This window comes from Chenopodium album, chromosome 18 (assembly GCF_948465745.1).
Source record: "Chenopodium album chromosome 18, dcCheAlbu1.1, whole genome shotgun sequence".
In the NCBI taxonomy this organism is placed as follows: Eukaryota; Viridiplantae; Streptophyta; class Magnoliopsida; order Caryophyllales; family Amaranthaceae; genus Chenopodium; species Chenopodium album.
Window position 1 is genome coordinate 5,712,990 of NC_137851.1, and position 72,089 is coordinate 5,785,078.

Consider the following 72,089-nt stretch of genomic DNA (forward strand, 5'->3'; position numbering starts at 1 on the left):
AAATTACACACTAAATTAACTTGATCAACATCAAATATTTAATTCTTTACTTGAAAAATTTACGATTACCTGGTTTCACAACATGACGATTAGTAAGAATAATTCCACGACGTTTATCGACGACGAAACCAGTAGCATAACCAGCACTAGCAGATTCAGTATCGAAAGCGCGACAAGCAGTAGTTCGAAGAACAACAACAGCAGGTACAACGTTGTTCAGTGCTTTCCTCCAATCTTCAGCAGTTGCAGTATTTTCACTAATCGGAGGGTCAATTTCCATGCAAAGTTCACTTTTAATTGTCGATTCTAATCCAGCTGAAACTCCCTCTGATCCTAATCTTTCCAGTTGATCTCCCATTTTTCGGACGAATTTGATCAATCAATTGATTGATTAATCGAGAAATCAGAAGATGAATTGGAAGGAATTTGGGAATTAGGGTTTTAGAGGAGAGAGAAAATGAGGATGATGGAAAGTGAGAAAGTCTGACTGAGTTGAAGAAATGATATTTTTGTTGTGTTTCTGGGAAGATGATTTAGTTTAGAGAGAAGTGCTTGTGTATTTATAGTTTGAAGTAAACTGGATTCAACAGAAAGTTGACCAAAGTCTTTGGTTTCACGGCGGGTATTCCGGCGATGTTTTTTTTGGTTTTTTTATTTTATAAAACTAAATGGAAGACTAATTGAGCACTTTTGAAGAGAGAAGAGAAAAATGTTCATGTGATTGGATTAGATTGATCTAGCGAGAAAAATGTTCATGTGATTGGATTAGATTGATCTAGCGATTCGAATTGGATCATAAACATCTATTGCATAGGTTGATTTGATTTCATTGTATTCAAATGTATTAGATTAGATTAGTTTAGTAATTCGGATCAGAAACATCTAATGTTTAGGTCGATGTGATTTCGTTAAATCCAATTATATTGGATAAGATTGGTCTAATGACTCGAATTCAAAACTTCTAAAGCTTAGGTCTATATCGATGTGATTTCATTGATATTTTATTACTCCCTCCGTCCTTTTATTATATGCATGTACTCCCTCCGTTTTTTTTAAATGCATCACTTTGACAATTGCACTATTCACATACCATGGTTGACTTAATTTTTTTACCTCTAAAAAATAAATAGATGTTATTATATAATATATCATTAAATTTGTCATAATGTCTAGTTTCATAATATAATTTTGTTACAATTTTTACTAATAAACAACTAAAGATATAAATGGTCAAAATAGCGTCTGGGCAAATATGCTGGACAAACTAATGCATATAAAAAAAAAAAACAGAAGGAGTATTCCCTTTTTGGGTTATCAAAATTAAGTGCTTATTTCTATTTATAGATTGTACTTTATTCTCTTTTTGATGACTTATCATCCTTTTCCTTTTTTTTTTTTTTTTTTTTTTTTTTTTACTTTGACATCAATTCCCAATATTTTCCCTCTCCTAATTCTCAACCACTTTTTTCTCTCTCTAATCCCACATGCATATTTGTACTCCCAATTATTAATTTAAAAAATCTTTAACTTTCTTAATTTCCGTGCAAAATGGAAAATAGGCATATAATAAAAGGACGGAAGGAATACATGTTTCTTTGAAGTGATTAACTAGTGATGAAAAATAATAAAATGAAGGATGAAAGCGGTAAATAGAATCGCTTGTAATGGCGGAATTTGTTAAAATTTTGAGATGTGTTTTTATATTAAAGATTTGATTATTATTTGGTCGGAATCCATTATTATAGTGTCATTTTAAAAACAAAATTTAATTCAAGGTGCTATTGACACAAAATAATTCAAGTAAGGTACTAGTTAACAAATTGACTAATAAATAAACAAGCAAGAGTTGGTTTATTAAAAACCCTAGCCTCTCTATCCTCTCTCTAAAACCCTACCCTCCATTGTTAAATTTTGGAGGCGCTTTCATCGGTTTTTACCAGTGGAAAGCTCCAATCGTGTGTTTTTGTGTTCTTTTTCTCTTGTTTTAGGTTTATAATAACTCTTCCTCTTCTACGAGGAATATTTCTCCGACAGGGTTTTTCTTCTTCTTTAGGAGGATTTGGCTCCTTCGAAAGACCGGGTTTTTCTTCTCTCTTTTGAGGGAGGATTTGCTTTTTTATTTCATGGATTGCTATAGAGTTGTTTCATGGGTAAAACTTTGTACGGGATCAAAAAAGAGGTTAATATTTCGATTACAAACTTACGAATCAAGCGAAAATTTTCTGTACGACTACAACAGATTGATAGACCCCCTCCCTTAGAAGCCTGTAAATCACAACGATATGAAAGAGGGTATGAAGAATGTACGATTTGCAACAACGATCGTAGCTTTGCTTACGGAATGTTTTTATTTGATTCAATTATTATGTATTTGGTAAATCTAACCTTTTTATAGATGTCGTATGACTTTTATTTATAACCAATTTTATTTCAAAAAAAGTTAACAAATTGACTTAAAAACAAGTTATTTTTGACAATTTTGACTTGTTTTTATTTCCTAAAATGTTTTGACCAAAATTTATATTATGCACCTTGGAGCACTGTGCTATTTGTGCACCCCATGCTAAAACAAATAAAAATTAGGAAAAATTGCTCTCATAAATCCCAACTTTGCCTCGTCCGTCCAAATTCATCCCTACTTTTGATTATTATCTATTGCACCCAACTTTAGGGGTATTAATTTCTATTGCACCCAACAGGTCACCCAACCTGATGTAGCAGGTTACCTAGACACGTGTCAGCATATGATTTGCTTAAAAAAAATTAAAATTAAAATTAAAATAAATAAATAAAGTTTAAAAAATTAAAATTAAATAATAAAAAAAAACACCTTCTCTCTCCTCCCTTCTCCCCCTTCCCTCTCTGCTTCATCCCCACATCCCTTCCCTCACGGCCACCCGCAATCAGCCGGCGGCAGCACTACCTTCCCCTTCCCCAACTCCACCAACTTCCCGCTGCAACCACGACCACCAGCAACAACCTTGCAAACCACCTCCCCTTTCCTCTTCGATCACCTTGCAAACCACTCAAAATCCCCCAAATCCTAACCCTTAACCCTAACATTCGAAATACTACAAAAACGGCAATGAAATCAGCCACCAACGGCCGAAATCGGCCGATAAAGGGTTGAAATCAACCATTCAGGCCCATTATCGACTGATTTCAGCCATTTGTGGCCAATTTTGGTGGTAGATTTTGGGGAAGGGGTTTGTGGTGGGTGTGGTCGTTTTGTTGTTGTTGCGGTGGTGGAAGAGAGCAGGGGTTAATGGCGTGGCTGTGGTGGAGATTGATGGTGGTTTCAGGTCGGTTTTTGTGGAGTAGATGGTGGCAGTGGTTGCGAGTGGTTTGGTGGTGGGAGTGTGTGACTGGTGCGTGGCTGATGGTGTTGTTGGTGTTGCGGGGTGAAGGTTGTAGGTGGAGCTGGTGGTTGATTTTGTTGGACTGGAGCAGAGGGCTGCGTGGTGGTTGATGGGAGGTGGTAAGGGAGTTGCGTGGGTCTGGATGTGGGAATGGAAGCAGGGGAGATGCGAGATGGAGTTGGGATGGTGGTGGCGCTGCTGTTTGCGGCGGCTGGTGGTTGAAATTGGTGGCGAGGGTGGTGATTGCAGGTGGTTTGCGTGGGTGATGATTAAGGGAGTGCGTGTGGTGGCTGGTGGCGAAGGGAGTGCATGTGGTGGCTTGCTGCTGGGCTGCGTGAGGGGAGAGCGTGCGCTGGTGGTGGTGGTGCGGTGGTGGAGGTGGGGCAAGTGCTGTATTAGTTTTAGGAAATTAATTTTTTTTTGTTTTCATTTTTTTTATTTATTTTCCAACCAATTACATATTGACACGTGTGCAAAAAAAATTAATTCACAAATGTTAACCTGATTAACCGGTTTCAGGTAAATTGGGTGCAGTAGAAATTAATACCCCCTAAAGTTGGGTGCAATAGATAATAATCAAAAGTAGGGATTAATTTGGGCGGACGAGGCAAAGTTGGGATTTATGGGAGCAATTTTTCCTAAAAATTAATAATTGCATTTTGATTGTTATACTCAAACTGCACAAAGTTAACAATAATATGTACTTGTATTTATTTTCTAAAAAAAAATTGTACATGATACATGAATTTTATACATGAACTAAAAGGAGTGAAGAAGAATCAAGGGTCATTACAGTTGCATTTACAAGTTCACAATCCAAATATGGTACTAAGCCTAATGAACTTTATGGAATGCATCAAAGAATTTGCCCTTCAATATACCAAACCAATTGATCAACTTCTTATCAAATGAGGTGCTCCAACTAGCGATCTTAGCTGGGAATTGGTCCGTGTATCGCGTCGAGCTATAGGCGACTCCACCTAGTATGCACCCGATTGTTGGACCAACAACATAAATCCAAAGTCCTTTGTAGACGTGCATGACTACTGCTGGTCCTATACTTCTTGCAGGATTCATCGAAGCTCCTGAAATCGTCCTGCAGTGTTTATGTTTAGGTGAATTATTAGTTAAATGTATGTTTAGACACATAATAACCTTGGGAAACACTAAGCAATTTGATAAAAACATACCCAGCAATCAAGGCGTTCATTAGTACTGTCATGCCAATGGCCACCCCAGCAAACTGGTTATGCTGTAACAGCAAAATAAACAAGGGTGTCAGCAAACATTGCAATGTATACAAGAAATGGCTAGTAGGGGCTTTGGGCAGGCTTGGCCGAGCCTTCCTGGCTTAGGCCTCATTAAAATAGAATGTGGATTCGTTTGCTAAGCTAGTTGAAGGAATTTATAGTTCTATAAGGATTAGAAACTAACCGCTCTTTCGTCGAAGGCAGTGCCAAAAATGACAAACATGAGGATGAAGGAAATAATGATCTCCATAACTACAGATTGAGCATCTGAACCAGAAGGCAGATTCCCAAAGTAAGCCTTAGGAGGTACATCAAGCAAAAGATATAAAGTGCCACTTGCAAGAAATGATCCCAATATTTGAGCACTAATATAAAAGGGAACCTACATAAAAACAGAGAAACATATATATATCAGCAATCAAGAAAATCAAATTCCTATACTTAAAATTTATCAGTGATCATTCCTAGCAAATTATAGATTGATTAGAGTGAAAATAAGATTGACCTGTTTCCAGGGAAACCCTCTGAGAAGAGCATAAGTAATGGTGACTGATGGATTAAAATGGCATGATATATGCTCCAAAGTGTATACTACAATCATGATAATTAAGCCCCAAGTGAGACAGATTCCGGGGTATGTCACTTCGCCTTTGGTCTTTTCCACTATAATTGCTGCACATCCTGTGAATACTATGAGGTATGTTCCAATGAACTCTGCTATTAACTGCATGGCAACATGAAGCAAAATTTAGCTTCAGCATGATATAGGTGAAAATGAGCCCTTACAGTGTTATGTACAATACAACAGGGGATATGTTCCTACATTTTAGAGGGTAACAATTTATCAAGGGAATTTACCTTTTGCAAAGTGGTTGCTAACACAACCGGGAAGCTTGAACTAGAGGATACATTATTGGTAGGCACACTGGTGGTGGATTGATTATTATTGCTTGAGCCGCGGGCAGATCCTTCTTCCATTTTCGAGAGCTCAACATCATCCATATGGGCAACCTTTGATGACATGGTTTAATATTTCTAGTTTCTAGTGATTGTAAGGTGTTTGAAATGTAACTTATTAGAAGAAGAAATTATACTTGTTTGTTGAAATTGAATGATGAAAAATATCATGACTTTTGTTTTATTTATACTAGTAACCAATTAACCATTATACTATTATATCAACATAAGGTGAGTTTAGGAAGTAGTCTTTTGTCTTGAAACCGTTCTATAGATTATAAAATATGATTTGATCATCAATGGTGATGATAAATATGATAAAGGAAAACTGTGTAATGAAAAACCAGTGGTTTTGAGATTTTAATTAGACAAAAACAAGGATTAGTTGCTGTTTTGTGATACTCAGGCAAGTTGATTTTATTTATATAGGCAGAACAAACTTGTATATTCATTGTATATACTGCTCCACTTGGTATACATTTTTCAAATTATGTAAAATTTCTATAAGGAATTTGGGTTGATGGTGCATGTCAGCATGTGGGTAGACGTCAATACGTGTTTTGGCCTTTTAGCATCTTTGCGTAGAGTTTGAACAAACCATACATAATAAAAATTGCAAATTCCTAAAAACTCGTTTTTGCAATATTTGTTTTTCATTTTTAGTGCAATGTGCGCGGCAATAGAAAATCCATAGTTTAATTGGAAAAAAAAAAAGTGTATACAAATATGTGAATTTATTCTAGTATTCTACCACAAAAATCAAAATTTTAAGTCCAAAAATACTAAAAAATTCCAAGAACTAATTTATAAAACCTGACAACATTATACCAACATATTTTGCAAAATTATTTTGACTACCTTGAAGTTTTGTGCGCAGCTCCACAACTAATAATAATAAAAAATTAAAAAAAAAATCAGGTGAGGAGAGTGAAAGATAGCTCAAGTGGTTAGAGCTTCCCTCCAAGTTTCAAGAGATTTTAGGATCGATTTTCACCCGCTCTTGTGGCTCTCTAAACACCTAAAAAAAAAAAATAAAAAATAAAAAACCATAAATAATCTCAAAGTGTTTAGTTATCAATAATAATAATATGTAATAAAAGACACACCAGCTATAACACGTGAAAATCTTAAGGAGGTCAACCAATGCGAGGTTTTGGATGGAGTGAAGATGAAGCTAAGTATTACACGGTGTTATCGCTTAGGCAGACATTGCCTCCAAATATCCAATTGTTGGCACATGATTAATGAACTTTATTAAACTTGTAAGGACTAGACGTGGTTATTGGGCGGGTCGAGTAAGGATCGGTGTGGGTTGGTTATGGGTTGGGTTAAAGAGGGTCACATTTTATAGGGTCAATATTAGATCGGGTCAATGCAAGTATGGTGATTGGTCAATAATGGGCGAGTCTACAAAATATCAATTAAAATAAATATTGGACACAACCATTATTAAGTATATATGAATACAAATTTATCTATGTAATTATTTTTACATTATTTACTTTATTTATCAATTAAATTAGAAAAACATTTTGGCCCTATATCGACCCTATTCAATAAGGGTCTTGTCCATTAAAGACCCTATCCATTAAAAGCCTTTAAGCTTGGCCCTAATCCTATTATCATTGCACTACCCTATCCAGCAACCACCTCTACTAAGGACTAGTTGCTGTTTTGTGTTACTCAGGCAAGTAGGTAATATTTTTATTGGTAGAACAAACTGTATATTCATTGTATATACTGCTCCACTTGGTATTATGAAATACATTTTTCAAAAGTAAATTTTCTATTTGGAATTGATGGTGCATATGTGGGTGTACGTGTGTTTGGCCTTTTAGCATCTTGTGTAGAGTTCGAACAAACCACATTATAATTATTGCAATTTCATAATAACTTGTTTTTGCAGTACTTTGTTTTTCATTTTTAGTACAGTGTGTGCGGCAAAAGAAAATTCACTGTTCCTATGATTATACGAAATTTATCTTCCATTTTTTTTTTTAAGTATATAAATAGTGCAAAAAGAAACTACGAGCAAAAAAAAAAAAAAAAAAAAAATTAAAATTTAAAAGTCCATTTTTACCATAATCTGGTTGATAGTAGTAACATCTCAGCTGAAAAATTAAGGGGTATGAGTGTATGATTCTTTTATGTCTTTTACATGTCCCTGTAGACCAAAAGAATATTCTAAACCATCAATATAAATTATATAATAATGTATACTTGGCTACAATACATATTTAGAAACACGAGAACAATAGTCTTGACTTTTCTTCATTTTGCTCTATCAATAAAGAAGCAATAAGATTAAATAAACAAAGCAAAACAAGATAGAAGTTTCCTTTTCAAAGAAGGTGTTGATGATTACTCCGTAGTATCCAACCATTATTGAGTGGCTAGGCTAGGTTTTTTTTTTTTTTTTTGAAACCAGGCTAGTTTATTGTAAATCACAGGTCATTTAAGTGTAAAGAATATTCTAAAGACATTGCAACATAAGTCAAGACATCTAAGCTGTACCATACTTAGAGAGTTTATATAATCAAAGATACAAGTATGAATTAAAGACAAATTAGTATGGTGGCCCTTGATTATGTTGGCCTACTTTTTTGGCATTGACCATTGTTGACCTGCTTTAGCCTGGCTAATGGCTATTATGACCCGCTAAAGGCAGCTCACTTATTATGACCCGACATACTATTAACCCGTATTACCTCAACTGCCCAATAACCATGTCTACCGACGAGAGTGTAAGATTCACATATACTAGTCAAAGATATTTCCAAGCAATACATTTAGCCGCCTTGAGCCCACCTGTTCACTCCACTTCCACGCTCCACCTTGTGTCATTGAAGCTAAATCAATTAGTTCCCTGTTCTCTGTCATCTATGCTACCAATGAGCTGAAAAATAATCTAAAGATAATGGAAGCTCTTTATATTGAAGCAGCAAAGGCAATAACTAAGCTGGTGATTACGCGTCCTGCAGAGCAGGCAAAGCTAGCTTGGGGAATCAAGCAGCAGTTACAGAAGCTGAAAGATGAATTCACATACATCCAAGCTTTTCTTCAAGACAATGAGAGGTTGAATCAAAGACATAGAGGAGATAGCCAAATTGTGAATGCTTGGCTCAGGAAAGTCATGAATATTGCTTACCTAGCAGATGATGTAATGGATGATTATGTCTATGAAATCCTCCACCGGAGATCAATTTCATGGGAATTAAAGTACAGCAACAACTTTCAATCAGGGAGGAAGCTATTAGCTCTCATAAAGCTCAAGAAGCGATCATTCAAGAAGAAGTGTCGCAACTTCTCAACTCTCTCTGATTCTAATCCTTTAGCCTTCCGCTTTAGAATGTCTAGCAAGGTCAAGAGTGTTCTTAGGTCCTTTGATGACTTGTACAAGGATGCTAAAAGACTCGGTATTAGGCCAGCAGAGATAGCAGATGATGATCTACGAGGAGCTAGCTACAAAGGGATAATGAAGAGAAACACTGACAACAGCTTGGATGAAGTTCGAGAATTGGCAGTTGCACATAGGCTTGAATTTGTAGGGAGGCAACATGATCTAAAGGAGCTCACAGATGTTCTTTGTGATCATAGCAACAACGATGATGTCTCGACCATAGCCATTGTTGGTATGGGAGGTACTGATATTCGACATCTTAAACTTGTGTTTTTCTTTTCTCCCCTGATTTTCTTACTCCTACATATGATCATCCCATCTTATAAAACTTGTAATTTTTCTCCTCTCCCACAAAACCATATTTTAGGTGCTATCTGGTAACAATTTCAAATTTTCAATCTAAATTCTAATTCCAAAGTCTTCAAAGTTAATCACCAAAGTAAAAATCAATCAATCAATCGAAGTCTTAATCCCATAAATGGGGATCACCAAAGTAAAAAAAAAAAAAAAAAAAAAAAAAAAAAAAAAAAAAAAAAAAAAAGAAGTCCTCAAAATTGTGTAGTCTTTAGGGGAACCTTCAGTTCATACAGAGATCATGATTCTTCTCATCATTGCTAAATTTATCAAATCTTATCTCTTAACTAAGACCATTATAATTAACTTAACATAAGAATAGAACACTATAAAAAAGATGTCAAACAAATTCTAGTTACCCACAAATTTTAAAATACATAACAGTTAAACTTTTCAGTTGTCATGATTTTTAAATAATGTATAAGCAGGCAGACCATAAGACATCATATCTTGGAATTACAGGTCTAGGAAAAACAACATTGGCAAGACAATTGTATGAAAACGAAGCAATTGCCGAGCACTTTACAGAAAGATTTTGGATCTGCATATCTGATACCTTCAATGTGAAGAGGGTATTGTGTGTGATGTTCGAAAAGCTTACAGGAGGGAAATGTCAGCTGTCAAATACAGAAGACATTATAGAAAGGGTTCAACAGCTTGTCAGAGGTAGACGATACTTACTTGTGCTTGATGATGTATGGGATCAAAATCACACCAAATGGAATTCTTTCAAGAACTCCTTGCGAAGAATAGGAAGTACCGCAGGAAGCATGATTATAGTTACAACTCGCAACAAAGACGTTGCAAAAACAGCAGAGAGCCAACATATTCATCAGCTAACAGGATTATCTGATGATGAAAGCTGGGCCTTCTTTGTGCAGAAGGCTTTCCCAAAAGGAATAGCAACATCTCACCCAGGACTTGAGGAAATTGGGAGAAAGATTGTGAAAAAATGCAAGGGATTACCATTAGCAATTGATGTGATAGGAGGCTTATTACGAATGAAGGAAGATCCAAGTGAGTGGAGATCTATTGAGAAGAGCACAATGTGGAGTCTTCCAGAAGAGAACAATAATATTCTACCTTCCTTAATGCTGAGTTTTAATAACTTGCCATCTACCTCTTTAAAACAATGTTTTGCTTACTGTGCAATATTTCCAAAGGAAGTCCTCATTGACCAAGAAGATTTAATCAATCTCTGGACTGCTCAGGGTTTCCTTCATTGTCAATCAGAAGGAAGAAATTTGACACCCGAGGAACTTGGAAGAAAATATGTTGATATATTGTTAAGCAGTTCACTTATACAAGCAGCAACACGGTGTTCTATAGATGGTGACGTAACAGAATATCGTATGCATTATTTGGTGCATGATATGGCTCTTTACATCTCTAGACACGATTGGGTGATCTGGAAGGGGGTAGACACGGTTGGTAATCCTTCTAGTGGTCGGCATCTAGCCATATTTCCTGAAGATAAAGACATAGCCTCAGAATCTCCAGTAGAAAATATGATATGGTTAAGGGACTTACGGACACTACATTCTACTATTAGGTTGCCCATGGATCTTTTGGCACATGCCAAACACTTGCGTGTCCTAAAATTAGCTGCAACTGGTCTAAAGGAAGTGCCTCCGGCTATTGGCAGTCTTAGTCATTTAAGATACGTAGACCTATCACATAATTCAATAGTTATGCTTCCAGAATCAATTACAAGCCTCTACCATCTGCAAACATTCAGGCTTTTCAGTTACAAGCTCAGGGAATTACCTCAAAAGTTGTATAGGTTAGTCAACTTAAGACACCTAAATCTTACATCACGTTCATGGTGCCTACCTAGAGGGATTGAACGGTTAAGTGCACTCCAGACTCTACCAATGCTAGAGTTGAATGAAGGCTTCGGATGGGAAATTGGTGAATTGGGAGTTTTAAATGACATTCATGGCCTCTTATCTATCTCTGGACTTGAACATGTGAAGAGCAAGGGAGAAGCTGAAAAGGCGGGCATACACAAAAAAAAGGGCATTTCAGAGCTGCAACTAATTTGGGGATGGGGAAGGGCAAGCAATCACTTAGAAGTATTAGATGCTCTCCAGCCTCCTCCAAATTTAAAACTGCTCATGATAACAGGTTATGATGGTCCAAATTTTCCTTCATGGATGAAGAGTATGATGACTTTTGGTGAGGCTGGTACTTCAAGACCATTCTCTAATCTGGTGCATATTGAATTATTATATTGCAGAAGTTGCCAGCAACTCCCTGCGCTTGGGCAACTACCATGCCTAAGGGATCTGTCTATGTACTCTTTATGGTCTATCACATCTATTGGGGATGAATTTTATCATTCTAGTAATGATATTGAGGAGCCAGCACCAATTGTATTTCCTGCCTTGAAAAAGCTAAATATACATTGCTTTGAAAACTTAACGAAATGGAATCCCCCGCCAATTTTAACTTTACTTTTTTTTAAACACCCTAAATACAAAACTGATGGGTTTCAAATCGGTGGGTTTCGGGGTTGATGTTTTGGTTTTGGTGGTTCCGGTGTCGGTGGTTTCGAGGGTAATTGGGTTTCTAGGGTCATTGGGTTCGAGGGTCGGTGGGTTTCTGATGGTCGTAGCTGGTGGAATCGATGAGTTGGGGTCGTTGGGTTTTTGGGGTCGGTGGTTAAGTGGTCGTAACTGGGTTGGTGGTGGTGGTGGGTTGGTAGTCATGGCTGGATTGGTGGTGGTTGATTAATTTGGTTGAATTTCTTTTTTTTATTCCTTATTAATACTTAATTTTATACCCTTATCTTTCATTAAACATGCTTAGGAAATTTTGCCAATGGTGATATGTTCACATCGTAGGTGTTTGTCAATGGTAGATTGGTGGGTTGAAATCGGTGGGTTCAAATTGGTGGTTTGTGGATCAATCTATGGGTTGCATACAATTTTTAAAGAATAATTGGACAAAAAAATAATATGATATTATGTTAATAAATTGAAGAATACAAAAAAAAATATATAAAAAAATTACACAAATTTTTTTTCATGTACAAGTAAATGTGATTATTTCTATAAATTAAATGTTTGAGGTGGTTGTACTTATAGCATATCCATCAACCTGCAAAAAAAATTTTAAAAAAAATTAGAACATAAACACATTAAAAAAAAGTTAGAACATATTTGATGAAGTTTAGAACATATAATAATTTTAATTTATCACTAATTAGAACATAAGAAAATTAAAAAATGTTTACTTACATATCACTTGACTTTCCCTGGACAATTACGACTATCATGATGACCAAGCTCTCCACATGCTCTACATAATCTTTTCTTCTTTTGACTTTGTTCAACAGCTTTTTCTCTGTCACTCTTCATTCTCTTGTCACTATTTGGAACATGGGTATCATTTGGAACATGGGTATCATTTGGAACATTGGTATCATTTGGAACATGGGTATCATTTGGAACATTGATATCATTTGGAACATTAACCTGATTTGGAACATGAACCCCCGTACCTTTGTTTTTTGAAATTTTAGGAGGTTTGATCAAAACTTCAGAAGGTAAACTAGCTCCAATAAGCATTTCAATGTCTTTAACTTTGCTAGAAAGATTGTTACTTCCATTTGTTGTTTTCTTATGTTCCAAATCTATTCTCATGGCTCGAAGTTTTTTGACAAGATCACTTAGTTCATCTTCATTGTTTTGCACTAAACTCACACAAGCATGAATTTCAGTCCACAAATCATTTAATAGCATCTTCTTATCTACTGCATTAAGACATTCCTCCAACACATTACCCTCTAAATCAAAAATGGGCTTCTTATAAGCCATTGTACACCATCTATTTAGAACATAGGTCTTGGGAATTTTCTCTAACATCCTTGCCTTCCACACCCAAATCATATGCCTACAAGGCACACCATCACGTTCAAATTTTTTACAAAAACACTTGGTATCTAAGGTAGTTGGATCAAAAACAACATCAAAAGTCCTCCTCCTAGATCCTTCCCTTAATTTAAAAATATAAATCTCATTGTCCTTCTTCATCTCCTCAACACCACAATTAAAACATCCAATTTCAAGCTCATATTGAAAATCATAGAAAATTGTTGTTGTAAACAACTCGGAAGCATCTTTTTCTAAAGGAATTGGTGTTTTACACTCTGGACGCTTATTCTTCGAATCATTATCCATTTTATTTTGAGTGTGCCTTTGAGCATCCAATGCACATTCAAACCTATAGAAAATATAAATTAACTTTAGAACATAGAAGATAACTTTAGAACATAAAGTGAACTACATTAGAACATATTAAAATAATACACATGAAATAATTATTGTGATCTAAATACTATTAAAACATTAAACTAAAAATTTTCAACATATAAGAAAAAATGTAGAACATAAAAGAGAGTCTAATAAAATAAAAATAAAACTATAAAACATAAATAGAAAAAACTTTAGAGCATTGAAGAAAAACTTTTGAACATAAAAGATTAACTTTAGAACATATTTAGGCATTTACATATTACCTCATGTAGAACTCAATCAAAGTGAGATGGGGATTTGTGAACATAGTGAAAAAATTATTTTCACTTTCTGATCTAGATGTGGTCCTCATGATGCCACCTAAAAATAAATCTCTGAAATACGCTGGAATCCACATATCACGTATGTCGTACATGTTTGCCAACCATCCATGATTGTTCAAATTGAATTCTGAAATAACTTTGTTCCACTTTTCTTCAAATTCTGCCGGCTCAATCTCTAAATGCCAAACACATGCACAAAGCTTTTTCAAAAAATCAGTTTCTTGGGTAATTGCTCGACCTACTTTTTCAGGCACCTTTTTCATAATATGCCACATACAAAACCTGTGTTCTGTAGTTTGAAAAACATTACGAACAGCAAGTTTCATTGCTGGATCTTGATCGGTTATCAAACACACAGGCTCATTATTTCCCATTGCTTTAAGAAAAGTTTTGAAAACCCATTCAAAAGATGATATATCTTCATGAGCTACAAAAGAAGCCGCAAAAGTAACACATTTCTTATGATGATCAACTCCAGTAAATGGACCAAAGATCATATTATATCTGTTACATACACAAATTATATATGCAGAAAATATTAGAACATAAGGGTAAACTTTAGAACATAACGGTAAACTTTAGAACATTAAAAATAAACATAGAGCACAATAATTTATTTTAATTATTAGACTTGTCAATATTATACTTGTTTAAAAACATAACGAATTATCTAAAACTTAAATAATAAACTATAGACATAATGTTTAGAACATTAGAACATGATAGATATTAGTTTAGAAAACAAGACATAAAGTGTAAAACACAAAAGCATAATGTTTATTACATAAAAACATGATATACATATTGTAGAACATAAGGCATATATGTTCAAAACATCAGTATATTTAGAACATAAGGCATATATATATGTTCAGAACATCAGTATATTTAGAACATAAGGAATATATGTTTAGAACATCAAAACATGATAGATAGTAATATAAGAACATAAAAAATTCTACATTTAGAACATCACCTGTTTGTTTGGAATGTGGTATCAAAGGAAACCATATCGCCAAAAAGTGCATAATTTGGAATGTGGTATCAATGGAACATCACCATCAATATGTTATACTTGTCACTAAAAATCCACAAAGCTTAGCTAGTGATTGATAGTCCAAGTATCATAATATAAAATTGAGTAACACAACATCAAATAAAGAAGCTCAAAAATACCAATATGTAGAGATTCAGCAGACTTGAGGATGTAGAACATAGCCAGTTGAAATTAGTAAAACAAGCATAAAAACAAGGTCTCATTCCTAAATTCAGTTGTCCCTAAAACAGATTTATAGGATATGCAATAAGACATTAATCTTCACGGATTCATTGTCTGCTGCAACTTATGAATTTCGTGACCTGTTGGTATAACACTAACTCAATTCCTCCTCCGTGTACAACAATGACAGTAATGTATAGTAGCAGCAATAGTTAACAAAAACGTTTTCTCTAATCTTGGGAAGCAACATACTCCATATATGTATATAGGATGAATATAATAAGATAGCACAAAACCACAAAAGTTAGCATATACTCTAATACGCCATCTCATGTTTCATTTAGGACGTGCTTCATTATTGGTAATGACTTTTTAAAGTAGCGGTTAGCATTTTAACCCAGTCAAAATGCGACTAAAGTAGGAAAGTAATGTTTTGAATAATGTAGTGGTTTAGGGAAGCTGTGAGACTTTGACGTAACTATTTTTAACCACATAATTAAAAACCTAAAGCTAGTTTTATTGTGAGCCCATAAATAAACAATTAATCACTACTTGCTTATTGTAAAAAAAAAAATAAATAAATAAAAATAAAATAATATATATATATATATATATATATATATATATATATATATATATATATATATATATATATATATATATATATATATATATATATATATATATATATATATATATATATATATATATATATATATATATATATATAGGGGAGGGATCCGGTAAGAACCCCTAGATATATAAGAACCCTAGATATATAAGAACCCATCTTAACCGTAGGATCAAGTTGTTTTAGACGGCTAAGATTAAAACACCTGTCCAACTTTTTCAACCCCCTTACCCACCTCCCAACCTTTTCTCTCTCCTCTAACTTTCTCTCTCTACTTCCCGATTTTCTCATTTTCTCTCTCCTAAAACCCCCAAAAATCTGATAGAAGTTGCAATTTTGAATGATTTCGCTTCAGGTATGTTTTTGTTTTCGATTTTGTTCAAATTTTAATGAAATTAGCATGATGTTCAAGTGAATTTGAAGTTTTAATTGGTGATTTTTGCAATTTTTAGGGTTCGGATTTAGGGTTCTATTTTTGCAATTTTATGAGTCGATTTTTGCAGTTTATTTTGTGCGATTTTGAGTTGGATTTTTCTTATGGAGTTTGATTATTTTGAGTTCGGTTTAGCAAATTTAGGGTTCGGATTTTTGTGAATTATTTTGTTTGATTTTTGCGATTATTTCGATCGATTTTTGTTCGATTATTTCGATTTTTGTTCGATTATTTCGATTTTTGTTCGATTATTTCGATTTTTGTTCGATCGATTTTTGTTCGATTTTTGTTCGATTTTTGTTCGATTATTTCAAATTTAGGGTTCATTATTTCGATCGATTTTTGTTCGATTTTTGTTCATTATTTCGTTCGATTATTGTTCATTATTTTTTTATTCAACTTTTTAATGTCATGTGTAGAACTTAGAACAAAGTTACACTGTGTCTTTGGAGTTGCTAATGTGGTGTAGCAGGGAGATTGGTTAAAATTGTGTTGGTTCCAGGACAAATGAGTTATTTAGTGCCATAATTCTAAGCTGCAGTAGTAGGCGTCTAGGGTCCTGCCTTAATTAGAAAATTGACAATCTGTGTCATGGTTTTCGTTTGGCATAAGCTGGCCAGAATGCATATCTGGAAGATTGCTATACACACAGATCAACCAGATAAATATTATTGCCTAATGGCAGGATGCCCCTTCTTACTTGCTTACTTCTACCTCATTGATGCTGAATTGTGCTCCAACTTAGGAAACACAGTAAGGGCCTCTTATAAATTGCTATCCGATCCCATGTTTGGCTTGTTCATGTCCAAGATACAACATAACATGTTGGCTGGTGTTGCTTGTTGAATGTGTCTTATCCGTGTAACTGTTGTACAATATCAGAAATCTTATTCTGAATCTAGGCACTTCGTAAAATCCTGTATTGCCTCAACTTTTCAGGAGCAGCACCCACCTTCCATGGAACATGATTATGAATCGATATGCTGGGGCTGTGGATTAGGAGAAAGGATTGGGTTGAGTTTAGACTAGATAATTGATTAATTATGGTACCCTTGTTCTTGTAAATAGAGTTGGTGGCAATGTAAACTTTTGGAATGATGAAATCGCCACTCTGAATGATGGCATCTGAACACTCACTTTTATGTTTACAAAGATTAGCGCTACCACTAGGTATGCTATGATAAGTTCTCAGTATCCAAGTTGGAAATAATTCTTATTCTTCGTTTCTTGGACCACTTCTTTGCAATCTGATAAATTGTTGGCCTTGTTGCTAGCCCATTTGTATCAGCTGATTCGGTTCCTTGATCAAATTGAGGATAGCCAGTGCGTCACAGTCTGAGGCTAAGTTGCCACATACTGGAGTTCCACTCTAAAATGAGATTCTGCCTTATTCTTGATTCGTTTTCAGCATGTTCTAAACTCGTTTTCAGCATGTTCTGAACTCCTTCCCAATGCAATTTCTGGCTTTTAATCTTTTGATCTGCTGACATGTGTAAGATAGTCCGAATATGTATGGTGCCTTAGCTATGGTGTTCCACTAATGAGGCTTGTAGCTGCATTCTCTTACTCTTGTTGTGTTCTTAATTGTTAGTGATATAATTATGATAACATGTTCTAAACTATTTTTCAGCATGTTCTAAACTATTCCTATGTTTAAAATATATTACTAATGTTGGAATGTTACTAATATTTTTTTATATTTTAAAATTGCAGCAAAATGCAAGGCCAAAATGAAGAAAATTCAGAAGAACTTACTATTACTATTATACCAGATGAAAAAATTACTTATGGAAGAAAAAGGTAATTAAAGTATTTTTATTATGTTCTAAGGTTTTCTACTATGTTCTAAAGTATTTCTATTATGATCTAAAGTTTTCTATTATGTTCTAAAGATTATCATATATGTTCTAAATTATTTATATTTGATTTTAAAGGAAAGTTGTTGAAAATGAAGCGGAAGTAATTGACAAAGATGAATTTGAGAAACATGTGCAAAGTCTAAAACGAAAAAGAGGTAGCAAGCTTCCAACAAGGATTCAACCACCTAGAAAAATGCAAAAAAAGGAAGAAGGAGATGATGACAAGGATGAGAATGATGATGGACAAAAGTTGGAGGAAAAAGATGATACTAATGAAGAGATGGATGGACCAAAGTTAGAGGAAAAAGATGATTCAAAAGAGGATGTGAAGGATGATAAGAAAAAGGTTCTAAATTATTTGTTGATGTTCTAAATTATATGCTAATGTTATAAATTGCATGTTTATATTCTATATTCATACTTATGTTCTAAAGTAAATAATATGTAACTTTATTTTTGTAAGTTACATTCTTTCATTTCCAAGTTTATGTTTTAAAGTATATACATGTGTTCTAAATAATCAGCTTATGTTCTAAAGTTCATGTTCTAATTTAAATTTTTTTTCTCCTAATTTGAATTATGTTCTAAACTATGTGATTATGTTCTAAAGTATATGCTTTTAACAAGTACTTGTATTCTAAATTATATGCTAATGTTCTATACTTTGTGCTAATGTTCTAAAGTTCATGTTTTTATTATGTTAAAATTCTTTCTAATGTTCTACTTTATTCAGGTGGTTCAGAAAAAAAATGTGAAAAGAAAGATTGAAAAAGAAAATGATGGTGAGGATGTCAAAGTAATCAAAGAGGAAAAAAATAAGCAAACAGCTTATCAAAGAGTTACAACTAAGGAATTGATGAAACAAGTGTTGGTAAATCTTTCTAAAAAGCATAAGCAAGCAATTAAGAACATTGGATTTGGAGCTTTTTTGAAATTGAATGCACCACATCATGCCGATTCTTGGTAAGCACTAGCACTAAGTTTTATTTTTATGATTTTAAGATCGACTCTTATGTTCTAAAATTAAATTATATTGTTTATTTTTATTTTTATTTCTATTCTAATTTATATGTATTTTGTATTCTAAACCTTTAATTTGAATCTAGGTTGACAAAACAACTTCTTACGAATTTTGATCCCAAAAGATGTTGCTTGATGCTACCGGGGAGAGAAGAAGAAATATTCTTTGATGAAATTGATGTTCACATGACATATGGATTGCCAATGGGAGATATTCCAATTGTTGATAGCTCGGAAAATAAGGAGAATGTGGAATGTGCAAATTTTATGCAAAAATGGAGAAAAAACTTAGACCTTAAAGTGGTATGAATATTTTTATGTGTGCTTGTATCCTAAACTTGTTATTTGGCTTATGTTCTAAATTACTTGTGTATGTTATAAAGTAATTCCGAATATGTTCTAAAAGTAATTCTTATTATGTTTTAAGTTCTAAAGTATTTCTAATGATGTTCTAATGTATATATTTATGTTCTAAATTAAATGTCAATGTTCTAAAGTATTTCTAATCATGTTCTAAATTACTTTTATGATCTTCTAAAGTATTTCTGATTATGTTCTAAAGTATATAAGTTCATGTTCTAAAGTATTTCTGATTATGTTCTAAAGTATATAAGTTCATGTTCTAAAGTATTTCTGATTATGTTCTAAAGTATATAAGTTCATGTTCTAAAGTACTTGTCCATGTTCTAAATTACTTGTCCATGTTCTAAATTACTTACAGGGTGCTCCAACAAATGGACAATTGATTAGTAGGATCGAAAAGGTGAAAGCGATAGATAAAGAAAGAGATCAAGTTTCTGATGAATTCATTTACAACTTCATTGTATGTGTAGTTAATAGTTGCATTCGTTCAACGAATAGCAACCAACTATACGTAAAGTATTTGTATAGTTGCAAGGATATAAAGAATATAGTGAAGTTGGATTGGTGTAAATTTGTGAAGGAGCACTTGATTGAAACTTGTAAAAAATGGCAAGATGGAGAATCATACTTCGTGGGGCCTTTAATCTTTCTTATGGTAATTTTTAATTTTTTTAACATTCATTATATATGTTACTAATATTTTGATTATGTTGTAATGTACATATCTATGTTCTAAATTACTTGTCTATGTTCTAAAGTAATTTTGATTATGTTCTAAGTTACATGTCTATGTTCTAAAGTATTTATAATGATGTTCTAAATTATATATCTATGTTCTAATTTATATATCAATGTTCTAATTTATATATCAATGTTCTAAAGTAATTCTAATGATGTTCTTGTAGGTATCCTATTTTGATCGGGTACAAAGAAAGGGGTTAGAGATACCACGTGGTGTTCCACTACTTTCATTCTGGAACCAAGAAAGGTTTTATACAAGATTGAAGTTTGAGAAAGACCTAGGATTTGGAAAGGGAAAAGTACTAGAAAGAATGAAATTGAATTTGGTATGATTTTTGTATATACTTATGTTTTAAAGTTTATACTATATGTTTTAAACTTTATAATATATGTTCTAAAGTTTATTGTACATGTGTTTTTAAGAGTATTATGCATGTTTATTTTATGTTCTAAAGTTTATTATCGATGTTCTAAAGTTTATTACGGATGTTCTAAAGTTTGTAATCTATTCATATTATGATTTGTAGGGTCGAATCAAGAAGAAACAATCGGAGGATAAGGAAAAGAAAGAAAGTGAAGGTCCATCAATGGTAATTACCGTTTTATATTTATCTATCATTATGTTTATGCATGTATTCTAAAATTTGCAAGTTATATTTAAAAAGGAATTGGAAAAAAGGCAAGGGAAAGACAAAGGCAAGAAGAAAGTGCAACCCTTAACAATTGAAGAAAAGCAAGGGAAAGACAAAGGCGACAAGAAAGAGCAACCCTTGACAATTAGTGAAAATCAAGGGGAGAAGAAAGTAATGAAAAAAAAACTCATGCCATTGTCAAAGAAGCAAGGAAAAGACAAAGGAAAGGAGAAAGTTATGGAAAAAGAATCCATGCCTTGTAATTCTATCACATCTACAAATGACATGATGGTATAATGTTTTAATATTTTTTTCATATTTATTTAATAACTTTTCTATAATGTTTTAAATACTCATTACTTAATGTTTTAAATTGTTAGGGCTTTTTAAGCAAATTTGGAGATTTGGCAAAGAGTCTTGCATCGAATGTGAAAGAGATGTATAGCATGTTGGACCAAGCAAAAGATTTCTTTGTTGAAGAAGAAACAAGTGGGAAAATGCATCATCTGATAGACAACATTTGGGGCAAGTATACCACAAAGGTATTATAATCATGTTCTAAATTACTTATGATCTAAATTACTTATGTTCTAAACTATTTTCAGCCTATGTTCTAAAGTGTAATTTATATATATAAATGCCATATTGGACTCTAACTTATATATTCTTATATATATAGCCATTGGAAAATCAATACAGAAAGTTTGGAAGATAGAAAGAAAGCTTTGTTTCATCAAATGAGAAAAGAAATGACAAATGCCGAAATAACAACATTTAACAACTTCCAATTGGTAACAAATTTTTTTTTTCAATTTTTATTGTGTTCTAATTATTTTTATTTATGTTCTAAAGTATCTAATTATGTTTTAACACATGTTTGATTATGTTATAAATGTATGTTTGTTTATGTTCTAAAGTATCTGATTATGTTCTAAACACATGTTTGTTTATGTTCTAAAGTTTCTGATTATGTTCTAAACGTAGGTTTTCTTTCCGGCTGTTTTACCGGATCACTATTATTTGTTGTGCTTCAACTTTTTGGAAGGAACTCTCGATGTCATTGATAATAGATTTCTTCCACCGAATGTTTCTATCGAGGATAAATATGGAGATGATTTTACAAAGATGGTAAGGTTTAGAGTTTTGACTTGGTTAATTATTATTTTCTTATTATGTTCTAATGTACATATCTATGTTCTAAATTACTTGTATATGTTCTAAAGTAATTTCTGATTATGTTCTAAAGTACATATCATTAATTTTGTAGTTGAAGGCATTTGGTGAATTTTATGAAGAAATTGATAACAAGAGTGCCGTTTTCTCCACTTTCGAAACAAGAAATATTGAGATGAAATGGAAGAGCAATGCAAACAATCATGATTGTGGAGTATTTTTGTTGAAGCACATGGAAACCTATGAAGGACAATGTCAAAAACAATGGAACTCGGGGCTAGAGAAGGATAATGTAAGTGTCAAGACAGATGATTAGGTTCTAATTACATCTCCATATTCTGATTATGTTCTAAGCTAAATGTCTATGTTCCAAAGTTAATCTGATTATGTTCTAAAGTGTTCTAAGTTAAATGTCTATGTTCCAAAGTAAATCTGATTATGTTCTAAAGTAATTCTGATTATGTTCTAATTTTAATAACTATGTTCTAAATTACTTGATTATGTTCTAAAGTAATTCTGATTATGTTCTAAAGTAATTCTGATTATCTTCTAAAGTAATTCTGATTATGTTCTAAGTTAGATGTCTATGTTCTAAAGTTAATCTGATAATGTTCTAAAGTAATTCTGATTATGTTCTAAGTTAGATAGATTATGTTCTAAAGTAAATCTGATTATGTTCTAAAGTAATTGTGATTATGTTCTAAGTTTAATGTCTATGTTCTAAAGATTACTTGATAATGTTCTAAAGTAATTTTGATTATGTTCTAAGTTAGATAGATTATGTTCTAAAGTAAATCTGATTATGTTCTAAAGTAATTATGATTATGTTCTAAAGTAATTCTGATTATGTTCTAAAGTAATTCTGATTATGTTATAAGTTAGATTTCTATGTTCTAAAGTAATTCTTATTATGTTCTAAATTACATGGAAATGTTCTAAAGTATTTTTTATTATATTCTGAATTACATGTGTATTTTAAGTTTAATGCCTTTGTATTTTTTTTGTTTGCAGTTTGAGCAAATGAAAAAGTTACGAGTGAAGTATTGTGGGAAGATTATAACATCAGAAGTAAATGAAGAACGGAAAAGAGTGATGAAGATGGCTAGAAAGTGGTCAAAGTTGAACAAAAATTGATATATGATTGTGTAAATCTTAAGTTTATATCTTTAGACATATATTTAAAACAATATATAGTACATTTTTTGTATAAATATGGAGATGACTATTTTGAACATGGGTATCATTAGGAATATTAATATCATTTGAAACATTAACCTAATTTGAAACATTATTTTTATAATGTTCTAAAGTATTTCTAATTTGGAATAAGTTGAAGTTTTTCTTTTGTACAATAAAGAAGGAAGAGGATAGGAATGAGGTCACACTAAAGACACAAACTCCTCCAAAAACGACACAAAGATATTTCCACTCTAAGCTTCAATTAGTTGTCGCTCTCACCAACTTTTTTTTTGATATATATATATATATATACATTATACTACCTCCGGTCCACTTTAGTTGCAACTATTTCATTTTTGGGCTGGTCCATATTACTTTCAACTTTCCTATTTTTTTCCTTTTTTAGTAACTTTTTAGTGATAAAATTACCATTTTAACTTTACTTTTTTTTAAACACCCTAAATACAAAACTGATGGGTTTCAAATCGGTGGGTTTCGGGGTTGATGTTTTGGTTTTGGTGGTTCCGGTGTCGGTGGTTTCGAGGGTAATTGGGTTTCTAGGGTCATTGGGTTCGAGGGTCGGTGGGTTTCTGATGGTCGTAGCTGGTGGAATCGATGAGTTGGGGTCGTTGGGTTTTTGGGGTCGGTGGTTAAGTGGTCGTAACTGGGTTGGTGGTGGTGGTGGGTTGGTAGTCATGGCTGGATTGGTGGTGGTTGATTAATTTGGTTGAATTTCTTTTTTTTATTCCTTATTAATACTTAATTTTATACCCTTATCTTTCATTAAACATGCTTAGGAAATTTTGCCAATGGTGATATGTTCACATCGTAGGTGTTTGTCAATGGTAGATTGGTGGGTTGAAATCGGTGGGTTCAAATTGGTGGTTTGTGGATCAATCTATGGGTTGCATACAATTTTTAAAGAATAATTGGACAAAAAAATAATATGATATTATGTTAATAAATTGAAGAATACAAAAAAAAATATATAAAAAAATTACACAAATTTTTTTTCATGTACAAGTAAATGTGATTATTTCTATAAATTAAATGTTTGAGGTGGTTGTACTTATAGCATATCCATCAACCTGCAAAAAAAATTTTAAAAAAAATTAGAACATAAACACATTAAAAAAAAGTTAGAACATATTTGATGAAGTTTAGAACATATAATAATTTTAATTTATCACTAATTAGAACATAAGAAAATTAAAAAATGTTTACTTACATATCACTTGACTTTCCCTGGACAATTACGACTATCATGATGACCAAGCTCTCCACATGCTCTACATAATCTTTTCTTCTTTTGACTTTGTTCAACAGCTTTTTCTCTGTCACTCTTCATTCTCTTGTCACTATTTGGAACATGGGTATCATTTGGAACATGGGTATCATTTGGAACATTGGTATCATTTGGAACATGGGTATCATTTGGAACATTGATATCATTTGGAACATTAACCTGATTTGGAACATGAACCCCCGTACCTTTGTTTTTTGAAATTTTAGGAGGTTTGATCAAAACTTCAGAAGGTAAACTAGCTCCAATAAGCATTTCAATGTCTTTAACTTTGCTAGAAAGATTGTTACTTCCATTTGTTGTTTTCTTATGTTCCAAATCTATTCTCATGGCTCGAAGTTTTTTGACAAGATCACTTAGTTCATCTTCATTGTTTTGCACTAAACTCACACAAGCATGAATTTCAGTCCACAAATCATTTAATAGCATCTTCTTATCTACTGCATTAAGACATTCCTCCAACACATTACCCTCTAAATCAAAAATGGGCTTCTTATAAGCCATTGTACACCATCTATTTAGAACATAGGTCTTGGGAATTTTCTCTAACATCCTTGCCTTCCACACCCAAATCATATGCCTACAAGGCACACCATCACGTTCAAATTTTTTACAAAAACACTTGGTATCTAAGGTAGTTGGATCAAAAACAACATCAAAAGTCCTCCTCCTAGATCCTTCCCTTAATTTAAAAATATAAATCTCATTGTCCTTCTTCATCTCCTCAACACCACAATTAAAACATCCAATTTCAAGCTCATATTGAAAATCATAGAAAATTGTTGTTGTAAACAACTCGGAAGCATCTTTTTCTAAAGGAATTGGTGTTTTACACTCTGGACGCTTATTCTTCGAATCATTATCCATTTTATTTTGAGTGTGCCTTTGAGCATCCAATGCACATTCAAACCTATAGAAAATATAAATTAACTTTAGAACATAGAAGATAACTTTAGAACATAAAGTGAACTACATTAGAACATATTAAAATAATACACATGAAATAATTATTGTGATCTAAATACTATTAAAACATTAAACTAAAAATTTTCAACATATAAGAAAAAATGTAGAACATAAAAGAGAGTCTAATAAAATAAAAATAAAACTATAAAACATAAATAGAAAAAACTTTAGAGCATTGAAGAAAAACTTTTGAACATAAAAGATTAACTTTAGAACATATTTAGGCATTTACATATTACCTCATGTAGAACTCAATCAAAGTGAGATGGGGATTTGTGAACATAGTGAAAAAATTATTTTCACTTTCTGATCTAGATGTGGTCCTCATGATGCCACCTAAAAATAAATCTCTGAAATACGCTGGAATCCACATATCACGTATGTCGTACATGTTTGCCAACCATCCATGATTGTTCAAATTGAATTCTGAAATAACTTTGTTCCACTTTTCTTCAAATTCTGCCGGCTCAATCTCTAAATGCCAAACACATGCACAAAGCTTTTTCAAAAAATCAGTTTCTTGGGTAATTGCTCGACCTACTTTTTCAGGCACCTTTTTCATAATATGCCACATACAAAACCTGTGTTCTGTAGTTTGAAAAACATTACGAACAGCAAGTTTCATTGCTGGATCTTGATCGGTTATCAAACACACAGGCTCATTATTTCCCATTGCTTTAAGAAAAGTTTTGAAAACCCATTCAAAAGATGATATATCTTCATGAGCTACAAAAGAAGCCGCAAAAGTAACACATTTCTTATGATGATCAACTCCAGTAAATGGACCAAAGATCATATTATATCTGTTACATACACAAATTATATATGCAGAAAATATTAGAACATAAGGGTAAACTTTAGAACATAACGGTAAACTTTAGAACATTAAAAATAAACATAGAGCACAATAATTTATTTTAATTATTAGACTTGTCAATATTATACTTGTTTAAAAACATAACGAATTATCTAAAACTTAAATAATAAACTATAGACATAATGTTTAGAACATTAGAACATGATAGATATTAGTTTAGAAAACAAGACATAAAGTGTAAAACACAAAAGCATAATGTTTATTACATAAAAACATGATATACATATTGTAGAACATAAGGCATATATGTTCAAAACATCAGTATATTTAGAACATAAGGCATATATATATGTTCAGAACATCAGTATATTTAGAACATAAGGAATATATGTTTAGAACATCAAAACATGATAGATAGTAATATAAGAACATAAAAAATTCTACATTTAGAACATCACCTGTTTGTTTGGAATGTGGTATCAAAGGAAACCATATCGCCAAAAAGTGCATAATTTGGAATGTGGTATCAATGGAACATCACCATCAATATGTTATACTTGTCACTAAAAATCCACAAAGCTTAGCTAGTGATTGATAGTCCAAGTATCATAATATAAAATTGAGTAACACAACATCAAATAAAGAAGCTCAAAAATACCAATATGTAGAGATTCAGCAGACTTGAGGATGTAGAACATAGCCAGTTGAAATTAGTAAAACAAGCATAAAAACAAGGTCTCATTCCTAAATTCAGTTGTCCCTAAAACAGATTTATAGGATATGCAATAAGACATTAATCTTCACGGATTCATTGTCTGCTGCAACTTATGAATTTCGTGACCTGTTGGTATAACACTAACTCAATTCCTCCTCCGTGTACAACAATGACAGTAATGTATAGTAGCAGCAATAGTTAACAAAAACGTTTTCTCTAATCTTGGGAAGCAACATACTCCATATATGTATATAGGATGAATATAATAAGATAGCACAAAACCACAAAAGTTAGCATATACTCTAATACGCCATCTCATGTTTCATTTAGGACGTGCTTCATTATTGGTAATGACTTTTTAAAGTAGCGGTTAGCATTTTAACCCAGTCAAAATGCGACTAAAGTAGGAAAGTAATGTTTTGAATAATGTAGTGGTTTAGGGAAGCTGTGAGACTTTGACGTAACTATTTTTAACCACATAATTAAAAACCTAAAGCTAGTTTTATTGTGAGCCCATAAATAAACAATTAATCACTACTTGCTTATTGTAAAAAAAAAAAAAAAAAAATAAAAATAAAATAATATATATATATATATATATATATATATATATATATATATATATATATATATATATATATATATATATATATATATATATATATATATATATATATATATAGGGGAGGGATCCGGTAAGAACCCCTAGATATATAAGAACCCTAGATATATAAGAACCCATCTTAACCGTAGGATCAAGTTGTTTTAGACGGCTAAGATTAAAACACCTGTCCAACTTTTTCAACCCCCTTACCCACCTCCCAACCTTTTCTCTCTCCTCTAACTTTCTCTCTCTACTTCCCGATTTTCTCATTTTCTCTCTCCTAAAACCCCCAAAAATCTGATAGAAGTTGCAATTTTGAATGATTTCGCTTCAGGTATGTTTTTGTTTTCGATTTTGTTCAAATTTTAATGAAATTAGCATGATGTTCAAGTGAATTTGAAGTTTTAATTGGTGATTTTTGCAATTTTTAGGGTTCGGATTTAGGGTTCTATTTTTGCAATTTTATGAGTCGATTTTTGCAGTTTATTTTGTGCGATTTTGAGTTGGATTTTTCTTATGGAGTTTGATTATTTTGAGTTCGGTTTAGCAAATTTAGGGTTCGGATTTTTGTGAATTATTTTGTTTGATTTTTGCGATTATTTCGATCGATTTTTGTTCGATTATTTCGATTTTTGTTCGATTATTTCGATTTTTGTTCGATCGATTTTTGTTCGATCGATTTTTGTTCGATTTTTGTTCGATTTTTGTTCGATTATTTCAAATTTAGGGTTCATTATTTCGATCGATTTTTGTTCGATTTTTGTTCATTATTTCGTTCGATTATTGTTCATTATTTTTTTATTCAACTTTTTAATGTCATGTGTAGAACTTAGAACAAAGTTACACTGTGTCTTTGGAGTTGCTAATGTGGTGTAGCAGGGAGATTGGTTAAAATTGTGTTGGTTCCAGGACAAATGAGTTATTTAGTGCCATAATTCTAAGCTGCAGTAGTAGGCGTCTAGGGTCCTGCCTTAATTAGAAAATTGACAATCTGTGTCATGGTTTTCGTTTGGCATAAGCTGGCCAGAATGCATATCTGGAAGATTGCTATACACACAGATCAACCAGATAAATATTATTGCCTAATGGCAGGATGCCCCTTCTTACTTGCTTACTTCTACCTCATTGATGCTGAATTGTGCTCCAACTTAGGAAACACAGTAAGGGCCTCTTATAAATTGCTATCCGATCCCATGTTTGGCTTGTTCATGTCCAAGATACAACATAACATGTTGGCTGGTGTTGCTTGTTGAATGTGTCTTATCCGTGTAACTGTTGTACAATATCAGAAATCTTATTCTGAATCTAGGCACTTCGTAAAATCCTGTATTGCCTCAACTTTTCAGGAGCAGCACCCACCTTCCATGGAACATGATTATGAATCGATATGCTGGGGCTGTGGATTAGGAGAAAGGATTGGGTTGAGTTTAGACTAGATAATTGATTAATTATGGTACCCTTGTTCTTGTAAATAGAGTTGGTGGCAATGTAAACTTTTGGAATGATGAAATCGCCACTCTGAATGATGGCATCTGAACACTCACTTTTATGTTTACAAAGATTAGCGCTACCACTAGGTATGCTATGATAAGTTCTCAGTATCCAAGTTGGAAATAATTCTTATTCTTCGTTTCTTGGACCACTTCTTTGCAATCTGATAAATTGTTGGCCTTGTTGCTAGCCCATTTGTATCAGCTGATTCGGTTCCTTGATCAAATTGAGGATAGCCAGTGCGTCACAGTCTGAGGCTAAGTTGCCACATACTGGAGTTCCACTCTAAAATGAGATTCTGCCTTATTCTTGATTCGTTTTCAGCATGTTCTAAACTCGTTTTCAGCATGTTCTGAACTCCTTCCCAATGCAATTTCTGGCTTTTAATCTTTTGATCTGCTGACATGTGTAAGATAGTCCGAATATGTATGGTGCCTTAGCTATGGTGTTCCACTAATGAGGCTTGTAGCTGCATTCTCTTACTCTTGTTGTGTTCTTAATTGTTAGTGATATAATTATGATAACATGTTCTAAACTATTTTTCAGCATGTTCTAAACTATTCCTATGTTTAAAATATATTACTAATGTTGGAATGTTACTAATATTTTTTTATATTTTAAAATTGCAGCAAAATGCAAGGCCAAAATGAAGAAAATTCAGAAGAACTTACTATTACTATTATACCAGATGAAAAAATTACTTATGGAAGAAAAAGGTAATTAAAGTATTTTTATTATGTTCTAAGGTTTTCTACTATGTTCTAAAGTATTTCTATTATGATCTAAAGTTTTCTATTATGTTCTAAAGATTATCATATATGTTCTAAATTATTTATATTTGATTTTAAAGGAAAGTTGTTGAAAATGAAGCGGAAGTAATTGACAAAGATGAATTTGAGAAACATGTGCAAAGTCTAAAACGAAAAAGAGGTAGCAAGCTTCCAACAAGGATTCAACCACCTAGAAAAATGCAAAAAAAGGAAGAAGGAGATGATGACAAGGATGAGAATGATGATGGACAAAAGTTGGAGGAAAAAGATGATACTAATGAAGAGATGGATGGACCAAAGTTAGAGGAAAAAGATGATTCAAAAGAGGATGTGAAGGATGATAAGAAAAAGGTTCTAAATTATTTGTTGATGTTCTAAATTATATGCTAATGTTATAAATTGCATGTTTATATTCTATATTCATACTTATGTTCTAAAGTAAATAATATGTAACTTTATTTTTGTAAGTTACATTCTTTCATTTCCAAGTTTATGTTTTAAAGTATATACATGTGTTCTAAATAATCAGCTTATGTTCTAAAGTTCATGTTCTAATTTAAATTTTTTTTCTCCTAATTTGAATTATGTTCTAAACTATGTGATTATGTTCTAAAGTATATGCTTTTAACAAGTACTTGTATTCTAAATTATATGCTAATGTTCTATACTTTGTGCTAATGTTCTAAAGTTCATGTTTTTATTATGTTAAAATTCTTTCTAATGTTCTACTTTATTCAGGTGGTTCAGAAAAAAAATGTGAAAAGAAAGATTGAAAAAGAAAATGATGGTGAGGATGTCAAAGTAATCAAAGAGGAAAAAAATAAGCAAACAGCTTATCAAAGAGTTACAACTAAGGAATTGATGAAACAAGTGTTGGTAAATCTTTCTAAAAAGCATAAGCAAGCAATTAAGAACATTGGATTTGGAGCTTTTTTGAAATTGAATGCACCACATCATGCCGATTCTTGGTAAGCACTAGCACTAAGTTTTATTTTTATGATTTTAAGATCGACTCTTATGTTCTAAAATTAAATTATATTGTTTATTTTTATTTTTATTTCTATTCTAATTTATATGTATTTTGTATTCTAAACCTTTAATTTGAATCTAGGTTGACAAAACAACTTCTTACGAATTTTGATCCCAAAAGATGTTGCTTGATGCTACCGGGGAGAGAAGAAGAAATATTCTTTGATGAAATTGATGTTCACATGACATATGGATTGCCAATGGGAGATATTCCAATTGTTGATAGCTCGGAAAATAAGGAGAATGTGGAATGTGCAAATTTTATGCAAAAATGGAGAAAAAACTTAGACCTTAAAGTGGTATGAATATTTTTATGTGTGCTTGTATCCTAAACTTGTTATTTGGCTTATGTTCTAAATTACTTGTGTATGTTATAAAGTAATTCCGAATATGTTCTAAAAGTAATTCTTATTATGTTTTAAGTTCTAAAGTATTTCTAATGATGTTCTAATGTATATATTTATGTTCTAAATTAAATGTCAATGTTCTAAAGTATTTCTAATCATGTTCTAAATTACTTTTATGATCTTCTAAAGTATTTCTGATTATGTTCTAAAGTATATAAGTTCATGTTCTAAAGTATTTCTGATTATGTTCTAAAGTATATAAGTTCATGTTCTAAAGTATTTCTGATTATGTTCTAAAGTATATAAGTTCATGTTCTAAAGTACTTGTCCATGTTCTAAATTACTTGTCCATGTTCTAAATTACTTACAGGGTGCTCCAACAAATGGACAATTGATTAGTAGGATCGAAAAGGTGAAAGCGATAGATAAAGAAAGAGATCAAGTTTCTGATGAATTCATTTACAACTTCATTGTATGTGTAGTTAATAGTTGCATTCGTTCAACGAATAGCAACCAACTATACGTAAAGTATTTGTATAGTTGCAAGGATATAAAGAATATAGTGAAGTTGGATTGGTGTAAATTTGTGAAGGAGCACTTGATTGAAACTTGTAAAAAATGGCAAGATGGAGAATCATACTTCGTGGGGCCTTTAATCTTTCTTATGGTAATTTTTAATTTTTTTAACATTCATTATATATGTTACTAATATTTTGATTATGTTGTAATGTACATATCTATGTTCTAAATTACTTGTCTATGTTCTAAAGTAATTTTGATTATGTTCTAAGTTACATGTCTATGTTCTAAAGTATTTATAATGATGTTCTAAATTATATATCTATGTTCTAATTTATATATCAATGTTCTAATTTATATATCAATGTTCTAAAGTAATTCTAATGATGTTCTTGTAGGTATCCTATTTTGATCGGGTACAAAGAAAGGGGTTAGAGATACCACGTGGTGTTCCACTACTTTCATTCTGGAACCAAGAAAGGTTTTATACAAGATTGAAGTTTGAGAAAGACCTAGGATTTGGAAAGGGAAAAGTACTAGAAAGAATGAAATTGAATTTGGTATGATTTTTGTATATACTTATGTTTTAAAGTTTATACTATATGTTTTAAACTTTATAATATATGTTCTAAAGTTTATTGTACATGTGTTTTTAAGAGTATTATGCATGTTTATTTTATGTTCTAAAGTTTATTATCGATGTTCTAAAGTTTATTACGGATGTTCTAAAGTTTGTAATCTATTCATATTATGATTTGTAGGGTCGAATCAAGAAGAAACAATCGGAGGATAAGGAAAAGAAAGAAAGTGAAGGTCCATCAATGGTAATTACCGTTTTATATTTATCTATCATTATGTTTATGCATGTATTCTAAAATTTGCAAGTTATATTTAAAAAGGAATTGGAAAAAAGGCAAGGGAAAGACAAAGGCAAGAAGAAAGTGCAACCCTTAACAATTGAAGAAAAGCAAGGGAAAGACAAAGGCGACAAGAAAGAGCAACCCTTGACAATTAGTGAAAATCAAGGGGAGAAGAAAGTAATGAAAAAAAAACTCATGCCATTGTCAAAGAAGCAAGGAAAAGACAAAGGAAAGGAGAAAGTTATGGAAAAAGAATCCATGCCTTGTAATTCTATCACATCTACAAATGACATGATGGTATAATGTTTTAATATTTTTTTCATATTTATTTAATAACTTTTCTATAATGTTTTAAATACTCATTACTTAATGTTTTAAATTGTTAGGGCTTTTTAAGCAAATTTGGAGATTTGGCAAAGAGTCTTGCATCGAATGTGAAAGAGATGTATAGCATGTTGGACCAAGCAAAAGATTTCTTTGTTGAAGAAGAAACAAGTGGGAAAATGCATCATCTGATAGACAACATTTGGGGCAAGTATACCACAAAGGTATTATAATCATGTTCTAAATTACTTATGATCTAAATTACTTATGTTCTAAACTATTTTCAGCCTATGTTCTAAAGTGTAATTTATATATATAAATGCCATATTGGACTCTAACTTATATATTCTTATATATATAGCCATTGGAAAATCAATACAGAAAGTTTGGAAGATAGAAAGAAAGCTTTGTTTCATCAAATGAGAAAAGAAATGACAAATGCCGAAATAACAACATTTAACAACTTCCAATTGGTAACAAATTTTTTTTTTCAATTTTTATTGTGTTCTAATTATTTTTATTTATGTTCTAAAGTATCTAATTATGTTTTAACACATGTTTGATTATGTTATAAATGTATGTTTGTTTATGTTCTAAAGTATCTGATTATGTTCTAAACACATGTTTGTTTATGTTCTAAAGTTTCTGATTATGTTCTAAACGTAGGTTTTCTTTCCGGCTGTTTTACCGGATCACTATTATTTGTTGTGCTTCAACTTTTTGGAAGGAACTCTCGATGTCATTGATAATAGATTTCTTCCACCGAATGTTTCTATCGAGGAAAAATATGGAGATGATTTTACAAAGATGGTAAGGTTTAGAGTTTTGACTTGGTTAATTATTATTTTCTTATTATGTTCTAATGTACATATCTATGTTCTAAATTACTTGTATATGTTCTAAAGTAATTTCTGATTATGTTCTAAAGTACATATCATTAATTTTGTAGTTGAAGGCATTTGGTGAATTTTATGAAGAAATTGATAACAAGAGTGCCGTTTTCTCCACTTTCGAAACAAGAAATATTGAGATGAAATGGAAGAGCAATGCAAACAATCATGATTGTGGAGTATTTTTGTTGAAGCACATGGAAACCTATGAAGGACAATGTCAAAAACAATGGAACTCGGGGCTAGAGAAGGATAATGTAAGTGTCAAGACAGATGATTAGGTTCTAATTACATCTCCATATTCTGATTATGTTCTAAGCTAAATGTCTATGTTCCAAAGTTAATCTGATTATGTTCTAAAGTGTTCTAAGTTAAATGTCTATGTTCCAAAGTAAATCTGATTATGTTCTAAAGTAATTCTGATTATGTTCTAATTTTAATAACTATGTTCTAAATTACTTGATTATGTTCTAAAGTAATTCTGATTATGTTCTAAAGTAATTCTGATTATCTTCTAAAGTAATTCTGATTATGTTCTAAGTTAGATGTCTATGTTCTAAAGTTAATCTGATAATGTTCTAAAGTAATTCTGATTATGTTCTAAGTTAGATAGATTATGTTCTAAAGTAAATCTGATTATGTTCTAAAGTAATTGTGATTATGTTCTAAGTTTAATGTCTATGTTCTAAAGATTACTTGATAATGTTCTAAAGTAATTTTGATTATGTTCTAAGTTAGATAGATTATGTTCTAAAGTAAATCTGATTATGTTCTAAAGTAATTATGATTATGTTCTAAAGTAATTATGATTATGTTCTAAAGTAATTCTGATTATGTTATAAGTTAGATTTCTATGTTCTAAAGTAATTCTTATTATGTTCTAAATTACATGGAAATGTTCTAAAGTATTTTTTATTATATTCTGAATTACATGTGTATTTTAAGTTTAATGCCTTTGTATTTTTTTTGTTTGCAGTTTGAGCAAATGAAAAAGTTACGAGTGGAGTATTGTGGGAAGATTATAACATCAGAAGTAAATGAAGAACGGAAAAGAGTGATGAAGATGGCTAGAAAGTGGTCAAAGTTGAACAAAAATTGATATATGATTGTGTAAATCTTAAGTTTATATCTTTAGACATATATTTAAAACAATATATAGTACATTTTTTGTATAAATATGGAGATGACTATTTTGAACATGGGTATCATTAGGAATATTAATATCATTTGAAACATTAACCTAATTTGAAACATTATTTTTATAATGTTCTAAAGTATTTCTAATTTGGAATAAGTTGAAGTTTTTCTTTTGTACAATAAAGAAGGAAGAGGATAGGAATGAGGTCACACTAAAGACACAAACTCCTCCAAAAACGACACAAAGATATTTCCACTCTAAGCTTCAATTAGTTGTCGCTCTCACCAACTTTTTTTTTGATATATATATATATATATACATTATACTACCTCCGGTCCACTTTAGTTGCAACTATTTCATTTTTGGGCTGGTCCATATTACTTTCAACTTTCCTATTTTTTTCCTTTTTTAGTAACTTTTTAGTGATAAAATTACCATTTTAACTTTACTTTTTTTAAACACCCTAAATACAAAACTGATGGGTTTCAAATCGGTGGGTTTCGGGGTTGATGTTTTGGTTTTGGTGGTTCCGGTGTCGGTGGTTTCGAGGGTAATTGGGTTTCTAGGGTCATTGGGTTCGAGGGTCGGTGGGTTTCTGATGGTCGTAGCTGGTGGAATCGATGAGTTGGGGTCGTTGGGTTTTTGGGGTCGGTGGTTAAGTGGTCGTAACTGGGTTGGTGGTGGTGGTGGGTTGGTAGTCATGGCTGGATTGGTGGTGGTTGATTAATTTGGTTGAATTTCTTTTTTTTATTCCTTATTAATACTTAATTTTATACCCTTATCTTTCATTAAACATGCTTAGGAAATTTTGCCAATGGTGATATGTTCACATCGTAGGTGTTTGTCAATGGTAGATTGGTGGGTTGAAATCGGTGGGTTCAAATTGGTGGTTTGTGGATCAATCTATGGGTTGCATACAATTTTTAAAGAATAATTGGACAAAAAAATAATATGATATTATGTTAATAAATTGAAGAATACAAAAAAAAATATATAAAAAAATTACACAAATTTTTTTTCATGTACAAGTAAATGTGATTATTTCTATAAATTAAATGTTTGAGGTGGTTGTACTTATAGCATATCCATCAACCTGCAAAAAAAATTTTAAAAAAAATTAGAACATAAACACATTAAAAAAAAGTTAGAACATATTTGATGAAGTTTAGAACATATAATAATTTTAATTTATCACTAATTAGAACATAAGAAAATTAAAAAATGTTTACTTACATATCACTTGACTTTCCCTGGACAATTACGACTATCATGATGACCAAGCTCTCCACATGCTCTACATAATCTTTTCTTCTTTTGACTTTGTTCAACAGCTTTTTCTCTGTCACTCTTCATTCTCTTGTCACTATTTGGAACATGGGTATCATTTGGAACATGGGTATCATTTGGAACATTGGTATCATTTGGAACATGGGTATCATTTGGAACATTGATATCATTTGGAACATTAACCTGATTTGGAACATGAACCCCCGTACCTTTGTTTTTTGAAATTTTAGGAGGTTTGATCAAAACTTCAGAAGGTAAACTAGCTCCAATAAGCATTTCAATGTCTTTAACTTTGCTAGAAAGATTGTTACTTCCATTTGTTGTTTTCTTATGTTCCAAATCTATTCTCATGGATCGAAGTTTTTTGACAAGATCACTTAGTTCATCTTCATTGTTTTGCACTAAACTCACACAAGCATGAATTTCAGTCCACAAATCATTTAATAGCATCTTCTTATCTACTGCATTAAGACATTCCTCCAACACATTACCCTCTAAATCAAAAATGGGCTTCTTATAAGCCATTGTACACCATCTATTTAGAACATAGGTCTTGGGAATTTTCTCTAACATCCTTGCCTTCCACACCCAAATCATATGCCTACAAGGCACACCATCACGTTCAAATTTTTTACAAAAACACTTGGTATCTAAGGTAGTTGGATCAAAAACAACATCAAAAGTCCTCCTCCTAGATCCTTCCCTTAATTTAAAAATATAAATCTCATTGTCCTTCTTCATCTCCTCAACACCACAATTAAAACATCCAATTTCAAGCTCATATTGAAAATCATAGAAAATTGTTGTTGTAAACAACTCGGAAGCATCTTTTTCTAAAGGAATTGGTGTTTTACACTCTGGACGCTTATTCTTCGAATCATTATCCATTTTATTTTGAGTGTGCCTTTGAGCATCCAATGCACATTCAAACCTATAGAAAATATAAATTAACTTTAGAACATAGAAGATAACTTTAGAACATAAAGTGAACTACATTAGAACATATTAAAATAATACACATGAAATAATTATTGTGATCTAAATACTATTAAAACATTAAACTAAAAATTTTCAACATATAAGAAAAAATGTAGAACATAAAAGAGAGTCTAATAAAATAAAAATAAAACTATAAAACATAAATAGAAAAAACTTTAGAGCATTGAAGAAAAACTTTTGAACATAAAAGATTAACTTTAGAACATATTTAGGCATTTACATATTACCTCATGTAGAACTCAATCAAAGTGAGATGGGGATTTGTGAACATAGTGAAAAAATTATTTTCACTTTCTGATCTAGATGTGGTCCTCATGATGCCACCTAAAAATAAATCTCTGAAATACGCTGGAATCCACATATCACGTATGTCGTACATGTTTGCCAACCATCCATGATTGTTCAAATTGAATTCTGAAATAACTTTGTTCCACTTTTCTTCAAATTCTGCCGGCTCAATCTCTAAATGCCAAACACATGCACAAAGCTTTTTCAAAAAATCAGTTTCTTGGGTAATTGCTCGACCTACTTTTTCAGGCACCTTTTTCATAATATGCCACATACAAAACCTGTGTTCTGTAGTTTGAAAAACATTACGAACAGCAAGTTTCATTGCTGGATCTTGATCGGTTATCAAACACACAGGCTCATTATTTCCCATTGCTTTAAGAAAAGTTTTGAAAACCCATTCAAAAGATGATATATCTTCATGAGCTACAAAAGAAGCCGCAAAAGTAACACATTTCTTATGATGATCAACTCCAGTAAATGGACCAAAGATCATATTATATCTGTTACATACACAAATTATATATGCAGAAAATATTAGAACATAAGGGTAAACTTTAGAACATAACGGTAAACTTTAGAACATTAAAAATAAACATAGAGCACAATAATTTATTTTAATTATTAGACTTGTCAATATTATACTTGTTTAAAAACATAACGAATTATCTAAAACTTAAATAATAAACTATAGACATAATGTTTAGAACATTAGAACATGATAGATATTAGTTTAGAAAACAAGACATAAAGTGTAAAACACAAAAGCATAATGTTTATTACATAAAAACATGATATACATATTGTAGAACATAAGGCATATATGTTCAAAACATCAGTATATTTAGAACATAAGGCATATATATATGTTCAGAACATCAGTATATTTAGAACATAAGGAATATATGTTTAGAACATCAAAACATGATAGATAGTAATATAAGAACATAAAAAATTCTACATTTAGAACATCACCTGTTTGTTTGGAATGTGGTATCAAAGGAAACCATATCGCCAAAAAGTGCATAATTTTTTCGACAAATAGGATCAGCCCATAAAGCTCTACAAAGTCTATCATCTTCATCAACATCATAGTCAAAAAAAAATGCAGTCCAAAGCAATTTCTTATTTTGAAAGTTATCCACAAACATTTGGGCATCTGATCCAGCAATATAAGCTTTCAAATCTCTATAAAAGTTTTTGAAATCTTGTTTAGATGCACCAACATTATCATGTGATCCGGCAAATTCTTTCATCATAGTATAAGACCTTACGGGACCAACATTTACCTGTGTACAAAAAAACAAAAAAATGCTACGATTAAGGATCAACTTTAGAACATAATAAATCATAACAATTAAAACAATATTTGACACATAAAAATAAATTACCTTTGAATTATCAACAATCAATTTTTTATGCATAATATGCATATTCCTATTATTCTTTTGAAATTTAGCACAACTTGGAGTATATAAACAATGATTATGTTCTTCTTTGAAATGACTAACAACATACTTTCCACCATCATATCTCATACATATGTGAGCATTGCATCCTACACGAGTGACTAAACGTTTCCTAGTAATACGAACTTTTCCTTTCTCATCAACGGTTTGTTGAGCAATAGGTTTTTTTGTTGCCCTGAAACCTTCCTTATTGCAAACTCCATATTGAAAAGCAATTATATCTTTGTTATTCTTCTTCCTTGAAGTAGTAGATTTCCTAGAAGTAAACCCAGCGGCATTTGCATATGCTTTGTAAAAACTAAGACCCTCTTCGGGATCTTTGAATACCATCCCCAAACGGGGTTTTAACTCCTCGGGAACACTTGGAATCCATTCCTTAGTGGTACCACCCGGGCTAAATGATCCAACAACATCAGGAGTACGATAAATAACGCCAACTGCATTAGAACATAAAAAGTAAAATTTAAAACTAGAAGGTAAACTTTAGAACTTACTATAGAAGTCATAGAATATGAAGAGAAAGATACATAGAAAACTTTAGAACATACAAAAAAATGTTTAGAACATTAAGAATAAACTTTAGAACATAGTGAATTACTTTATAACATACATAATAAAATTTAGAATAAAGTGAAAAAATTTAGAAAATAATGAATTACTTTAGAACATAACCAGAATTAATTTTGAACATTAAACAACTTTTGAACATAATCAACAAATTCACAAAATTACTTTAAAACATGTAAATAAGTAAAGTTTAGAACATGTAAGTAAAGTTTAGAACATGTAAGTAAAGTTTAGAACATGTAAGTAAATTGAAATTAAAGAATTAAAACAAGGGTTTAAACATATTAAATCACATACTTATAACATATTCCTTTAGAATATAGTGAATTACTATATATCATACATAATGAATTACTTTAGAACATAACCAGAAATAATTTAGAACATTAAAACAACTTTTGAACATAATCAACAAGTAAAGTTTAGAACATGTAAGTAAATTGAAATTAAAGTACTAAAACAATGAAAATTACCTGAATGAGTGATAGAGGAAGAAGGAGAATTATCTTCAACATCATCTAAATCCATGAATATGCAAAAACCTAATTATCAAAAATACAAATTGTAGCAAAAAAACAATTTGAAATTAAAATCCAAAAAACTTCAAGCAAATAGGAAAACTCAATCAAATAAAAAAGTCGAAAAAAAAATCTGGAAAAACAATTGAATAAAAAATGAAATCTGGAATTCGAACAAAAAAACTATGGAATTCGAAAATATGGAATTCGAAAAAACTATGGAATTCGAACAAAAAAAATAAAAAAATCATGGAATTCGAACAAAAAAACGAAAATATGGAATTCGAACAAAAAAAATAAAAAAACTATGGAATTCGAACAAAAAAAAAATCAAAAAAATAGTTCTAAAAAATCGCACAAAAAAAACAAACAAATCTAATGAAAAATCAAATAAAAAATCTGGAAATACATCAAAGCAATCAAGTAATAAAGTTAAATCATAATTTTTTAACAATTGATAAACTTACCAATTCTTGAAGAAGCTCGTTGATGTAGAAGAGAGTGAGGAGAGAGAAAATGCTGAGGAGAGAGAAAGTGCTGAGGAGAGAGAAAGTGTTGAGGTGAGAGAAAGAATAACATAAGATTTAGGGTATTTTATCAAAAGTGTAAAAAAAAATTATAAAGAATTACAGAAATGCCATTACTAATGGAGTATTTTAGATGGTTAGATTAAAACCAATGAACGGCTGAGATGGGTTCTTATATAAGATTGGGTTCTTATATAGAGGAGGGTTCTTACATGAGCCTTCCTCTATATATATATATATATATATATATATATATATATATATATATATATATATATATATATATATACTCCCTCCGTCCCTCAATTAGATGTCTACTTCTCTTTATTATGTGAGTAATAAATACTAGAAATAAGCATCTAATAAAGGGACGGAGAGAGTACTTGCTAATGGAACAATTTTTCGCTATTAGCCTATTACAACAACTAATTTTTGTCGAACATACCCTGAGGGTCATTCATTGCATAAAGATCACTCATAAAAGTCACATCATTTCAAGTCATCCCTATTGCATTAAAACAAATAAGCACTGTAAACCCTAAAAATTTGACTTGAGTAAATAATAAAAATAAAAACAGCACAAAAAAATCCCCCTTTCAAAAACCTAAATTCCCAAAATATATAAAATAATGTAATTAGCTGCAATTGATAATATCGATGGTAAAATCATCAATTGATTTCGTTAGTATTACAGCTAAATAACAAACATTATGAAATTATATCGTTTGGTTACAATATACAAACATATTCATCACAAAAACGGAGTACTAGATAATTATGTCCAAAAAACCCTATTTAAATTGAAGTAACACAAATTCATAATAACAAAGAAATTAAGAAAATTCAGAATTTCCATTATCAAAAAAGAGTGAATTTACCGCTTAATTTCTGATGATAAACTCCAGAATTCTTCATGTTGCTCAGCAATTCTGCAATGTCGAGTTGTTTTCTTCGATTCACGCGGGAAATGGAATAGAGATATGGGCCGAGTTTTATAAAAGCCCAGATCGATATTCTGGGCATTTGATAAAAAGCCCAAAAGTCAGTTTGTTCCAACTTAGAGCTTGTTCTTATTGACTGAACTAAGCTGAACTAAAATGAACTAGGGCCCTTAGGGTGTGTTTTATTTACCTGATTTTTACTTATCTGAACTTATTATCCTTTATTAGAACTTATTTTAATTATAAATTAAACTTTGGTAACCCTGATTAACCCTTATCACAACTTATCTGAACTTATTTTTCCTGAAATTATCTTATTTAAACTTATCTACCCTTATCTGAACTTATTAACCCTAAAATAAGTGGAAATAAGGTGAACAGAACAGGGTCTTACTTTAACAATTGCTACTTTCTTTTTGTTCGCACATTCTTACATGCATATTTATGCATGTAAAATAGATGCAACAGTGCAAAGCACTATTCTTGAAACGCAGCTCACTCATATTATGAGTTTCTCTTCTAATGTTTCTTCTCGCCTAATTTTTTGGTTTCCTTTTTTTATTTTTTGGTTTCCTTTTTCCCAATTCTCTCTCTTCTCCTTTCTTTCCTAATTCTCATCAAAGTTTTCCATTAAAATTTTCATCACTATATTTTCTTCTCTGCTTTTTTTTTTTTGGGACAAATTCTTCTCTGTTTTTCTCCTTCCTTCTTCAATTTCTTTTTCCCCTGTTTTTTTATTTTTCTCGTTTTTTTCAATTTTACAATTGAATGTGTTCCTTACAATATGGAATTGGTTGTTCTTCCCGAAGAGATTGTCAATATTGGAATTGATTATGATATGCATAGGTTCCCTTAAATGTGAACATTAGCTTTTCAGAAAGTGAACATAGGCATAAAAAATATGAATATATGCATTTTAGAAAGTGAAAATAACAATTCAATATATGAACGTGAGCATTGGTTTCCTTAAAGTGAATATAAGCATTTAAAAGGTGAACATATGCGTAAAAAATATGAACATATGCATTTAAAAAAGAGAACATATGCATAAACAGACTTAATGAGAATATTTCATGAACAACACATATTTACATCATGAATATTTGAAATTATCTATGAACATATAAAATATTATTATAAATATAAGGCATTTAATTATGAACATAAAAAATGAAGAATTAAAAAATAATATGATTATGAAACATATGCACTATAAGTATTAAAAATATGTACATATTCAAAGAAAATGTGAATATATATTCCAGAAAAAGAACATAATCATGCAAAATATGAACATATTCATAGGTTCCCTTAAATGTAAACACTAGCTTTTCAGAGAGTGAACATAGACATAAAAAATATGAACATATGCATTTTAGAAAGTGAACTTAATCATTCAAAATATGAACATATGCATTAGTTTCCTAATATAATTATGAAACAAAAATTTCGAACAGAGTATCGAAAAATGCGAAGTCAGTGATATTCATAAAAATTTACATAAATTCGGACAAAAATCAGAGAAAATTACCTTTTTTTAGTACAATCCTTTTGATTTTGCATCTCTTCTCGTACATCCATTGTTGATTTTTCAATTTTGAGTGAAGTAAAATAATGTAAAGGAAAGAGAATCGAGTTTGGAGAGAGAAAATCAAAGAAATTAATTGCAGAATTTTATTTTTGAAAAATTAATGAGAAGTAAAACTTTTTTAAAAAAAAAAAAAAAAAAAAAAAAAATTGAAAACCAAAATATGGATTTGGAGTGGGTCGCGTTTGGGAAGTGAAGGTTTGGGTTGGGTCGCGTTTTCGTTTTGGGGCATTTGGGCGAGTTTAGCAATTGGGCTGCTTCTTTATTGGGCTAGTGTTGCATGTATCCTAGATACATAAGGATGCATGTAAGACCAATTGCTTTTTATTGATGCAAATCTGGTTTTTATTTGTTTTTTTACAAACTTACAATTCATTCTTGTTATTATTGAAATGATTTGTTTTGTTATTTTTAAACGTTGTTCATGCTAACACTAATTTGCCCTTTTGAGAAAAAATTGTAAAGATTGTTGGTAGCAAAGTGACAAAAATTTGAGATGAAAAGAAATATTTCCTCTGTTTTTTTTAGTTGACACCTTTCTATTATCACGCTTGCCAACGCATGTTTTTAACGATTAATATCTTTAATTATCAACATTGTAAAATTATAAAAAAAATGGATATTAATAAAATATACATTGAAACGATTCAAACAAAATCCCACATGAATATGTTTTATCGTATATTTAAACCACAAAAGCGAGTCAAAGCGTGTTGTGTGAATAGTGTAAAGTCAAACGATGTCAACTAAAAATAACGGAGGAAGTACTAATTAATACAGAGTATCTTTTATATAATTTAAGAGATGATTTTCACAAGAAGCCTCCAAAACCCAAATACTTGCCTCACATTCACTCTCGTTCAAATACACTAATCCCTCCAAAATACTTACTTTCAAATTAATTCTAAAAACCATTTAACTTTTAAACCAAAAAAAAAATAAATAAAAAAAAAAAAACTACCCACTACAAAGTACACACTACCCACTAAAAAAACTGAAGGCAAGTTTATCCAACAATTACACGGTTAAAATAAATTCACTAAACACACTCATCTCCATTTCATAACCTCAAATTCTCAATGCAATACTCCCAAATTAATCCATTTTGAAGGAAAAAACAAAACAAACAAATAAATAAATAAATAAATAAAAACACCTGAACCCATCACCGTCTAGACGCCTGGACGCTAGTGTATTAGCCTCCCACAACCTTACTGCTGCTGCCAATTATGGTTAAAGGTCTGTTTATATCCACCTAATCCTTTTGAGTGGAAAATACCTTAACTTTCAATTTATATCTCTTTTAAAATAAAAAATTATTATTTTCTCTTTGGATTATTTTGTTATTGATAATATAATTTAACAAATGATGATTATTATTTTAGTTTTTATCAACCTTTAATCATAACAAATATTTTGATGCATTGATATTTTGAACTTTAATTTTTCAATTTTAAGTTGCAAAGTATTTGCTGGGTTTTGAATTATTGATTCATTGAATTGGTAATTTGCAGGATTTTAAGGTATCTCTTTCACTAAAGACCTACCTTAAGAGAAAGAAGAAAAAAGAAGACAAGGTATATATACATAGATATTGGATTAATTGCTCAAGTTTAATATGACTCAAGTGTATTAAAATTAGATAGAGCAAAGAGGGTTACTGTACATGTAATATATGGTAATTTAGAGATTAATCTGAAGTAAATATTATGAAGAATGATCATTATAGTTTTATCTTCATAGCCTTATTATGTCAATGTTACATACACTCGATTGGTTGCATGAAATTAATGGGTATGATGTTATGTTGAGTTTAGATACATAAAATTTAAGCGTATGCTGCTGAATGTTCCCCTCCTTTGTATGAAAATTATCAAATTAAAATGTTTGAGTGGCGCTGCTCAATTTTATACAAAGTAGGAGTTACTGTTTAACTACTCATTATTAAAGGTTTGTTTTCATTTACTGAACTGAGGTGAAATGAACTAAACTGAATATTTTATAAGAGAAGTAAATTAGGAACTGAAGTGAACTGAAAATAAGCTGAAGAGAACAAACCTACTCAATATTCAATAGTTAGTAGTACTATTATCATAATTTTCAAAGGCCATCATCAATTCAATACAATACATTCCTATGTTTATCTAACTAACTAAGTGCTTGTTCACTTCAGCTTAATTTCGGTTCAGTTCAGTTTAGTTCAGCTTCAATCAGTTCAGTTCAGTTCAACTCCAATCAGTTCAGTTTAGCTCCTAATTTCCTTCTCTCATAAAATATTCATTTCAGCTCAGATCAGTTCAATTCATCTCCAATCAGTTCACTTCAATCCAGCTCCAATTAGTTCAGTTCAGCTTTGTTCAATAAATGTGAACAGATCCTAAATATATTAAATAAATTTTAAAAAAAAAAGTTCCCCATAAATACATTCTCTTTGTCGTCTTGACTCTTGAGCCATTTGAAAATTGTCCTAAAGGAATATAACAAAAGTAATTAAGAAGATAAATAAGAATAATAAATATTTTAGGAAATTAATTAGGCACATAAAAAAGAACAATATTTTAGGAAATTAATTAAGAAGATAAAAAAGAATAATATTTTACGATTTAAATTATCAGTTGACCGACTGAGGCCCTGTTCTTTTGAGCTTCTGGGCAGAGCAGAGTAGAGCAGAGCAGATTTCAGCAGAGCAGAGCAGAGCAGATTGAAGCAGAGTAGAGCAGAGCAAAGTAGAGCCGAGCAGAGCAGAGCAGATTTCATTAATATTAATATTATTATTATTACTAATATTATTATAATTACTAATATTATTATTACTATTATTATTATTACTATTATTATTATTATTATTATTACTATTATTATTATTATTACTACAATTATTATTATTACTACTGCTGCTGCTACTACTACTACTACTACTACTATTATAATCATTAAATTTTATTATTAAATATTAATTATAATTAATAATATTTATATTATTAAATATTAATTATATTATTATTATTAATATTATTATTATCAAATATTAATTATGTTATTATTAATATTATTATTATCAAATATTAATTATATTATTATTAATATTATTATTATTAAATATTAATTATTATTATTATTAAATATTAATATTTAATAATATTATTATTATTATTATTAAATATTAATTATATATTATTATTAAATATTTATTATTATTATTAAATATTATTTATATATTATTATTATTAAATATTAATTATATATTATTATTATTAAATATTTATTATTATTATTAAATATTATTTATATATTATGATTATTATTAAATATTAATTATATATTATTATTAAATATTATTTATTTATTATTATTATTAAATATTAATTATTATTATCATTAAGTATTAATTATTTATTATTATTATTATTATTAAATATACATTATTATTATAATAATTCAATATTAAGTATTAGTTTTAAGCAGAGCAGAGCAGGGCAGAGCAGAGCAGGGCAGAGCAGGCCAATTGTATGATGGAATTGGAAGTAGTATTGGTTTCTTCGATTTTCAAGAAAAGCCGTCATCCTTGCCCTCGGTTTCGACTTCGCATCCTCGGCGTCATGGCAAAGGGAAGGAGTTGAAGGTTCTTCGTAGAGAACTCCTCAAATCATCAAAGAAATCTTCTTCTTGCATTGATTCCGCCAACAAATCTCTAAAGGTTAATGTCGAAGAAAATAATAATAGACTGTCAGCAAAACTAGAAAACACTAAGAGAAAATTGAAGGAGGGTTATCAAAAGTACAATGAAGCAAGAAAGAAGACTTGTTTGATCGACATCCGTGCCCTCCCTCCACAGCCGATCTGTCGTACTGGTTTCAATACTCATAAAAGGAGGCCACAACATGCTGCCTTCGTACTGCCACCCGAAAAGATGATACATTGACGACCAAGATTCTAGAATGCCGTTGGTTGCGGGGACGATATATATGTTTAATTTTGTTGAATCTTGAATGAACGTAGTAGTAGTACGTGGAGTATGTAGTGGTTGTTTTTATTGATATGATTATGGTAGAATGGATTTACGTATGTATGGAGATATGATATGATTGTAATCTTGTTCACATCACCATAGTGGAAGGGATTTGACGATCGTCCCCGCCCGTGGAGTAGGCCACATTGGCCGAACCACGTAAATTTCATGTGTCTTTTTTTCGCCTTTTATTTTTTAGTTTATGTAACTCATATAATAATGTCAGAAATATCACCTAATACTCTACATAGAAGCTAGGAATGAACGAGCATACACAATTGATTACAAGTATATGACTGAAATCAGTACAACTAACAATAGATTCACTAGTATTACGCATATGGTATAAGTGTATAACCGTACGTGTAACTAATTGTACAACATAAGTTGCTGTTGTAAGGATAGAGTTTATGCAATGAGTTTATGAAACATGCTTAATTGATAACTAAACTATACATCATCAGTTTTTTATAGTTAATACAATTTGCATGTCCCAAAAACTGATTAATTATTGATCAGGCAGTAGCATAGATTACATGGAAACAGATGATGAAAGAACTAGCAATTTTATTCAATGATAGCCTCTACAACTTTAATTCTGACTTGCCTAAGAGTGGAGAAACAAAGCCAGATTAAGGTACAAGTACTAGCTATGCTTATTTAAAATGTAGCTTTCTTCTTGCCAATAAGTTCTACAAATTTAGCTGCAACTTTATTAGAGTTGATAGCAGCCAGAGAACTGAGACCAGCCAATGCTAGTTTTACGTAATAGAGAAAATTGTGAAAAAGGACCTTTTAAGTGGTCGACTGTTTGAAAAAGGATCTTTAAACTGAAAACTTGTGAAAAATGACCTTTTAAATTTCATTTTGTTTGTATGCAGTACTTGCGTGAGCTTGCGTGGTGGTCAACGTGACTTTTTTTTTTTATAAAAAAAAATCCCCAAATTTCCCTCCTTTCCCGACCTAACCAATGAAATTTGGGGATTTTTTTTTTTAAAATAAGTCACGTGACTAACACGTGATAGTCAACATTGGAGCTCCGGTGTTACCACCACACAAGCTCACCCAAGTACCCTATACAAACAAAATGCAACTTAAAAGGTCCTTTTTTTTACAAGTTTTCACTTAAAAGGTCTTTTTTCAAAATATTGATCACTTAAAAAGTTGTTTTTCACAATTTTCTCTACATAATAATACAATAATAAGTAACAAACCCAAGAGCAATAGCTAGATCAAGTCCTAACACGTGATTTTAGCCGAAGGTTGTGTTCTTTCACAAAAAAAAAATAAAATGAATCTATCATTATCCAAACTACTTACATTTATTCTCTCTAGTTTTTTCACGCTATTTCTATCCAAACCTTGCTATAAATTGAAGAAAAGAGCAAAATCCACCACTTCTTTTTTTTTTTTTTTTGATGCAAAATCCACCACTTCAATCAACGATTAAGATAAAAAAAAAAATTGAACAAAATTCTAGAAAAATTACAACCAAAGGCTTCAAACCTTTGACATGGTCCTAAGAAAAGACGAACTTTTTGTTAACTCCCTAAGAGGTTTGTCCGTGAACCTAATGAGATTATAAGTCAATCCTCCAGCAATAGTCCCAGTTGGTGGTCCTATTATGTATACCCAAAGCCCTTTGAAGTTTTGCTTCATAATTGCAGGTCCAATACTCCGTGCTGGATTCATTGATGCACCCGAAATCGGCCTGTAACATTAGTACTCATATATTTTAGTAACATGACCATGTTGGACATCAATGTAACGAGGTGTACATACGTGAAAACTTACCCCGCAACAAAAACATTCAACATTATGGTCATTCCAACCGCGATTCCTGCCAATTCTCCTATCTACAATGCAAAAGGTTTTGTAATCTTAGAAAAAAAAAATGCTGAAACGAAGCAAATAATGTTAAATTTGCGCGATTTGATTACTCACCGCTCTAGAATCTGTTGCTACTCCAGAAATGACGAACATCAACAAGAAAGAAATGATGATTTCTATTCCTAGGGATTGTCCATTTGAGGCTACAGGAATGGTGCCAAAGTACGCATTTGGTGTAACATCGAATATGACGCATAATGTACCACTAGCCAACATCGAACCCAAAATTTGTGCAATTATGTAAAGCGGTACCTACAACAAACAACAAACATTAATCAAGGGCCTCATGACATGACGAAGAAAAAGTATATCTTAACTTGTCTAAAATTATTGGATCGTCAAATCATTTGACTAGCAAATGACATGGCGTGCCAAATATGAAAGTGAACACCACATCACTCCACAATGTTCCAACCCCTTCAAATCTCCGATTATAAAACGTTGTCACATTATATAGACATGTCGTTGATCTCTTAGTTTTAAGTTGAATATAATGTCAACTCAAAAAGAAAAAATTGAGTGGATGAAGTTAGATGCTAACCTCCTTATAAGGGAAGAGGCGACAAATGGCAAAAGTAAGAGTAACCGCAGGGTTAAAGTGGGCACCCGAAATATGGCCAACGGAGTAAACCATAACCATAACAATGAGACCCCATGTCACACATATTCCAGGAAATGTGACTTTGTCATCGTACAAATTGTTCACCACCACAGCGCCACAACCCGCGAATATTACAAAGTACGTACCAATTGCTTCAGCCATCATCTGTAATAGCCAAAACCAGCCCAACAGAGTAAAATAAATCATGTTCTAAGTTAATTAAATATTAATTTAACAATACATCTATCGTATACAAGACTCACAATACATTTAGGTATAAGACATATTGATTCGTCAATGATCTTGTAATCTATTTCAATCAATAGGGACTTATAACACTAATTTTACATAAATGATGCTAATCACATAGTAACGCCATTATGATATAAGAAGTATAAAACTTTACACATATTTAAATCAACAAGCTTGATTAAAATAAATTTAATCCTAGAGTTTAATTCAACTTGACGATGCTACTTGTGTATATATAATGCTGAACACGTAATAAAATTCCAATTAAAACGTATAAACCTATAACCTATTGTTTAATGTGAAATTACTATGCAAATATGATGATTAATTCACTAATTGACTAACCTTTTGTGCGAGACAAACTACGTATGGAGAAGAACAAAAATAACGAAATTTATTAGAGGGAATTCCATTGCCTTCTTCAACAATTTCATTTGTCTTAGACGACATTATTTTTTTGTGAAATCAAATTTTTTTTTTTTTTTTTTTTTTAATTTTTAGGGAAGATCAGAATATTAATTACTAGTATAAAATATAGGGATGAATGATAATATGAGATGGTGTATCTCCTTTTTATACCAAGAAATTGTTATTTCCTTTTTTATGAAATCACTAAGTAAGGGGAAGAAATGGAAACAAATCGGATAATAGAGTAAGGTAGATAATTTTCAAAAAGAAAGGAAAAAATTAGATTTGAGAAGATTAATCCTAGTCATTGTTTGTTTTAGAGAAAGTTTTTACCGTACGAGTAGGGAGTAAAGTAATTACTTCTTCTAAATTTCCTATAATTACCAGATTATTCGGATACATATTAACGGCCTTTATCCAAATTGCTTTAATTATGTAATCTAATGCTACCCATTAATTTAAGTTAATTACCGTTTTTTTTCTTTTAATTTCCAACTGCATGAGAGATTGAGAAGTGTATCGAAATAAAAAATCTTCTTTGGGAGGACATAGTTGGGTTACCTCACCCCGGTTTGTTAAGTAGTTTTGCTTGTTTTTTTTGTTCGGGTTTTCCCACTTTTGCATAAAAAAAAAAAAAAGAGATTGAGAAGTGTCAAACCCTTTTATTTATTAACTAGATGAAAGCCCGTGCGATGCACGGTTTTTTCATACTTTTTTTTTACCGGTGTTTTTTCCATATATAAATCTCAAGAAAAGTTATCTTTCTTAGTTAAACAATACGGAGTATAATTTAATTACTATTGTCTATCAAATAGGATAATTTTTATTATTTTTATGTAAAAATGTGGCTTTATCTGTTGATGTATCTCAAGAAAAGATAATTTTCTTACTTAAACCATATAATATTTTAATGATAGTAATTTATAATGTGACCTTATCGGTTTACGTTAGTTAAGTGGCAATATTAAATCTTATAATACTAAAATAAAATATAATGAATCACTGATTGTGTCCGTTAATGAGTTCTAAACCAAGAATTTTATGTTGTTTTAACTTCTGAAATACGCTTCTTTGCATATAAATATTGTTGGTACTTGGGATTCCCATAAAATTTTATGTTTTTTCTAAATTTAAAGTACTGATAAATTATTAGCATTGAATATGATAAATTTTGTTAATATAATATATTTTATTTGTTAATAGAATAAATGATAAATGATAAGCGCATACTTTTTCTTATTTGCAAGATATAAAGAAAGGATTATTTTTTATTTTAATGATTTATTAGTTTTTTTAGCTAATCCAAAATTGAATTTTTATTTTATTTTTATTTTTTTACTATTTTTTTTTATAGAACGTAGTTTATATTTTTTTATTAGATTATTTTTAATTTATATTTTTTATATCACTTTTTTTTTAAAAAAGAATATCACTTTTCTTATTACATTATTATTTTATCTAATCTAAAATTGAAAATTTTTTATAGTAATTGAACATAATTTTTATTACAATTTTACTTTTTTAACTTGAAATTATCTTTCTTATATAAATTTAATTCTATTACCATCATTATTGTATTTTATAACTTTTCAAATATGATAATTGAACATTTTATTTCTCACAATTTTTAACTTGAATGTAGTTTATGTTTATTATCTTTCAATCTTTCTTTTTTTTTTTTTTTGATAAAACTTAAATTTTTTTGTTATAAGTATATACGAAGTATTATTTAATTGATAATTTAAATTCTAATATCAAAATATAACTTATTCATGAGTTCTTTTTAAATTATTTAATCCTATGTTTTAAAAAAAAAAATTTATTTAAATCCTTATATCTAAAGTTGATTTTTAGTTTTCTCCAAAAAAAAAATAACAAAAGATGATTTTAATTTTTTTTTAAAAAAGATAGTTTTCAAAAATAAATCACTATTCATTTATTTATACCAACGTGACAAAATTCTTAAATCTCATTCGTCAGTTTTAGTTAGATGGCAAGTGAATTTTAAAATCTAAAATAAAATAGAAATCTAATTTTTAATTGGTCGAAATAAGACCTTTGCTTATGTGGCGCGCCAAATGCTCCCAAAAAATGTCTGCTTTATTTATATATATTTGATATTAGATTAATCGAATACTTAGATAAAACCATTAATTTTATAAGATAATTTTTATATCCTATGATTTTATATATAAAAAATCACACAAAAAATAATTTTTGTAATTACACATTTAATTATTAAGTATTCCAAATAAACACAATGTAAACAATAATCACAAATATACATTTAAACATGAATTTTAAAAATTAAGCTAAAAAATAACCCATTCATTAATGACCTAATAAAACTGAAACAAAATTCATTTGATGTTGTTTTGTATTGATATCAAATTTTGTTGATGGAGTATGATGCGTCAATTTATAGTGATAAGTATCACAAATTTTGATTTAATTATAATTAAAGAATAATTTTTATTTACTATCACAAACACCATCAAAATTTATCTTATAATGGTAGATATAAATCCTATATCTAAAGATGATATTTTTTTTTTAAAGATAAGAGTTAGTTTATTAAATAAATTAAATCCTAAAAAATCATTATTCGTTGTTTTTACCTACGTGACAAAATTCTTAAATCTCATTCGTCACTTTTGTTTAGGTGGCAAGTGAATTTTTTAATTCAAAAATAAAATAGAAATCTAATTTTTAATTGGTCAAAAAGATACCTTTGCTTATGTGGCGCTCCGAATGCTCTCCAAAAATGCCTACTTTATTTATATATATTAGATTCTAATGTAAAAGATAATATAATAGATGATTATTGTTTTTTTTTCATTATTTAAATCTTAAATTACTATTTTTTGTTTTCAATTCTCAAATTTCATTTGTGAATTTTTTCTTAAATGGCGACTGAAAATTTAAATTCTAAATTAATATATAAATCTAATTTTTCATTGGTCGAAATATTACTTTTTCTTCTGTGGCGTGCGATGCACGAATTTTTATATACATTTTGTATATAAATATTTTTTTGGTGATATCTTAATTGTTTTCTTGCATTATAAGTTTTAAAAATTTTGTATGAAAATATCATATCATCAGAAATTTACATAAAACCATTAACATCAAATGATAATTTATATTTTTTAAATATCAAAATATAATTTTTAGTTTTTAAAATAATATAAATCCTAATATCTAAAGATAATTTTTAGTTTTGTAACAAATATAAATGATAGAATTTAGTGTTCTTAAATAATTAAAATCCTAATAAATTACTATTCGTCATTTTTACCTACGTGGCAAAAATTTAAAATTTCATTCGTCACTTTTGTTTAGGTGGCGAGTGATTTTTTTAATTCTAAAATAAAATAGAAATCTAATTTTTAATTGGTCGAAAATATACCTTTTCTTATGTGGCGCTCCCAATGCTCTCCAAAAATGCCTACTTTATTTATATATATTAGATTTATTTAAATAAACCTAGAATGTATCTACAAGGACGGACTCACGGAATAAAAGAGTGATAATTAAAATTCATCTACCTAACCAAATAATTAAGTTGAAGTATTTATTTACATGATTTTTCACTTAAATTTAATATAGTTATTTGAACTTTTAATTGAATTTATTAGGTTGTATTACTCCATATTAAATCTTATTTTAGTTCTAATTTGTACTCGTTAACACTATCAAAACTAAAGTTTTCTAAACTTATCTTGTCAAAATTTATGAAACTTGAAATAAAAGAAATAAAAGTGAATAAAAAGCCCTAACTCTCGTCAAAACTTGTTTTTAACTTATTTTTCCTAAATGATCTTATTATAATCTATCAAACCTTAAAATAATTAATGTATATTTTGTTTCAAAAAAAATAATAAATAATAAAAATTAATGTATATTTATTTTTATATAGTTGGTAAGTATATATATTCATAAAAATTTATTTCATTATAAATGGTTTTGTTGATTTGTTATTAAAGTAAACTAAATCGATCAATCATTCATGGATGTGAGCTATAAACTAAGGACGTGTTCGGCAAAATATAGTTGTGAAGGTAGCCGTTAGTTGCGTAGATAGCTTTTTGTTGTCAACAAGTTGTAGCTGTGAAGATTGATAATTTAGGTATGAATGTTCGGTAAAGTAGCGGTTGACTAGATGTTACATATAAAAATCAATATTTTATATTTAAAATTATAGATTAAATTTTCAACAGCTACCTCAGAAGCTACCTCTACTTTGGGCATGTTCGGCACTAGCGTTTGAGTAGCTTTTAGGTAGCTTTTATTGGTTTGACTTGGTCAAACCACTACTTACCAAAAAGTGTGAGTGTTTGGCATAGACCCTGTTTGATGGTAGTGTTTGAGGTAGCGGTTAGCGTTTTGACCAGTCAAAACACTACTAGAAAAAAATTGAGAGTGTTTCGCAAGATAGCGGTTCTAGTAACAGTTAGCGATAAAAATAGCGTTTGATTAGCTTTTTTCAAACGTTAAAAATAGTAGCGTTTAGAAGTAGCGGGTAGAGTTTGACAAATTTTTATTACTTTTTAAACAATGTTTATATGAATTTTGATATATTTTAATATTGCAACCGCTACTCTTGCCAAACACTCATACTATCAATCGTTACTTTGATAGCTAACCTCTACCCACTACTAATTAACCGCTACTCGCTATTCTAACAGATATCCCCTACTCGATCGCTAAAAGCTACCCGCTACCGCTACTTTTGCCAAACGGGACCATAGTAGTGGTTAGGGTAGCTTTTAGTGGTGGAGGTAACTTTTATGAAAAGTATGAAATGTTAGCTTTTGAAAGTAGAGGTAGTTGTTGAAAATTTAATTTATAGTTTTAAATGTAAAATATTGATTTTTATATGTAATAACTAGTCAACCGCTACTTTACCGAACACTCATACCTCAATTATCTATTTTCACAGCTACAGCTTGTTGACAGCTAAAAGCTACCTTCCACCTTCACAACTATATTTTGCCGAACACGCCCTTCCAAAAGCTAATATTTCTAACTTTTCATAAAAGCTACTTCCACCACTAAAAAGTACTCTAACCACTACTTTGCCAAACACTCACATTTTTTTTAAATACTGGTTTGACCAAGTCAAACCACTAAAAGCTACTCAAACGCTAGCATCGAACACGCCCTTGTAATGCCTAATTTTATTTACATGATTTTACTCATTTTGAATAAAAATAATTCTCGGTAAATAAGAGGCTTAAGGGACAGCTGCATGTATTTATTTTACAAACTAAAAATTCTAACAAATTCAAATAAAAAAAAGTAGATTTTGCTAATGAACATTCTCGAGGCGTTAGATAAGCAATAAAATAAGTGATATGGACTATGGAGTATTAGTTTAGAAATGCATTCCAAAATTACGTATCGATCGGTGTAATTAATATTCATTTTAATTTAATATTTCTAGTTTTAGTTATCTTATCCAACACCTCTAAGATGTTCGTTAGCTTTTACCAAATAAAAAAAAAAATTATACTCCTAATTGTAAGTTAATAAATTGCCACTTTGTCGGTACGTGATCAGCCGTAGTCCCATAATGATTGGGCTTATAAAGTTATAAAATCTACAGATTATTATGGAGTACTGTCTTTCAATTCAGGCTGATTCAGATTTTAAACAAAACCATTTCTTAAAAAAATGCAGCAAAAACAACAGTGTAAGTGTGCTACAGATATCGTCTGTTGAGTAGTTGACTTAGTCCTTTTGTCAATCATCAATCTAGAAGACAAAATACCGCTTATGAACTAGAGAAGGATGGTGCCATGGTGGTCCATATAACAACATGCTAACACCTTCCCCTACTTGAAACAAGACATCCATGAAGTTTGGGAGATCTTATTACTTATCACTTCATTTATTTGGTCTTGTTTAGTATCAACAACTCAACATGGTCCCTCCCATTAGTCCAAATTAGGACGGTATAGTGTCTAACCAACACCCTGAAATATATAGTTTCTTCCTTTAGATATGTTATTCACTTGATCGAGTTGTTGAGCGCGTGAGCATATATACATTTAGGGTCTGTTCTCTTCAGGTTAATTTCAGTTCAGTTCAGTTTCTAATTTCTTTCTCTCATAAACAATTCATTTCAGCTCTATTCAGTTCAGTTCAGTTTAATTCAGATCCAACTAATTTAGTTCAGTTTAGTTCAGCTTCAATCAGAACAGACCCTTAGAGACAACATAATCCTATGTCTGCATATCATGCATCGGCACATGCGTGACACAGACTAAAACACTCGTTATATCTATGCATGTCATTTACCAATTAACGGGACATTTAAATGCACCTTTCTTTAGACAACTATTATACGGAGTATTATACAAGAATCATAACATTGTGGGGGAGCAATCAAACAAAGCACAAAAGTGAGTACTATTTTCACTTTCTTTTTACGGAAAAGCAACATGAATTGACATGGTTATAGCAACCACTAATCTTTCTTGGAAAATGATACTTCTATATATGTAATGTAATGACCCAAGACAAAAGCCAAGTTACTCAATTTAATAAAGAAAAACGCACAATTTGGAAGAGGACAAAAATAATTGAAGAGAAAAAGAATGGACGATAATAGAAAATAAGCTATTATGTATCAAGTATGATGTATGATGTTGGTCAAATTTATGCTACCTCTTTTCTCTTGGGTGGGGTTTTGCATATTCCTCCAAAAAATGTGCACCAAATACAAGATCTTTCATTGCCGACAATATACAAGGATTTCTTAATTTCAAATCTAATCTATAACCTCACATCATCAGCAATGCAAATCCAGCAAGTTCATATCCGCAGTCCCGACCACCCATTACAGTTATCGCTATATCAGGGTTATATGAAGTTATAATGCAGCAATAATTACGTGATCTGGAACTACCATGTCATCTGTGGTACCAGAAGGTAATAACATATTGACTGCGTAAACCACATCCGTAGGTGAGAGTAGCCTTGAAACTGCGGCTACCATGTAACGTCATTTAGAGTTCTGTTTAGAAGCCCAGAATGTCAACAATCACAAATATCGGCACTAAAAAATGGAAGATTGTAAGAAAGGCATATGAAAGATTTTGATTTCAGAATAAACATTACATGTTTCGTTTAACAGTTTCCTTTACAGAACAATAAACTACTTGAGAAAAAGAAGGTTTTTTTTTTTTCCCTATTTTTATCCCCACCATATCAACCAGTCACTCGATACCAAAGACTATGGCCTGGACTGGCATTTTCCATTGTATGCACAGTAGTATCTCGAATTTTCTCATTTGGCCTAATCATCATATTTCACAAAGCTTACCAAGAAAAGCATATGGGAAAAAGCATGTCCCGAATTGAAGAAGAAAAAAAAAGAGGCTATAATTAGTTTATCATATGATTGATTACTTGGAAGAAACTTGAGAGGCGCAACTGGCAATAGACAGATCAGAAGGGGTGCATACCAGAGCCCTTTGCTGCAAGTGTCTCAAGCTTTGTTCCATGCTAACTTGCACCATATCAGCGAGCATCTTCTTTGCCTTTCCCGACTGTTCCTCACCATCCATTTGCGAGATGATGTTGCAAACAATGTTCTCCAAAGTATCAGGTTGGAAATCTGATCTTGGGTAAGGAGAGTCTCTAAGCAGTCTCAGCAACAACTGAGCTTTGTTCTGTGACTTGGGAGTCCCTTGAACAGTAAGTTCAAGTAACCCAGGTATAACCCCTTCTCTTAAGATTGGGTCCCGGTACTTGCATCGATCTGTCTCACACATTTTTAGGAGTGCCCCAACAGCATGCTCCTTACTCTGGAGAGATCCACTTTCGAGGACCTCCACCACTGCAAGCACACCTCCTTCTTCAGACACTAAAGTATTCCTACCCTCATCAAAGTTTACAAGAGATTCTAAGAGGGCTGTACATTTTTCAGCCGTTTTTGAGGACTTCTTGCAAGTTTTGAGCAAGTCAACAATGAGAGGTATGGGGTCTGTCTCAAGGATAAGGGTAATGTTGTTTGAGTGAGTGGAGAGGTTATAAAGAGCCATGACAGCATCAACCTTAGCTTGTGGGGTGCCGATTTCTAGAACATCTACCAAAAGAGGGATTGCACCAGAAGCAGTAATGGTTGGCTTGTTTACTGAAGATGCAGAAAGCGTTAGCAAGGCAGCAGTAGCATGTTCTTGAAGACGTGTGTTTGGCGATTGGAGGAAGCTGATTATTGGATCTAATGCACCCGCAGCCACAATGCTGATCTTGTTCCTAAGAAGAAATAAATTCAAAAACTGTAATCAATAGGCTGTTAACACATATATGTACAACCATCAAAATGACTAGAAATCCACTGACACATCAAGCGCACAGGTTATAGACACATTTTTTACAAAACAGTCGTCTATTGGACAGTATCGATTAAGACATGCTACAAAAAAATTACTAGCATAAGATCTTACGGATTATGGAATTATGCTAGTTACTAAAATTGGCTAAACAAGGGATATAGCAAATAAATTTAAATTTAAATTTTGTTATTCTGAACTAAGGATAAGGCACCGCCTTATCTGTCAACGGGAGAACAATATGGTAGCCTGGGCTCTATTCTATTTCAAGTGCCGGGGGTAAAAAAAATGCTAGCTGTTGAGATTATAAGTTCTACCCTACTAACATTACTTCATTTTCATCAAAAATCCGAATTGTAGAGCTAAACAAAGGTTACACCTAGAAGTTTAGAACCTTCGCCATAACTCATACGGTTGTAAAAAGTCATACAAAAGGAGAATATTAATCTTGAGATTGCTTCTTTAACTTAAAAGAGATAATAGTACAACATACTAGCAACATGCATACCGAATAGGCGAATAATCCCCAATAATACTATACTTAAATACAGACTAATACACATTAAATGATTAAACACTTCTTAATTCTTCAATCTTAACAAATAAGTTACTGCAGATTAGAGAAAAGTCGATTTTGCTTTTCAGCAACTGCAGTAACACGCAAAGTAGATTAATTAATTCCTATATTAGGATAGCTATCTGTATACAGATTAAAAGTGACAAAAGTTTTAAGCAAAGTAAAAACCCAATACAAAAGTTTAAACAGGATTTACTTTCCAAATTACATTATTTAATTTTTCTTTATGATGTTTCTTTGCATGATACAATGGAATCCATCCACGTGATCACATCACATGATAATAAAAGCAAAGAAACTATTTTAGAATAAATGGAAAAATCTAGAAAGAGAAAAGGAAAAGAGCATAAACATCATGAACTAAAGAATCTGGCTATCCATCAATTTCAGCAATTTTAATTTGCAATATGAATATGAATTATACGAGTACACAATAAATTAATGTAAACCACGACAATTTAAGAGTTTACCGCACTCATTATTAGCAACATATCCATTGTGTTCTCGATTACACCTAGCAAGATGTACACGAGCCTTTTTTTTTGTTACTCGTCGAGGTTACTTTTATGCAAAATTAAGTTTCAATACACCTAACTCAAGGTACACTAGGAAAATTCAATGAATTATTCCCAATTGTTTAATAATTACTGTCACTTCAAGAAATTAATATTGTTCAATTTTATAAAGAAAATTCTCTTTCGCCTAAGATTAGTACAAGCCGCAAACTAAGACTTTTAATCTTTAATAGTACTAGTAAGTAATTTAGTGTTTTGGATTCGCTGACCAAAATATAAATATATCGAGAGAAAATTCAGTAAATCTGATTCCTAAGAATAATTCGAAACGAAAATGATCTACACCAAGAATTTCATTACCTAAGAATATTCTAATTTTTTTTTTTTTTTTACACAATTATCCAAAACCAAATAACATTCATAGAATAATCTCCCAAATTTGAAGATTAATTTCAGTAATTACAATAAACCCCACTTCAAATTAATCAAGAAGCTTAATCACCCATATAAGCAATTTAATCAAAAATTGACCAAATTACCCTAAAATGAAGCAAAAAAAACCCAAAATTACAATCAAGCAAAAACCCCAAAATTACAATCATTTTACAGTAAATACCAAAAATGAATAAACAATTACAATAGAATGAAACCCATTAAAGTATTAACAAATTCAATTAAAACCCTTAACTACCCAGATGATAAATTAATGAAATTTCAAGAATAATTTGAGACAAAAACAAAAACCCTAAAAAGACACGATCTTTCCCAAAATCCAACAACACCAACAACCACAATTTAAATCAAAAAATTAAAAATAAAAAAACCCAAATAGAGTGACTCACTTTTCGTCTTTAACGGCGAGATTAAGAAGAGCGAGTAAAGCAGACTCAGTAGAAGAGAGTGAGTCAACTCGGAGCATTGAAACGAGTTGAGGAATAGCAGGGGAAAGTTGACGACGACAACGGTGAGATGTTTTCGTAAGACGACGGATCTCTTGGGCAGCTTTGATCTTTGAATCTGAGTCGTCTGATTGAATAAAGTCAAGCACTTGATTGACACTAAGGTGGGTTGCGGTTGCACTGGATCCCCCCACCACCCCACCAAAATCCATTGATTTTTTTTTTTTTTTTGGGGGGGGGGTGTTTGGGGGAATAAAAGGGGGGAATTAAAAAGAGGAGAAAACGTAACGAAAAATTGAGGAGAGAGAAAGGAGGAAGAAGAAGAAGGAAGAAGGAGGCTTTAAGCAACAGTTGATGAGGAGAGAGAAAATGAGGAGGTTTTAACGGCTCCTTCGGACGACAGTTGGGGGGGAGTTTTAGATTTTTATTAAAAAAAAGAAATGAAATGAAAATGGATGTTTGATGTTTGTATTTGGTGTGTGTTTGGTAGGAGAAGAAAGGAGGGGGATATACTAAGTGACGAAATTAGTGAGGCGAGATTAATTGGTTTTAGTTTGGGTTGATTTGGGTTTTATTATAATCTTTTGATTTGTCAATGTGATGTCTTTTGATACCCCTACGTAGTCTTCTAGTGGTATAGACTATATAGTTTCTAGTGGTAGTCTTAAAGATGATACAAGTTGGAATGGATGCAATATGACACTAGTTGGATATGTTCGAAGGATGTTCAAGGACGGAAAAAATATTACACGGAATTATAAAAAGTATTTATATTTATCAGGTTATGCGTCTTCTATTAACCCAGTGTTTTAGTGATTTAAAAATATTTTACGATGATTCTGCGTTTAAAAGAATATGACACAAGACTATTGGGTTAGGCCTAGTCAACCCTTAAATTTTTCAAAGCATTGCAATTAGACCTAATTATCATGAGAATTGCGATTTCATAATTTTTGATGGAGGACGAGGATGGGTAGTGTTAGATACTGTAAACTCCTCAGATTGGAGTATTTTCCATTAATCAATATATATAGGGTTACAATCGTGAGTCCTAATCACGTTAGGAATCTCAAAAGATATTTACAAATATTCACAAAATATATCTCCTACTATAACAGAATAACTAGAATATCTAATGTATATTCTATCAGGTAGTTTGGCCTTACAATTGACTAAATAAGAGTTCAATTGTTATCCAACCTTTGTGCCTTTCTATCGGCCAAGCAAAACCAACTATTGTTTCCCTAATTGGCAATAGATGCATAATCTTGCATAACACCTACACTCCTTCGATTTGTGTTCTCATCCAATATATTTAGAGGATTTTAATAAACATTTCTAATTTCTTTATCTTCATAATTGATTATCTACTCCCTTAGATTCTCATGATATTGTGGAAGAATTAGATTGATAGATGTCTCTAATCAATCAAAATCCATTCACATTTATAATTTTTTTTTATATAATTAACCGTCATGATGAGATTCAGACCTTTTAATTGCCACGGTATACCATTCACAATTCATCTTATGCATTCAAATACAACAATCAATTAAAATGATGATGAAAAGATATATTTATTGTTCCAAAGCACAATAATAATTAAAACCGTTAAATAAATTGGTCTTTTCTTACTCAATTAATAAATTAAAATCTCATTGTCAATTAATCACTTTGTCACTTTTTTTCATAAACCTCACTTGATTATATATGCTAATAATTACACCATTCATTCCTAATCCGATGAAAAAATCAGTCTAATCCTACCTAAAGTTGACTGATGTCCACTCAATTTCAAACTTATTTAATTTACTTTTCAATTTTACATCCTTAGTAAAATATCTTGTATTCTTCTTCAATTTAAAGAAGGTACACTTTGACTTTTGGTTGTTTAATTAATTTAGTCAACTAGCCTGGTATATTATCTAACATTCCCCTGGAATTCCAAATTGCAAGTGGGGGGCTTAGCAGCAAATCACAGTCGATCTTCAAATGCAAGTGCTTTTGATACTTATTACATAAAATAAAATACTTTGTATTATAATAATTTGACACAAGATCAGTTATATACGGAACTGATTGATAACATTATTAGTCCGTGTTAAACTAGCTAGTAAGCTAGAATTATTGGAGTTTGCTTCAACCCGTGTAAATGGGATCGAATCTGTATGGTATCTCACTGTATATATGATGAAGGGGGGTTTGAGATTTGTGTATCTTTCGTTTTGGACAGTGTAATCGCAAAATTATGTATGATGTCAGTTTCGTAGTAGCATCTTTGTGCGACTGACTAGGCTCGGGTTGACATTATACGTAGTCAAGACTTGAAAATATTTCCCAATTTCTCATAGTTTTCTCAATATGAGAAATAGGGAATTTCCCTAGGAATTGACTATTTATGAAACTGAAGAGTGACTTATTTATTGTATTTAGTTTCATATTAAAAAGTAAACTGTTAAGTATCTTACTTATAAATAAGGTAAAATGGCTTACACAAGACAAATTGACAAGAATTATATTACCTAGTAATATATAATAAATGAAAGCTGGAGAGTTAGATTCTCACATCAATGTATACATATAAATATATAATCATATATACTTCTAGGAACTAACTCTAATTTTCATTTATTAATCATTGTTGTTATGCACAATTTAGTATGTAATATACTACCTATTTTTCTTATTATTTGCAATAACGGAGTATTCTTTGTGAGACATAAAATATTCTTTTATTATAAGAAATAAGAAACAGAGGTAATAGCTCAAAACAATTAGGGATACCACCTACTAGGACGACAAAGTTCTTATACCCTCTCTTTAACTTTCATAAGATTTTAGAATCACGCAACCTAGTAAGCAAAATAAATCAAGTTGATTCATAGGAGTATACGAGGTTCCTAATAAGTACTCCCTCCGTTTTTTTTTTAAATGTATCAGTTGAGAATTTGCACTATTCATATGTTACAATTGACTTAACTTTTTCACTACTATATAATTTATAAACATGGTCATGTAATATATTGTTGGATTTGTTACAATGTCTAATATCATAATATAATTTTGTTATAATTTTTAGGAAATTTTAGAAAATAACACCACAAAAAAAAACCCAAAATTTGATTATAACACCACAAAAAAAAAGTTTTTATTATAACACCACAAAAAAACCCAAAATTTGATTTGACCACCACTTAACGGATTTTTAGATGGAATTCGTCAGTGGGGTTGTTTATTGACACGTGTCAATAGCCTATTGGTTTAAAAAATTAAATTAAAAAACAAGAAAAAGAGAAATTAAAAAAAATCTATTCCCTAACCCAGCCAGCTCTACAACCAGCGCCACCTGTCGCCGGCACCCCTGCCTCCACCAAAACCGGCGACATCAGCCCACCGCCCATCCTTACCTTCCCCCTCTCCGAAAATCCCCCTTTCTCCCTCCCCGAAAACCACTTCCCCCTCCCTGAAAACCACCACCTACCCAGCCCTGCCTAGCCTCACAACATCAACAACACCACAACCGCCCCCGTAACCACCAAACACCCTCACGCACCGCTCCAACCCACGCAAACCCCTCAAAATCGCAACATCCCAACACCGATTTGCGCTGGGTTTGGGGTTAATTGCAACCCATGAATCATTAATTGCAACCTTGATTATGGAGGAAAAGGGTGGTTTTTGGGGAGGAGGAAGAGGGGAAGGGGTGGCTGGGATGATTCCGGCGGTTTTAGTGAGGGTAGGGGGTGTCGGCTGCTTGGGTTAGGCTGGTGGTGCCGGTGGTGGGGCTGACTGTGTTTGGGGTTAGGGTATTTTTTTCTTTTTTTTTTATTAATTTTTTTTAAAAAAACCAATAAGCATTTGACACGTGCCTATTATGGCCCCTCCAACGGATTTCATCCAAAAATCTGTTACCAGGTGGTGAAATCAAAATTTTGGGTTTTTTTGTAGTGTTATAATAAGAGTTTTATTTTTTGTGGTGTTATTATCCATTTTTGAGGTTTTTTGTGGTGTTATTTTCTAAAATTTCCTAATTTTTACTGATATCTAATTAAAAATATTAATGGTCAAAGTTGTATCTCGACAAGTGTGAAAAATCAAGTGATACATATTAAAAAAAAACATAGGGAGTATGAGTCTACAGGTCATTTCTATTACGGGGTATATATACCACACACACACAAATCTTCTACTCCTTGTTAAACATCTTACAATATTTGTGGTAAAGTGGTAAGAATATATTGAACTATTTTAACTTTCTATGAGAGATTGGCAGTTAATTGCAGACAAAACATTAGGTTACATGTACTCTAAAATCTAAATCGATCAAATAATTTGTTGATTGCACGTGAAATTAATAAAATCGAGCAAAATTATCAATAAAAATGTATTATTCAGTTGAAAAAATTATGAAATTAATTAATTAAGTGCCTGAATAGCGTGATCAAAACATGTTGTTGCACAAACCCATTTTAATTGGGTCAGTTCATCAACCAATGGGGGCCCAGCTACGCTTTCGGCTACAAATAACAATTTTTTATTGTCTTTTTCATTTTTTAAAGAAGATAAGTTTATCCAAAATATATTACGGATGAAAAATTCCTTCCTTGCAACTCAAGGGTTTTTACTTGAAGACTTTGCTTTTTGTATGACTGTTATATTCACTATTTGGGTGACATTCTACCTCTCATTTTCATTTTTTCCCTTTTCTATTGGGGCAAGAATAAAGATCAATGATATTTAAAAAATAAAAAAAAAGGGAATTTTTTACCGGGATTGACCTGAACATTAATGCTAACATAAATATTGTTATATTTTACCTACAATCTAACATTTTCATTTAATTGTTTCTCTGTTATAATAATATTGTAACAATTGGACTTTCATCTCGTAATACAAAGTATTTATTAATAAGTAATCTCTACTCTTATATAATTATAGATATTTGGCATATTAAATGAGTTTTGAATGTGCAATTTCATCCTTATTACAGTATTACTAAAACAGATATACTACGTATATATTTGTAGTTAGGTTAGGAGAAGGGTAGTGCCAAGTTGATGAGTTTGGATTCTCTAGAAGTAAAAGGGAGAGGTAAGGAAATTCTTAACTTAAGTGCTTCTAGTGAAATTTGATCCCACAATCAAGTGGCTATGAGGTATAAATCTTTTCACTATCTAAATATATGTTCAATTATGATGTATATTGCAATTATTGATATAGTTCTTTGAAATATCAATGAACTACTCGGTATTACTTAAAGATTTTCTAAGCTTGTACATTAGTAGTTTAAGAGATAGTATGGGTGGAAGGAGGGACAGAGTCTACGTAAGAGTTAGCTAAGGTGGACATGTGTAATTCCGTTTAGATTAATAAGTAATTTTTGCTTTTAACTACTACCTCCGTTAAATGTTATGTGCAACTTTAGGGTATTATTTGTGACATATAAAATATTCTAAAGTTGCACATAACATTTAATGGAGGTAGTATATTTTATCATAAAAACCAGTAGTAAAAAAATTTATAAAGTTAATGTAAGACATTTTCTTGACCACCGTTATAGTTAATCAATATTCAACCGATTTTAATTCATTTTACTCATTATAAATTACATTATGCTCTCCGTATAATGATTATAAAGTGATGTTAAATAATTAGAAGAAATGATACTCATTTATGTACGACCGCTAATATCTCCACTTAAGGATAATGTATTATAGTAGATGATACTCAAACATTGTACTCCCTAAGAGATTTATTATTTGGTCTATTTCACACGAAAAGTAATCAAACATAGTTGGTGAAGCTTCATAAATCATAATCGTATTTTTTAATTTGTATCAATTGAATTTCATTAAATTTCCAAAAGCATGTGTACCTTTTTCTTTATTAATTTATATATAAGAAAATCATGTGTACGTTGGTTAATTAGATATATAGTGAAGGGAAGGGAAAAATTATACTGTACTACTTTGTATTTTGTCAACTTTATTTTGAATTGTAATTTACCACTGCATGTTCGCTTATTATTTATTTATTTTGGCTAATTTTTCGTTCAATTTAGGGTATATTATACAAGAATTCAACTCATATTTATTATTTATATCAAAACTTTTATCCAAACTTATTGACTATTTTAGTTGTAAGTTAATCTTGATGACCCATAACCCTTATCCAATCAGAATTTATTAGAGCTAAACTCATTAATCTATATTTGAACTTATTTTTATTGAAATAAGAGAAATTAAAGTAAGTCGACATGGCCTTACTAGTACATGTTTCTTTTATTATTCTTCTTATTTAAACAAACATGAAGCTTAAATATATACCGTATTATAGTAAACAAATTTGCAAAAGATCATCATAACAAAATAAAAGATCTTAATCCTATTTATTCAGTGGGTGGGTAAAGTGAGTCTATACAGATAAATATAAGTCGAGTATGATTTAAAATTCATTAATTACCTACCCACTACTCATACCACATACAATATAACTTTTGATTTCAATATACGCCCAGTGTCTTTTTGAAAAAACATATCCACAATTAATCAAACTGAGATAAAAAAGGTACAAAATCCACAAAGTTTAATCCACCTTTCATTCCTAATCCAATTTTCAAATTATTGGACAGAAAAAACCAAAGCACTGGATGTCTTGTGGAGTCATGAGCTTTGTATTTTGAGAGTTGAATGTTATTGGAGATTAGCTACCAATTTGTCTGGATTTTAGGGGAATTATCAGCAATTACAAACTGACTCATCATAAATTTCATAATCATCTATTTTCACGTTGTCAATGTTTAATTGGACTAAAAGGCAATCATGTCATTTCTCCTGTCTTTTTCTTACTCGTATTATATGGGCCCATCAGGCCCAATACTATTATACAAAAAACCCACATTGTATTCTCCAGGTGAAGCATTAATACTTAATAGTCATTTCTCATATGTAATTGTTACTGTTGGGAGAGAAAAAGTCAACGAAAAAAATATTCAATTTTTGTGGATGATAATTTTTTTTACGAGTATTTTTTTTTTTAAAACCGTTGTAATAGATGATAATTAGTGCAATATTAAATGAAATTAAAGAACATAGTAACTTTTGTTTCAAAAAAATTAAATAAATAAAAGGGAACGTAGTAACTTCTTGTTTAAAACATTAAAAGGTTTGTAAGTTGTACTTGTAACATCTTTTTAGGGAAGAGTGTAATATAACGAGCTCATTCATTGTCGTTTTTATTGTTATTTTACAAAAAACTTAGTACTCCATACTGTATAACTATGCTTTAAACACATTTTACATATTAATGAATAATGATTGATTTTTTATAATATACTCCCTCCGCCCATGAAAGAACAAGTCTTTTTGGTTTATTTCGTTGGTATTAAGAAAGTCAAATAAAAAGAAATAAAAGTATATTAGAAAGATAAATTTACATGGGTTTGTAAAAAACGTAGAGAGAAAAAGTAATAAATATACATGAACAAACAAAATTTTATATTGGAAAGCTAATTTTACACAAGTATTGTTGTAAATTGGTGAGAGTATTTTAATGCAAATGAGTCGATCATGTTTGGACTAAAATTAGGCTAAAAGGATCGAACTTTTAAGAATGAAGGGAGTACTATAATATTTAAAAATTGAAATTGACAGCAATTAATACCAAATATGGCCTATATTTTGACTTGTAGTTTATTAGAGGTGATGATACACACAATACACACAACATGAGTAAAGCGATCAGTGCCATTAAAGAGTATAAAGACTTAATAGTTGGAAACTTGGAATAGATAGTGAAAGCAAAATTTATTGTGTGTATTGTTATTTTTCAAAAAACTTAGTATAACTATGATTAACTTTAATTTCAGCTCATTTTACAGGTTAATGATTGATTTTTAAAAATATACTATAAATATTTAAAAATTGAAATTGACAATAATATCAAACATAGCCTAAATTTTGACCTGTAGTTTATTAGAGGCGATGATACACACAACATGAGTAAAGCGACCGAAATAGGTGAAAGCAAAATTATTGAAAAATGTTTCATCCAACTTTGACAATACTAGATTGGATTTGTATGAGGTTGAGGTGGTGGAATAATGAGATCGCTCCTCACCTCAAATACTTGTGGTCTACGGTTCAAATTTACGGGCCTAATTCAAAGGATTTCCCTTGTCTTCCCTTTTTAGATGAGTCCTCTTCATCTTACCTTTTTTAATAAAAGACTTGAATTTGTATGTGTTAATTAGAGGATACGAATTCTCTAAATTAAAAAGAGAGACAACTTCTAAAAAGGCTGTACTTTGGATAATACTATGAACATTGTTGAGTTTTATAGAAATTGATGAACATTAAACGGACTTTAGAGAGAGAATTAGCTAGATTACGTAGCAATAATCAATGGTATAATATAATGCAGACAATGATCCATTTCATATAGTTATACTTATAAGATATTATGGTTTGGGTCCAGTTTCGTAATGGGCTGATAGGTTCTAAGCATTCGAATTACGGATACTTCGTACTTATCGGCCCAATATGAGGCTATGAACACAAGTGAGATTTGAGACTCGTTAACATAACTTTTTTTTTTTTTTCTTTGATAAAAAGCTCTTTAAAAGAAATTTACACTTCTTGATTGCATTTAAGTTGTTGTAGAGTACTGTAAATAGTAGTATAGTTTCCTTAAAAAAAAAAAAAGAGTAATATAGTGCAGAGTAATGGATAATTCAACAATTATCGTCATAAATTTAAATAATAAAAACACTCTGCGAACAATCCGAATGAAATTACCATTTGGATTTTAAAACTTAAATTCTCTTACTTTATCCTAGGAAAAGTAAAAATATATGAAGTAAATTCCAAGTGTGAAATTTCTTTTCCAGTATTAGTTTCTAATGTTTGTTGATCTTCGTTATATAAGTAGTGCAAAATTCAAATTGCGTCTATTATTTAACAATCATAAAATCAATTAATTATATAATATTTAAATGAAAAAAATTAATTAAAGTGTTGTTAGAGAAGTAATCTACATTGCAATAATTTTTTTTCCCTTTAGGTCACAGTCATTATTTAACCACAATTTGTATTCTCAATGAAGATAATTGTGATTGCAGCTTTTTTTTTTTTTTTTTTTTTTTTTCTTTTTTTCAATAGAGCATCACTTTAAACACAAACTTTTTCTAAACATTACTAAAATTTTAACCTTAATTAATGATTGATTAGTAGTGAAAGGGCAAATTCTCTTCAGCTTAATTTCAGTTCAGTTCAGTTCCTAATTTTCTTCTGTCATAAATAATTCAGTTTAGCTCATTTCAGTTCAGTTCAACTCAGTTCCAATCAGTTCAGTTCGATTCAGCTCATTTTAGTAAATCTAAACAGGCCCTTAGATCTCATCTATGACTTGATCCTTTTGAATAAAAACAAACATATTTCTGACAGTATATATTGGTTGAAAAAATTCCAATGTAACATAACATTTTTCACATGTAGTACTTATATCATACTCCGTATAATCCTACATAGAGGTGGGCATGGGCCATGCTGGCACGAGCCCAGCACGAAACCGGCACGGTGGCCCACTAGTGGGCCGTGCCGTGAACAAATTTTTGAAAAACAGGCATGGGCACGACACGAATCCGGCGAGCGGCACGATTACTCGGCCCGTGGCACGGCCTAAAGCACGGCACGCGGCTCGCTAGGCACGGCCCTTGCAAAGTTATTGTACAATTTTTGTATTATCGAACCCCGTATTCCGTATAATAAAATAAGCTATAAAATTAAGTTATTCACCAATTATTGTACGATTTTTAATTATCATTATAAATTATTGTATTATCGATTTATCTTACCGGCATATAATAAAATAAGTTATTTAATATTTGAGTTATCGGCTTATCGCACTCGTAAATTTTTTAATTATATGCATTGTTGCTTTTTGCTAAATAATACGGAGTAATATAATAATACAAAAACATAAACATAAATCAATAAAATTATTTAAATATAATCATTTTAAAAGTTGTTCAAAAAATACATATATCGATTTTTTTTAAATTTAAAAAAAAATAGAAAAATCGGGAGCTAGGCACGTGGGCCGTGTCGTGCCGTGGGCTGGGGTGTGCCAAAAGGTGGCACGGCACGGCCCGCTATAAAGTAGGCACGGCACGGAACGAGCCACCCCAGACACGGCCCGCGATGGTCCGACACAACGATGTCCACCTTTAATCTTACATGAAGATTGGACTGTATCACATTTCACAGTGTTTTTACTGTAATTAGTCAGTGATTAGTACTCTGATTATTTCCTAATTTCCACGTGCTAAGAAGAGTGGACCACTGCTAACTAGACACGTGGAAGATGTCGATTTGAGCAACGTTCCCCATGCATTTTCCACACACGTGACGTTATTCCTTTGTTTCTACAATTTTTACAGAAATTCAATTAAATGATCGACATTTGGATCGACCTTTCGATCTTTTATATTTTGCCTCGAAGCTAAGATTCATTTAAATTAAAATGACATTTTGGAATACTATATGCTTTTTCCTTGTCTCTCGCGATTTGTATCTTCCAATCATCTTATTAATTTCTCTTTCTTACGTAATATAAATGGATTGTTATCAAGATAAATATAAGTATCTATAAAATGCAAATGAAATATAAGTACTTCTAATTAGTTAGTTTAATTAATTACATATTATAAGCTAACCAAAGTATGATATGATAATTTAGGTTATTAGTTAGTTAGTTAATCACTCTCTAGGTTCATCACCCTTAGCTTACTATACTGTTTAGGGACAATTACCACATGGAACAACGCATAAGAGGACTGATGATCATAAGAATAATAAATATAAGATCTTTAATTTTGTGGATTTTATCAACTTGATTGCATTGTTTCTTGCTTGAGATTAGTGCATGCAATGCATATAGTACATGATCTGAGATGTGACAATGAAAAAAATGTAACATAAAGTGACAAGATCAAAACTTGTTGATTTATGTTTCATTATCATCATAATATGAAAGCTAAGTGAGATGAGGCAAATGCATATGAAGATAGTAAGTAGGGAACATACATGGGAAAAGCCCAATGAATCTCTAATGTATGTACTCAACTCAACCAAAAGTTTAAATTGATGGTTCGGAAATATATTTTATACTCTATCACGCCCCTTCACATGAGAGCCTTTTGAGATTGAAATGTGGATGCAACATTGACTCTCCATATATCTTGTGCGAAATATTTCACTTGAGATTCAAACTTGTGATCCAAACTTGTGATCTTTGTGTCACGCTGGTTCCGATACCATGTTAAAAGACCAATTCAACTAAAAGCTCAAGCTTATGGTTTGAGGCCTAGGAATATATATTATACTCTATCACGCCCCCTCACACGAGAGTTCATTAGGCTTGAAGTGTGGATACAACATGACCCTCCTCATACCCTTCGCTTAATATTCCATTTGAAAGTTGGGGGGG

The 72,089-nt window shown here is 31.0% G+C and overlaps 7 protein-coding genes and 1 pseudogene across 8 annotated transcripts in view; 1 reads left to right on the forward strand and 7 right to left on the reverse strand.

Annotated features, from left to right (window-relative positions):
• Nucleotides 1-696, reverse strand: part of LOC145591304 (protease Do-like 7) — an 18,835-nt gene extending 18,139 nt beyond the window's left edge. Inside the window, exon 1 of the mRNA XM_081647731.1 lies at nt 70-696. Within this exon, the coding sequence (XP_081503857.1) occupies nt 70-358 (289 nt within the window). The 5' untranslated portion in view covers nt 359-696. The remainder of the gene's footprint in view (nt 1-69) is intronic.
• A 3,497-nt stretch (nt 697-4,193) lies between these two features.
• LOC145592847 (putative aquaporin NIP-type) lies at nt 4,194-5,632 on the reverse strand. The gene is made up of 5 exons (XM_081649350.1): nt 5,468-5,632; nt 5,115-5,333; nt 4,794-4,991; nt 4,550-4,611; nt 4,194-4,455 (listed from the first exon to the last, which is right to left on the reverse strand). The coding sequence occupies exons 1-5, from the start codon at nt 5,630-5,632 to the stop codon at nt 4,194-4,196; spliced, it is 906 nt and encodes a 301-aa protein (XP_081505476.1).
• Nucleotides 5,633-8,272: 2,640 nt separating this feature from the next.
• LOC145591643 (putative disease resistance protein RGA3) lies at nt 8,273-11,839 on the forward strand. Its single transcript, XM_081648157.1, has 2 exons — nt 8,273-9,207; nt 9,783-11,839. The coding sequence occupies exons 1-2, from the start codon at nt 8,484-8,486 to the stop codon at nt 11,837-11,839; spliced, it is 2,781 nt and encodes a 926-aa protein (XP_081504283.1). The 5' UTR covers nt 8,273-8,483.
• A 541-nt stretch (nt 11,840-12,380) lies between these two features.
• LOC145591644 (protein FAR1-RELATED SEQUENCE 5-like) lies at nt 12,381-14,399 on the reverse strand. The gene is made up of 3 exons (XM_081648158.1): nt 13,843-14,399; nt 12,800-13,547; nt 12,381-12,422 (listed from the first exon to the last, which is right to left on the reverse strand). The coding sequence occupies exons 1-3, from the start codon at nt 14,397-14,399 to the stop codon at nt 12,381-12,383; spliced, it is 1,347 nt and encodes a 448-aa protein (XP_081504284.1).
• Nucleotides 14,400-24,198: 9,799 nt separating this feature from the next.
• Nucleotides 24,199-26,217, reverse strand: LOC145591645 (protein FAR1-RELATED SEQUENCE 5-like). The gene is made up of 3 exons (XM_081648160.1): nt 25,661-26,217; nt 24,618-25,365; nt 24,199-24,240 (listed from the first exon to the last, which is right to left on the reverse strand). The coding sequence occupies exons 1-3, from the start codon at nt 26,215-26,217 to the stop codon at nt 24,199-24,201; spliced, it is 1,347 nt and encodes a 448-aa protein (XP_081504286.1).
• A 9,759-nt stretch (nt 26,218-35,976) lies between these two features.
• On the reverse strand, nt 35,977-41,041 carry LOC145591646 (protein FAR1-RELATED SEQUENCE 5-like). The gene is made up of 7 exons (XM_081648161.1): nt 41,026-41,041; nt 40,009-40,077; nt 38,891-39,405; nt 38,475-38,788; nt 37,439-38,002; nt 36,396-37,143; nt 35,977-36,018 (listed from the first exon to the last, which is right to left on the reverse strand). The coding sequence occupies exons 1-7, from the start codon at nt 41,039-41,041 to the stop codon at nt 35,977-35,979; spliced, it is 2,268 nt and encodes a 755-aa protein (XP_081504287.1).
• A 7,562-nt stretch (nt 41,042-48,603) lies between these two features.
• On the reverse strand, nt 48,604-50,311 carry LOC145592848 (putative aquaporin NIP-type; annotated as a pseudogene).
• A 6,578-nt stretch (nt 50,312-56,889) lies between these two features.
• LOC145592849 (uncharacterized) lies at nt 56,890-61,073 on the reverse strand. Of its 2 annotated transcripts, XM_081649352.1 has the most exons (3): nt 60,546-61,073; nt 57,742-58,534; nt 56,890-57,290 (listed from the first exon to the last, which is right to left on the reverse strand). In XM_081649352.1, exons 1-3 carry the CDS (start codon nt 60,812-60,814, stop codon nt 57,279-57,281), a joined length of 1,074 nt encoding a protein of 357 aa, XP_081505478.1. In that variant the 5' UTR covers nt 60,815-61,073; the 3' UTR covers nt 56,890-57,278. The 2 variants fall into 2 exon arrangements, with proteins under 2 accessions (XP_081505478.1, XP_081505477.1); XM_081649351.1 differs by lacking the exon at nt 56,890-57,290 and having other exon boundaries at nt 57,348-58,534; nt 60,546-61,071.
• Between the last annotated feature and the right edge of the window lie 11,016 nt (nt 61,074-72,089).

What these genes read in the sequence shown, in the direction of transcription:
- LOC145591646 (XM_081648161.1), bottom strand. An exon ending in TTCCTCTATCACTCATTCAG is followed by an intron (nt 39,406 to 40,008) that starts GTAATTTTCATT and finishes GTTCTAATGCAG; the next exon opens with TTGGCGTTATTTATCGTACT. An exon ending in ACCACATTCCAAACAAACAG is followed by an intron (nt 38,003 to 38,474) that starts GTGATGTTCTAA and finishes TGTATGTAACAG; the next exon opens with ATATAATATGATCTTTGGTC.
- LOC145591643 (XM_081648157.1), top strand. Translation starts at nt 8,484, where the DNA reads ATGGAAGCTCTTTATATTGAAGCAGCAAAGGCAATAACTAAGCTGGTG. An exon ending in AGCCATTGTTGGTATGGGAG is followed by an intron (nt 9,208 to 9,782) that starts GTACTGATATTC and finishes TTGGAATTACAG; the next exon opens with GTCTAGGAAAAACAACATTG.
- LOC145592849 (XM_081649351.1), bottom strand. Translation starts at nt 60,814, where the DNA reads ATGGATTTTGGTGGGGTGGTGGGGGGATCCAGTGCAACCGCAACCCAC. An exon ending in CTCGCCGTTAAAGACGAAAA is followed by an intron (nt 58,535 to 60,545) that starts GTGAGTCACTCT and finishes ATTTCTTCTTAG; the next exon opens with GAACAAGATCAGCATTGTGG.
- LOC145591645 (XM_081648160.1), bottom strand. Translation starts at nt 26,217, where the DNA reads ATGATCTTTGGTCCATTTACTGGAGTTGATCATCATAAGAAATGTGTT. An exon ending in TTGATTGAGTTCTACATGAG is followed by an intron (nt 25,366 to 25,660) that starts GTAATATGTAAA and finishes TATTTTCTATAG; the next exon opens with GTTTGAATGTGCATTGGATG. An exon ending in GGGTTCATGTTCCAAATCAG is followed by an intron (nt 24,241 to 24,617) that starts GTTAATGTTCCA and finishes TTTTTTTTGCAG; the next exon opens with GTTGATGGATATGCTATAAG.
- LOC145592847 (XM_081649350.1), bottom strand. Translation starts at nt 5,632, where the DNA reads ATGTCATCAAAGGTTGCCCATATGGATGATGTTGAGCTCTCGAAAATG. An exon ending in TAGCAACCACTTTGCAAAAG is followed by an intron (nt 5,334 to 5,467) that starts GTAAATTCCCTT and finishes GTTGCCATGCAG; the next exon opens with TTAATAGCAGAGTTCATTGG. An exon ending in GAGGGTTTCCCTGGAAACAG is followed by an intron (nt 4,992 to 5,114) that starts GTCAATCTTATT and finishes GTTTTTATGTAG; the next exon opens with GTTCCCTTTTATATTAGTGC.
- LOC145591644 (XM_081648158.1), bottom strand. Translation starts at nt 14,399, where the DNA reads ATGATCTTTGGTCCATTTACTGGAGTTGATCATCATAAGAAATGTGTT. An exon ending in TTGATTGAGTTCTACATGAG is followed by an intron (nt 13,548 to 13,842) that starts GTAATATGTAAA and finishes TATTTTCTATAG; the next exon opens with GTTTGAATGTGCATTGGATG. An exon ending in GGGTTCATGTTCCAAATCAG is followed by an intron (nt 12,423 to 12,799) that starts GTTAATGTTCCA and finishes TTTTTTTTGCAG; the next exon opens with GTTGATGGATATGCTATAAG.